The sequence below is a fragment of the Gordionus sp. m RMFG-2023 genome, chromosome 2, assembly GCF_954871325.1.
Source record: "Gordionus sp. m RMFG-2023 chromosome 2, tfGorSpeb1-WG-v2, whole genome shotgun sequence".
In the NCBI taxonomy this organism is placed as follows: domain Eukaryota; kingdom Metazoa; phylum Nematomorpha; class Gordioida; order Chordodea; family Parachordodidae; genus Gordionus; species Gordionus sp. m RMFG-2023.
This window is the reverse complement of record NC_088776.1, coordinates 55,692,326-55,764,414: the sequence shown is the minus strand read 5'-3', so window position 1 is coordinate 55,764,414 and position 72,089 is coordinate 55,692,326. Positions and strand designations below refer to the sequence as shown.

The 72,089-nt window shown below is 25.7% G+C and overlaps 1 protein-coding gene across 2 annotated transcripts; it reads right to left on the bottom strand.

Moving 5' to 3' along the window:
- Positions 1–40,816: 40,816 nt before the first annotated feature.
- On the bottom strand, positions 40,817–67,948 carry LOC135925466 (hyaluronidase-like). 2 transcript variants are annotated; one of them, XM_065460798.1, is made up of 12 exons: positions 67,818–67,948; positions 67,209–67,525; positions 66,700–66,777; positions 66,162–66,349; positions 60,820–60,974; positions 51,127–51,446; positions 50,850–50,927; positions 48,764–48,951; positions 45,976–46,124; positions 45,357–45,520; positions 41,366–41,471; positions 40,817–41,262 (listed from the first exon to the last, which is right to left on the bottom strand). In XM_065460798.1, the coding sequence occupies exons 1-12, from the start codon at positions 67,867–67,869 to the stop codon at positions 41,048–41,050; spliced, it is 2,010 nt and encodes a 669-aa protein (XP_065316870.1). In that variant the 5' UTR covers positions 67,870–67,948; the 3' UTR covers positions 40,817–41,047. The 2 variants fall into 2 exon arrangements, with proteins under 2 accessions (XP_065316870.1, XP_065316871.1); XM_065460799.1 differs by having other exon boundaries at positions 40,817–41,141.
- Between the last annotated feature and the right edge of the window lie 4,141 nt (positions 67,949–72,089).

Here is a 72,089-nt window from a genome sequence, read left to right as displayed (position 1 = left end):
GGAACATAATAAGAACAATTAGGAATATTCTCAAAAAAAATAATCATAATTATTGAAATGGTTAACATGATGAAAATTATATTTTATATTATAAAATATTTTGAGTGAATCCTTTGAATAAATGGAGCATAAGTATCCTTGGATTTTTTATCATTTTCGATTGCATCAAATTAAATATTAAAAGATGTTTATCAACATTCGCATTTATTCATATGCTATAATAATGAGCAAATTAATATTTTTTTCAAAATAATATAACATTTTTATATAATTCATCTATGTTGTTGACATTTAATAAAAATATATTAAATATATATTGGGATTTAATAATATATAAGTAAAAAAAATCATTAAAAAAATGACTATTAAAATAGATGGGCAGGAAAAATTAGAGATCTCTAAAAATATTTATTTTGAGGAAAATCAAACCACTCAATGATATCTATTGTTATTTTTCTCGATATGCTTTATTATTTTAAGTCTTGTTTCCGAATATTTCATATCTGTGACTCAATAACTACGGTCACAATCATTTCTTTTGCTTTTGGTTGACTCATAAAATTTAAATATTTTTGAAGAATATTACATTTATAATTTCCCTTTTGCTTGATTTTTAAATTCATTATTATTTAAAAATTATTCCTTTTCTAATTATCTTTACGAGGGAAGATATTGTAGTAAAAATTTACCCATAGCTAGGCTCCGCAATTTGTCTAATCCTTTTTTACTCTTAAATAATAATCATTAAGTGTTGGCGCAACCCCTAGATTTGTCACCTTTTTAGTACAAAATTCATGTGAAATTCTTTAATAAACTACTTGCAAATATTATATACATCTTGCCATATTAAGTGTCATTATCTAATACATTTCTTCTTGGTGATTGAATATAAATTTTCTTCTGTAAATGTCTATAACTAAAATAAAATTTTAATCAAATTGTAAAAGAAAATTTTTGAATGATTTAAAAACTTTATAAAAATAATTTACACATTTTTTTTAGTTTTAGAAGGTAATGTAAAATTTAATAATTATATGTATAATGTGCTTAATATTTTATTTTTTAAATAAATTAAACATATATTTTTAATTATATACCCTAATTTAAAACTATACAATTAAGATAATTTCTATAAGAGTACATAACACAAAGCTTGATATTATATTTTTCTGCAAAATTTTTAATTTATTTTTTTTTACTCCTCTATTCCCACTAATCTTTGTATATAAACTTCTGATGAATTTTAATTTTTGGGTTAGCAAGGTGTTTGATTAAATTGATTTTCTAAAATTTAAAATTTTTTATTTTTTTAAAACTTTTTTTATGAACTCAAGATCCTCTTAGATATAACTATCATTTTAATTAGAGGTCCCAAAATATTATGATGTAAAAAAACACATAATACATCATTATAAGAATAAAGTATTTATCTGATCCTATATTCATCTCCATTTAGAAAAGGTGACATATTGTTTTTTATTCTAAAATCATCATCTGATAAATCATGATTATTGTTAGTGTTGGGGGAAGGGTGGAGGGGGGGGGGTTTCTAGAAGTTATTCATAAATTTATTAGGACTAGTATTAGTGACTCTAAATAAATATTTCGATAAGGAAATTTGTAAAAAATTATAAATATAAAAAAAATTAAATTTTGGAAATATATTATAATTCATAAAAATATAAGAAATATTGTATATATACAACTTACAAAGTATTCAATAAAAAAAATAATTAAATGTAAAATTTACTCTTCTTTGGGATTGAGCAAATTTTTCAATAATTTCATTAGCGCTTGTTCTAAACTCCTTATGTATATTAAAAATTAATTCTATTTTCAGAGGTATTTTAATCTTCTAAAAAAAGAATATGTTTATTGGCAAAAAGTACTAATGTGTGTAGATAGTTGCCACAAATTTAATATTTTAATATATTACCAAAATAGTCTAAAATGTTTGATTATATAATCCATCTAAACATTTTTTTGAAATTAACTGTAGTTCCTTTTATAGCATGCTTTGTAATATCTTAACATCCTCACAAAATCTGCAAAATATTCTTTCTCTATCAAGATTTAAAATAGGTTAAGGATGCTGCTATAATAATATTTGCAGATTTGTAAGGGCTGCCTGATTAATCAAGAACTTTATTTTCGTTTGAGTTATAAAAGGAGATATATTTATTGTATTTTTTGACTGACCCTATATTAATAAACGATAGGCTTGCCCTGAAGGGAGTCGGAATAGGCAAATATTAAGTTCAGAGAGCTCTGCCTTTGACTCAACAATGATATATAATTTATTAAATTCCATTTGCATTTGCTCTAATTTTCTTAAGTTCCAGTATAATGATTTCAGCTATTCTCATAGTCGCAATCAAATCGATCATTTTTTTCCGAATATTTTACATAAAATAAATAATTTGTTAATGTATGCTAATGTAAAAAAGAGAGTATGTATCAAATAATCTGTCCTTATGAAAAAATATCTTTTTCAGGCCATTGGGTTATTTTAATAAGAGCATTATAGGTTTTTCTAACTACATAAAAGCCGTTTCTTATGCTCACTCATTGTATGTGCTCCAGCATACCCTTGTCAATTGACTGGATTCTGATTTTTAAACTGGTAAACAAAAGGAGTTTTTAAATCTATTCTTTAAATAAATTAAACCTTAAAAAATTAATTTCATGAAATATTTTACTTTAATGGTATATAAATATTACAAACTCCAATGATATCGATCTTAATTCATAAAATATATTAGTAGCATATTTGTTTCTGTTGTGAATGTGATAAACTTGTAAATTTAAGTATATATCCGAAAGGAGGGTAAATGATTATAAAATATAAACTAATAACCATAAAAGAGTAATATTTTTGAAAAATATTTCAGCCGACATCTGAATTTTTTTGGTTTTCCCCCCTCACCGCTGCGTACGCGTATGATGCATAGCAACTGTAATTTTCTCGTTCAAATGATTGCGATTTTTAATTCTTCGTACCCGCAGACCAGGAGTATGTAGTGGTTAATATCTTCAAGGAGCCGATATACTTTTTTTTATTTAATCGTTTTTATTATTTATGCTAAAATTTTTATGATAGTTAAAATTAATTGAGTATTTAATGTTGATATATCATAAGTTGATAAATAAATTGAATGATAAATTTTATTAGGACTTGCATGAATATTTAGATGAATAAAATTCAAATAGGTTGAGTGGACGAATTTATAATTTTTATTGAAGTGAGAATTAAATATAGTAAACATTACCTAATTGGTTTCAATTCAGTTTTCTATTTTTTACTCAATCCTATGCTTCTAATATTGAATAATGACATAATCATTGAAATATTTTAATTATGTTTAAAGCTTTAAATACAAAACCTCCATTAATATATAAACATTTACATTTAAAAAATATATAAAAGTTAATAATTTTAAAAAAAAAATTGATGCGAAAAATAAAATTTATATTCAAATAAAGAAAATATACTCATCTTTAAAATATTAATTTTTGTTTAAGATTTTCAGAATTTTATTATATAGCCAATTGTTCTATGAATCTTATAATATACACACATACTAATATAGAATATTCATTGATTTAAAAGTGAATTCACCCCCCTCCCTCCTCTAGATAAATCCTTTTATTGTTACAATAATAAATAAATCCATCACTTTCTTTCCCAAAAATTATATTTTATACTACAATACAGGATTTGTTTAATTTGTCTATTCTTTCATTTTTTTAAAAATTTAATAAATATATTTTACACTTAGTATTAGAAGGTAATGTATTTGATTAAATTGTATTGTTCAATTAAGAAATTATAATTTTTTAATATTTTTCTATTTTATTTATTTTGCGTTTTTCAAAATATTATAATTTATTTAATATTTATATGTTAATTAGTGTATATAGCATATAATTTTAAACTTACAACTTTTTAGTTTTACCAAGTAAAATATTTAACTATCTTCACTGTCCTATGGTCGAAAAAATATAGTTTTTTAAATATCAAATGGCCAATTTGTCCATTTGGTCATTTTTAAACAAATTTTTATGGTATGAATAATATAAATATTTATTGTACTACTAAATATTATTTAGGTAAAAATATCTAACGCATAATTTACCATAAAAATATTTATTTACATAGTAATTTAGTGCAAAGTAAGTTCCATTTTTTTCATTTTTCATGGGAGTAATTTATAAAAATAGCTTGCTGTGAGTTATAAATTAATTTTTTAATTCTAAATTTTTGATATAACAAAGTTCAGTAACATTTTATTTAATTTATTCTTAATATATTATAACACTCATTTTATTTCCACCTTAAGTTTTATACTAGTTATAGATTTCATATCAAAACACAATATTGTTTTAAAGATAAATTCACAATGTATTAATTTTAGAAATTTTTCTTTCACAATAATATTAAATAGTATTATAATATTTATTATAAATTTGATTATTCATTAATTTTTTATAAAATATTTTTAAAATTATGTTAAAATTTACGCGTTGTAAAATTCCTAGCCAATATGTTATCTATACCATGTTTTAAATTAATTGGTGATGGTAGTTTTATTTTAATATTGATTCATTGGCTAAATAAATTGTTAATTTTGGTAAACATTTGTATAATATATTTTTATTTTAACAATCTGGCAATTGTAATCACAATCAGTATAAATTTTCATTTCATCTAAATGAAAAAACCCCCTATTTTGTAAAATAAATATACTCCGTATATAATTGGAAATTTTAATGGCAACTGTTTTAACGCACTAATTACCAAGATATTATATATTCAGAATTTTTTTTTAAAAATACTTTTATATATACAAAATTTTATATCAAAATCTTTAAAAAAGTTTAATAAATTTTTAATGTTCGAAAAATCAAAATGAGAAATTTATTGCATGTATATATAGAATTTATTTATTTTATTTGCAACTTGATGAATATTTGGATCTGGGAAATTATTTAGTTTTTGCACCCCGAATCAAATCTAGAGTCAATTAAAATACGTTGGCAAAATATTTATTTTGTATTCCCATACCAGGTGGAAATGTGTATTCTCATATTCTTCATAATTAAATTTAAATTGCAAAATATGTACTCTGTTTTTTATGCCAATTTAAGAATGATAAACTCAAAACCATATCTTCATATATTTATTATAGGAGACACTCAATCATATGTAGTTCACCAATATTAATATAATAAGAATGGTAACTTTATTGTCTCTTAAGGCATTATTATTAATAACGACTGATTAATTCTGAAAAACATTTTTATTCCTGATGGTTTTAAAGATCGTTATGTGCATTTTTTTCACATTTTTAAGCCCAATGAAAATTTTTTAATTTAATTTTTATATATTAGAGTCTTATAGACTAAAAAATATTTCCAGATATTTTTTTTAGATCAATTAACCCACATCTTTATCCTGAGTGATATTTCTTATATTATTTGGAAGTACTTATAATAATTTTAAGTTCATATTTCTACATCAGGTTCTAAATTAGAGAATTTCACTTTAATTATAAAAAAATTTTGATTATAGATATGCATATTTACCAATTTGTGGAAAAGAACATTTGACTATTTTGTTATATATCCAGAAATGAATACTTATGAAACTATATTTTATAAAAATATATCTTATAGTATTACTGATAGATGTTAAAATGACTATTTTATTTAAATAATTTTTTAGGTATTATTTATGTCTAAAAAAAGTGGCAAAATTTATATTTTTTAAAGGTTATAAATATAACAAAAAAAGTTTTATCAGGCTAAATATTTGTAAAACGATAAATTATAATTTTAAAAAATTATCCTGTGTATACTTCAATGTTGAAGATTTTGAACATCTACCAATTCATTTTTTATTTGACCCCCCCCCCCTCCCCCTCCTCCAAAAATATTTTTACCCCCAAATCTTCTGTAAGAATTGATTATTAATCCTTTATATATATAATATTCACAGATAAAATTAGAATGAGAATTATTATTGCAAATCTCAAAAAAAATATTTGCTTATAAAATAAATAAGCTCTACCACATAATTTTTAAATAAATGGAAACTTTTTTTATGAAGATTTCAAAAAGTTTTGGTACAAACCTCGATTTCGACAATTTTTTAAAAAATGCTGAATCTTATTTTAGTTAAATGAATATTATCCATGCTTTCAAATTTATCCAACGGATGGGAGAAAGTCTTAGAGCTAAATTTTTAGGCTTAGAGAATGTTTATTAAGCTAAAATCTTGATTTCATTGTTTTAATTGAATAGACCGACGAAATTGTTAACAGCACTCTAGCCCGTAACTTATCAAAAATTTATGAATTTCCCATCCATTATTAACAAGGGTTAAATTAACTGGTTCCAGATTTTTAAAATTGGCACATATTTTGAGAACTAATTGGGTCAGATTTTTGTTGGTGATTCGGAAAAGAACTTTTTCTAATACGTTAGTTGTCACATCAAAAAAAATAGGAGTATCTCAAAGTCTTATTAAATATAAAGGATAATAGCTATCTTTAAGGCAAATTATGTTTGTTTTATTATGATTTTAATTTTATCTACTATTTTTGTTTTTACTAAATATCTAAATAAATTTATACTCAATAATAAATTTTTTTAAATTTTATGTTCATTTAATTATGTATTTAATAACATATATTATTGGTTGTCATGAGAAAGAAAGAAAGAAATTATCTCAATTGATTTATATATAAAATGATAGTAAAATGTCCACCATAATAAATGTGGACTTTTATAATAATATGTTTGCACAAATCTATCATATTTATCAATTTTAAGATATGATATTAAAGTTTTATTTAAATAGAAAACCAATATAGATTTTTATTAATTTTAAAATAAAATACTAATTAAAAATACTAAAAAAATCATACTTATATATATAAATTGTTTAAAACACAAGTGATTATTATGAACACGAATTGAAGATGCCAAATATATTTATTAAAATATAGTTAATCAAAATCATTCTAAAATAATATAAATAAATTAAAACGTAAAAATATATAATCAAACTAAAAATTATATAAAAATTCTTTTTCTTTCTTCTGTTATTACATTTTCGATTTTACTATTTATACTACTTTACCAACCATTTTATAATAATTTTATACATTGTTATTTTGTATAAGATTATGTATAAGATTATGTATGTGTATACAATAGTGATCTGCATCGGGCCTAATTTTTCCAACCCGGCACGGCCTAAAATTTATTTTAAAAAGTTTTGCCGGCCCGGCCCGAAACCCGAAATTTTTTTAAAAAGTTTTGCTGGCCCCGGCCTATCCCGATTTTTTTTAAAAAAATTACCTGTCCGACCCGGCCCGAATTTATTTAAATATATTTTTGTAATTACTCAAAATAAAAGACATATGTTATATGGCATCTAGTTTCTATAAATAAAATCAAATATTTTTATTTTTAATAAAAAATTCAATATAAAATTGATAAATTAAGATATATTTTAAAAAATTTCCTAAACCCGACCCGACTCGGCACTTTTTTAAAAAAAATTTAGGGCCGACCCGGCCCAAAGCCCATTCGGGCCAGGCCGGGTACGGGCAGGGCCTACTTTTTCAGATCTCTAGTATATATATACATAATTTTACTCGTGATTTTGATGAATTAATAAAAATGAAAAAATTACCTGAAAATGGTTAAACATAGTCTTACTCCTTTTTGTTAAACTAGGAATATAACAAGAGTATTTTTTTTAGAAATAAAAGTTTTGATAGATTGGGCAACTGTCTAGCTTAGGCAAAAATTTTGATCCCAACAGTGCCCAAATTAGACAAGTTTCCAAAATTTAGATAATTTGTTATAAAAATAATTAAATTAATAATTAAAAAAATAAATTTAAATATTAATTTCGTTATAGATAACAATTCCAATCACATCACAATTATTAATATTTTCGATATAATTGGCATCTCTCTAGAACCTTGTAAAATCAAAACCTGATACAATATAATCACGTGATTAAGAAAGTTAAATAAAAATGGAAAGAGTATATCAATAATAAATAATAATAAGAAAACAAAATTATAAAATAATGAACTTATTTCTTTGCACCGATAATACGCCTTTCTTTTATTAGATTAAAATCCAGGCAAAATTATGCAGTTTTACGAATAAGTATTTAAATCTATTAAATTCAAATAAATAGTCTACAAATATAAAAAAAGTATTTTTATATTATTTTTCTTCTCCAGCATACTTCTGAAAAGGCTCTTTTACTTTCCATATCTGTTGTAGTTAATTGTACATTTTACTTAAAGGTTCGTTTGTCATGGCCAATGAATATAATTGACCTTTAAGTTATTGTTTTTATTCATGTCTTTATACCCTGTCTTTAATTAGTTAACATTATCTAGAAAATAATGACACAAATATTTATTTATTAAATAGAATCAATCTTCAAGTGTGCAAACTGCAGTAAGCATATACTTCGTTAAGTCATATTTTTTAATATAGTGAAATTTGGCAAAATTTATTTTACAGGACAATTGTTTTTATTTTAAAAACAATAATTAATTTAAAATTGTGAATTTTTTTTTCTTCTTTTTATAAAAAAATAAATAATTTCATTATATCTAACAGATTAGAGTCAATTTTTAATAAGCGTCTTTATGCAACTAAAGTAGGAGAGACTGGGGTTAGTCGAACCGAATTTTACAAAATTGGCTATGGTTCCTGATTTTTTTTAGATAATATAAAAATAATATATGATTAGATACTTAAAAACTTTATAAAGGTGCCTTTTAAGAATACAATAATTTTTTTTTAAAATTTATTATTTTAAATAAAAATTTTATCCAACAAGCCCTAATAACGGGGTGAGGCAAATCACTTTAAGGGGCTTCCTATACCATCGGTTTTTTATTCTATAATAAATTGAAATGCATTTTTTATTTATTAGTAATGATCGTATAGAATAATTGTTCGAAATATCATAATACTTATAAATTGCAGCTAATTATAAATATATAAATTGAAACTTAATTTTGGTTAATTTAATAAACATTTTGGACATAAAAAAATAAGGATCTTAAGGAGAGATTATGATTTCTTAGCATTAATCCTTCACAAACAGCCGTGATGTTGACCTTTCAAGATTTTGAATTTATTTTTCAATTTTAACCGCCATAATTTACTTATATGGGCAAGCCGCAATAGCTATAAATTGCACTTGTTTGAAATGATATTTAATATAATAAATACTCATATCTTTTTCAAATTATAGAATAGTTTTTAAACCTCGCTATAAAATAATTTACATATAAATGATTATATATTTTAATAAAAATTAAAATTCTGTCATGCAAAATTTGAAAATTTAATCAAAATTCTATTTCTTAAATAAAATTTTTAATAATTAATTATTTCAAAAGATGTCTATAGATGTAAACTAATAAAAACAATATTAGGATAAAATTCTAACCTTCTGGTGTATTAATTTTAAAATGAGATTAAGTGGTTTACCTAACCCCAGTCTCCCTATATCTAATTATTTTTATCAGTAACTCTTTTAACCTTCCAATACGAATCATTATCTCCATTATTTCACCACAATAATATCGTATACACTTACCCACCACAATATATATCATTCCTTAATCAAACACAAATAATACTTACATAATATAATATCTTTTTAAAGTACAAAAATGTCTTTTTAAATTAATCTTAAAATTTATACTTTAAGAAATTGAAAAATTATAAAACTTTTCCTTTATTTTATTTTTAATATTTTAAATGTTTTTATTATTATTTTATAATAAAATCTTTTAGGGCGCGAAAATTGCGTCACAGTAAAATTGTCTTAACTAGTTTGCCCGCTTAAAATATTATATTAGAAGGTAATTTGAATTAATAAATCCTAATTTCTGCAAATTATTTTAGTAATGCAAACTAAATATTTTGCATTGAAGAAATTTTGAGAAATTGCATAATTTTGATAGTATCATTTATTATATATGTTCAATATATTGTGTAAAAAGAAATAGTCACAATGAAACTTATAATTTTTTAAAAAAATGATCAACTAAATCGCGTTTTTTTTTGTTAATATACTAATTAAAATTTTCTATAATGCAAAAAAAATAAAAAGTTATATTTAAGTCACTCGATTATTCAGTAGAAGTAAAAGTATGATATTAAAATGTTTTAAAAAAATAAAATAAATAGTTAAGTTAATGGATATTTTAAAGTAAAAGTTAATTTTGATATAATAAACGATCACGTTAAATTGTTTAACAAAATATACTTAGAAATAAAATATATAATATCTCAAGGATATAAAAAGAACACAGGTTCTCTTTGGACATGTTATGGACTTTCAAATACGTTTATAAATCGTTTTCGCTGCTCTGCTTAAATTTGGCTGTTATCTGCAAAGTAATTTCTCTTAGTTTTAAAGATTTTCTCTATGTGCTCTAATAAAGCATCATGGATCAGATAGGCCCTATTACATGATATGTTTTCTTATTTTCTTAAAATTTAAAATTATTTATTTCAACAAAATTTATCAATGCTTTGATTTCACTGAAAAGCAGTCAATATTTTTTTTATTACTTGTCACTTGACATTCCAATTGAACTATTATATTATAAAATATTTTTTAAAAATGCATTACACTTTAACGATTTAATTCTCTCATAAAATAAAATTTAAATAAATAAGATAAATAAAAATTTAAGAAACGAATTTCACTTTTTATTTCTATGATGGATTTCTCCCTTTGTGTCTAAAATAATATGAAATGGCTAATTTCGTTCATTTAATAAGAACGAGAATTTTAAAAATAAACAATATTCTAATATTATCTAGTGGCTTAATTTATTATTATACCCTTCCATATACATATAAAATCATAAATATTTTTATTACTTTACTAAATTGTATATTTACAGTTTTAATATTTTATTTTATTATAAACTATACATCTCATTCTTGACTTTCAATCCATCTAAACTCATGTTCAATATTTTCTTTTCCTTATTTTTAATCCTAACTTTCATATATTTGCATATCTTATTTCATCACATAATTTTTTTTACATTTATCAATCCTTTTCTTTTATATATATCAACATTATTTAAATATTTCACATTTTTTTCATCATTTTTTCTTATAAGAAGTTAGGATTATCAAAATATTCCCTTTTTTCTTTACATTATACTTTAAATAAAATATTTATTTATGCTAATTACAATCTAAATTTAAATATTAAGCACAACTTTTTCTACTTTACATTTTATCACTTATTTTAATTTGCTTTAGTCCTCATTTATAGTAAAAGCAGTATGTTTAAAACGTTATTTAACACTAATTATTACAAAAGCCAATAATAAATAGGCATAAATACATAAATATGAAGCGTTATGATGATAGCAAATTCCATAAAAAGTATATGATTATTCTTAAGATTATATGGGAACAATTACAAAACTTTTAAATAGAAACATTTTAATTTAATTAAAAATTTGCCACATCAGGATTTTTTTTTCTAAGTATAACAAGTTTATTATATTTCAAAAAATTATTATTTTCATTTATCAATTACAATTTTTTTTTAATATCCGCTTTCTTGCAATGATTTAAATTACAGCTGTAAAAATTTTCAAATTTTAAATAATCATTTCATAATAATTAGTTATAAATTGCTTAGGTTTATATTTATAACTTGATATGATAAATATACTTAATAATTGGCGATGAATACATTCGTTTAAAATAATTATTCAAGTCAAAGTTCTCTAAATCCACTTTAGTAAATGAATCTGAAATTAATAATTTATTCATAAAGTTTTGAACGAACGTGAATGTGTAATTGAAAAATAATTTCATAAGAATTAATATATATTAGTCGAACTATCTATAATATTAAAATTAAACATAATATTTCACCAGAAGTTAGTTAATATATATTAAATTTTATTCTTTTTAGATTAAATGAAATTCAATTGATATGACCAAATCTCTCATATCGACAATAAGCATTTAGGGCTTACACTAAGATATTTAAAAAATCAGCAGAAAAGTTCTCGGGTTAGGCTTTGTTTTGCCCGTTTGAATAACAGTTCTTAGAAGCTTGCCCATTAACGTGTAGAGGGCTCCTCTTTTTCAATTTTTATTCCAATTTAATTTAATCCAGTTAGATGGAAATGAGGAATACCTGGAATAGCTCTGTTCAACCTTTAACGATAGAGGGCATATGCGCGATGAATCGCGTATCACGTAAAATGTTAAATTCATGGATCTGTATAGTAATTTTTTAATAAACTGATTTAATAATTTTGTTATTATGTAATGTAATTATATACATAGAAATAACGGATATTACAAAGGATATGGTTTATCACACGTTTATGACAATGTAGCGCATGCAAGATTAATATTGAATGACAATAGAAATCACCACCAATATAATCATACAGCTTAAATATAAAAAAATTATTTTAATAAATGTTATAAAAAAAATAAATAAGAAAGTAGAAGGTAAATTTAGATAAAAGGAGAAATAGGAGAAGGAAGAATGGAAAAGAAAGGTTAATTTAAATAAAAAAAACAAAAGATTTGAAAGGTGATTAAAGGGAATTAAAATATATAGGTTATAAAAAAAAGAGAAAAAATATTAAATTAAATAAAGATGAAAAAAGTTAAAGAAAAGAAAGACAAAATAATTTCTAAATCCTAAAACAATTTGAAGTTAATTATAAATATTTTATAGGCATTATTGAAGACTTAAAATTTTACATCTTATTATTGAATCAAACATTATTGGAATTAAGGAAGGGGACTGAATACATTATTGAGATTTCGCTTACAATACAAAAGATCAAATAAAATTTATTTATGATAATTCACGAATCAAGTAATCAATTATTGATATGAATTTTAAAAAGTTTGTTTGATCAGGAATGTATTTCAGCTGTATAGAATTTACCCACACTATAAATTTTATACATTTTTGTAAAGAACTTTTTAAACTAATTTATATTTTTGAGATATATTTTTCATCTAAACCAAAGAATATACAAATATTAATGAAATATTTTCTGAAATTTATGCGATGTGTACTCTACACATGCTACAATTTCAGTAAGCAAATTATTAAAATATAAAAGTATTCCACAGCAGTAAATAATTTAAATTGTTAAATTCTCAATCCTCGTGGATTATGCATGTATATTTTAAAAATAACGATAGATATTTATATCCAAATACTTCATTTATATTTGTCATTGTAATAACAAACCTAAATGAAAATGATTTTTATATGATTTTTCTATAACTATATTATTCGTAGATGTTCTTCAATATTTAATATAATTTAAAAATATCGAACATTAATAATATATGTTATATTTTAAAACTAAACTTTTAACCATTATTCTAAACATTATAAATAGAATTATTTATGAATTTAACTAGAATATATTCAGGGCAGTAATACAAATACTTGTATTTAAAATACTAAGTATAAATTATTTTTTATATTTGCATTTAGTATTTAGTATTTGTATTATAAATACTAAAAAATAAAAATATTTATTACGATTTTGCGATTTTAAGATAAGCACAAATAGATATAAGATTTGAATTGATTTTTAAAAACATCTAACTCAAAAATTCAGAAAAATATTATACGACTGAAGATTATGGTCATAGATGGAACAAAGGTTTGTAGCAAAATTTTGAAGTCTAGGCAACACTTTTCTAGCAAAAGAGTTAGTCATTTTATAAAATCGGCTCAAATCGAGCTAATAAATACTTTTTTTATTATAGATTGAATTTTAATAATTGTAATCCGCGTTCAGAAAATTAATATCTCACATTTTTACTCCTATTTTATTTTTAAATGAGTATTATAGAAAATGATAAAAATATCGTTACTCTGAAGGTGTGTAAGGTAAAGTAATTGAAGAAAAAGAGTTGAATTAACATGTTTATAAGATATTTTTTGCAATGATTCTGTTACAACGTCTTTCTAAATGTATGTCTAGAATTTTCATGGAAATTTTTCATAACAATAAAATAATCATAGCGATCTTTAGCAATTTATTATTTGCTTTGTAAAAAGTAATATTAATATTATATTTGCGCAAAAAAAATTTCCCAAATATTTATATACACTTTTTTTAAAAAATATTTTGCATGTAATTAGTGTATATATTTAAAATACATTTTTTTAAAATATATTTTTATTTATATTAAAAACCTTTTTTGAAGTGTATTTATATTTATTAATGTTAAACGACTTTTCTGGATAAAAATTTAACAAATTGAGCCGTTTAACAACATTATTTATATTCGAATACATTTTTTGATATAAATGTATATATGAAATGGAAGGGTCCGAAATTAAAAAAATCAAAGTAATGTGAATGAAATCTTGTAAATGTAAAGTAAACTCAAAAAAATTCATAAAATTCAAAAATAATCTATAAAAAAATTATTTGTAATAAAGTTAACAAAATTTTAAAATCATTTTACAATAATGAGTTGTTTTAAATTTTCAGGATTTGGAACAATATGCTCTCAAATCAATTTTAATATAGTAATGATTAGCTTATTCTAATTATTTTGAATTAATTTTAGATATCAACAATAATCCTTTTGAATACATGCAAGATGCAATTAACAATGAGGAGGTCAATAATCAAGGTTTTAATCATTATTATTGCAAATTATCGATATTGATAAATTATTTTTATGATATTATATAATATAATAAATTCACTTTTTGCAGGCATTTGATTATGATTTAACTATTTGTTAATAATATATTTTTTAAAATTTATCTACCTCTCCTCTACTCAATAACGAAATTAAAAAAAATTAACCCTTTTTGTGAGCATTATCTTATTTCCAGTAAATTATTTATTTTAAGATATATTTTTTTTAAATCAAAGTAAAATATAAATATATTAAATAATGTTCAAATTAAAGAAAGGCTTTAAATCTTTAGAAGTTTCGTTGCTAAAAGAATAAATTTATTGACTAATACACCACTCAAATTGATTTTGTGGACTAAAAATTTTGGACACTGAGTGGCCTAGTTTAGTGATTAAATCGACTGATTCAGTTCATACCTAAATAATATAACGGATTCTAGGAAATATAAGATTTTTAAAAATTTAACATTTAATCAGTAACGAAGCGTCCAAAGAAGCAAGGGAAGCATTGCTTCCCTTGAAATTTGTTTTACAAAATTTTTAAATAAACTTAATATAATCTTTTTACTATGCTAAACTGACTTCGTTAATATAATTTTTATAACGTTAAAAAGATTAATATAATTTTTATAACTAAAGATTAATATAATTTTTATAACGTTAAAAAATTAATATTACTATATTAAGAAATATTATTATTTTTACTACGTTAAAAAATTAACCATTATTTTTACTACGTTAAAAAAAATATACATGAGGGAAGCAAATTTAATATTGATTTTTTTTAATAAATAAAGAGAAAATCATGCCATGGTATTGTGTAATTTTACCATTAAAAAATAAGAATTGGGGAAACAAATAAAAAAATGCTTATTTTTTAAATAAATAAAAGAGAAAGAAATTTTTTTATAAAATATTTTTTTCCTTACTTTTTTAAAATAAAAAATTTTTCGTTTTATAAATCCTTAATTATTAATAATTGTAATTGCATTATTGAAAATTTATTAACATTATCATTTAACTCAAGAAATTTTGATGGGAAAAAATTGATTATTGAAAAAGGAAGACCAAAACCAATTTTACAAAACTTAAAAAAAGAAATCAAAACTTGCATCCAAAATTTTTCTATCGATAAATATGAAAAATATGAATGGCTCACTTGATATGAATTTTCTAATTCTCTATATTGTTGGTCATCCTATTATTCCCAAAGAAAAAATATGTTTGGTATGATAAAAGATTTTCGGATATGAATAATTTTTCAAAGGCAGTTAAACGGCATGAAGAATCAACCGCTCATTTGCAGTCGATGATTCAATTAAAAAATAAGATAGATTCGATGCGAAAAATATCAATCGAACAGCATAATTCTAAAGTCAAATCAAATAGATAAATATTAAAAATATTGATCAACTCTATATGTTTTCTTGGAATTCAGGAGCTCGTATTCCGTGGTGATGATGAATCTTCTATTTCAGTAAATAGTGGAAATTATATTGTATTAATTTATTTGCTCGCGGAAGAAAATTTACTATTGAAACATCATTTAGAAATTGTGCAGTTTTTATTGGAATATCAAGCGATATTCAAAATGATTCGATTAATTCTATTTTATATGTCTTACACCAAAAATATTGAATTCGTCGAATTGTTAGATATTAGTAAATTCCAAATAATCAAAATTTCCGAAAATATTTATTTGATATTTTAAACGACACTTATTCTCAATTTTTCGACATACACAAGCTGGAAACCGAATTAAAGATAGTGTTTCGGGATGTTGAATTTAGAAATAGAAAGAATGTTAATGAAATACTTGAATTTTTAATATGCACCGATTTGATGAAAAGTTTTAAAGAGTTTTTTAAATTATGCAAATTCATCTTAACTTTGGTTTCAACAACAGTAAGTGCAGAACGAGTTTTTCATCTTTAAAAAGAATCAAATCTTATTGCAGAAACAGGATGAACTAAAATCGATTACGAATCTCTCTTAGTTTCGATTGAAAAAAAATTATTAAAAAATTTAAAATCTAGCAATAACTTTTATAATGCAGTACTATCATTTTACTCAAAAACAAAGACGAATACCACTTATTTAAAAATCTTAATGTTTATATGGTTTGAGTTTGACAAAAATAAAGTAAATTTTTTTTTTGATTGCTTCCCTAGTAGTGAACCTGACGCTTCGTCACTGTATTTAATTATATTTAAAAAAATATTCTTCTAAAAATAAAAGATATATGGCACATAGTTTCCTAAAAATTAATAAACTGTAAAATATTTTTAATTGTAAAAATAATATAAAACCAAAAATAAACCTTTGGTAACATTTAACTAAATAACGAAATAATATAGTTTCTCAAAGAAATATTGAGAATGGACCTATACCAAATAGTCAAAAGTTGTTTTTGGAAACTAGTCTAAGGTAGAATTGGAACTGAAAAGTCCACGCAATAATGTTCTATCATAATGGTCTAAGCTGAACGGTGAGCATAAATGTGACATGGTAAAGGGTTTATCACTGCAAATGGTGCGGTTAAACTTACTTTTCTTGAAGGAACAATTAATTACATAATATATAAACTTGGTGTAAATTAGGGCAATAATCTTTCAAGATAATGGCACAATTTTTTTCAGTAAACAATAATATAAATATTTCATAGAAGGTCAGTATCGAATTCTAAATTAGGATATCTGGTGAAATGGTGAAAAAATAAGTGAGGGACAGTAGACCAAAAACAATTGGGGAAAGGAGAAAATTTAGAATGGGGAAATTAAATATCTAATCACAGTCATGTATAGTTCAAGACAATGTCAGCTCGTCATCAAAGTTGATAAATTTTGACCCAAATTAATATTTTATTTCCATTTTTATCACCGACCTCATTTTGTATAAAGATGATAATTTTGCTTATGCTATAACTCTTGACATAGTCAACCATTTAAAAAAAAAATTCTTGTCTATATGCGCAATTATATGGTATATTTTATATTATAATTATGACAATAAATAAAATAAATCCTCAATAAAATTTATGTTGCATTGCGTCTGCATCTTTAAAATATTTATTTTTAGCGGTAGATGAGGTCTTAGAAGGTAATATAAAAATTATTAAAAATTTTATCTTGCATTACAAAACATTTTACTTTATGTGTAAATTTATATGTTTTAATTTATTCTAAAAGATTAAAAAGAAGCGAAATAGAGTATCCTAGTATATTAGTTTAAAAAATATCAGAGACAATGATTCTAAATATAGAATAAAATATTCTACATTTCTCCGATAAATTTTACAAGAACATTCTTATCTATTAGTCTTTATAATTACAAAATTGAGAGATATTTTAAAAATCTGATTTGATCGGGAAAGTATTTGCCAAATAAAATCCATATTGTAAATTTCAGACAATTTGCCAAGAACCTTTTAACTAGTCTTAATTTATTTTAATTTTTATATATATTTTATATATAAATTAAAAGATATACATAATTTGATGGCAAATGTCGCCTAAATCTTACTTTAGACTAGAATACATTTCCAGTAAAATCAGATGAAATAATAATCTCTCTAAATAAATATATAAATTGAAGGATTAAAATTCTCGTGGATTTCATATTTTATGAAATATATATTGTATTATTGTAAAATAGAAATGTTATTTTATATTTATACAAATAAGATAATATTTAATATATGGTCAATTTCTTTCTAAATTGATTATATCTTATTAAATTTGTAATAAAAATAAAATATAAAATTAAGGACAAATAAATGATATAATAATTTAAATTAAAGTAGTATATTAAACTGGATTTAATTATATTAAATAAATAATTTCACTATTTATATTTAAGGTTGGGCAGTAACGCGAATACTTGTACTTAAAATATTAAATAAAAATATTTTTTTTGTATTTATATTTAGTATTTATTTGAATATTTTAGAAAGTATTTAGTATTTGTATTTACTAAATTATGAAAATTTATTTTGTATTTATTACGATTTAATGATTTTCAGACGATTTCAAATATTTTACTTAATTCTTTATTATAATTTGATTCATAAAATATAAATCCACATTTAATGATTTAAATAAAAAATATGTGACCCAAGCTAGTGAAAAAAAATTAATATCTAGTAAATCCTATTTTAAAATGAGTACATTACCAAGAAAATATAAGTTTTTTTGAAGACGAAGAAGATATTATAAGATATATTTGCAGTGAATTTTTGATAACGACAACATCCTCGAAATGTAATTTGACAATTTTGAATATAAAATTTTTCGAAAAAAATTATAATGTAATATCTACTCAACTAAATAAAGCTATCATAAATAGATCGATTTCATCCTCCAGAAATTTATTATGTGCTCTTTAGATATTATTTTTTTGCAATTATTTATGTGATACTCATGAAACAATAAATATATTATTTTTAATGTTTAATTTGCGGACATTCGATAATTTTGGAAAATTGATTATAAAATAAATATTATAGTAAAAAAAAATTGATTTTGTGGAACTAAATAAATCTACCTGTAAAAAGTATTTCGTCAAAGTATTTATTTGTGCAAACCGATTGTCAAAGGTATATCGAATTTATATTTAAAATACATTTTTGAACAAATTTTTATATATATTTGAAATCCTATTTTTAAAGTGCAATTGTAATTATTTTGGAATACATTATATTAAAAATTCGTCCACTCCTGGCATTGTAATAGATTCCTCCTTAGTATTATATAAATATTTTCTTCTAATTTAAATCTAACTCATTTAAAAATATCAAATCATTATTTTAAAATTAACTAGTGATTTTGGTTAGATATGAGCCGATTTTTAAAAAGGGCAAACTCAATATTTTATAGCGTAAAATATTATGAAAACCTAATGATTTTTCTCAAAGATAAAACAAAGGTCTGGACATTTATTTGAGGAAATCTCAAGTCAGAAAATATTTCAAAAATATTGAATAAGCCGTTTTAAATCGGCTTAAATCGAGTCGTTTAACAATACTTAACTACATCTGATAAACACAAATTTTTAATGAATTATTAACTACATATTAAGATGTATATGATATGGAATGGAAGTATAGATAATATAAAAAAAGTGATGAAAGTCAGTTGCATCGATTAAGCAAACGCAACAATTTCAAAAATGTCTATATAATATGATTTGCAATATTATGAGTTTTTTTGAATTGATAGAGTTTTAAAAAATTACGATTATTTATTTACATTATTCAATTCAATGTTGATCTAATAAGGCTTGCTACAAACATTTATAGTAACCGCTCGATTTTTAAAATTGGTCAATCAAAGATTTTTGGCAAATATTAGACAAACATGGAGACTTTGTTTATAGATGGCAGAAAGATTTGAGCATCCATAACAAGATCTTGAGACTAGCGTAATATTTTTTGGCTAAAATATTTAGCCTTTTTTTTAAAAAAAACTAATCCTTTAATTATTTTGAATAAATTTTAGAAGCAAACAATAATCCATTTGAACAAGGTGTATTAGACAATGAGGCGGCCAATAATCAAGGTTCCAAATTTATAAATGTTATTTTTATTAAGGATACAAATATTTTTTACAATATAAGCAGTTCACAGATTACTATATTAATTCATAACATTTAATCCTGATAATTTTAATTATTACTTTATTTAAAATTAGCTAGCTTAATAAAATTTCAGGATATTAATTTTATAATATATTTTTTTAGCCTTCATTATTTATTTAAATTATTGACTAAGAGAAAAGGCAGTAGGCAGTCTCTAGAAAGCTTTCAATCGATAAGAGAAAAAATAGAAAAAATATAATGTTTTTAAAATATTTGAATTTAGTGCTAGAGGTGGTTTTAGGAGGTAATATGAAAACCAATATTTTTACTATTTAAAATGATTGAAGCAAACTATAAATATTATCCTATGCATTATTCAAAGCTTTAAATTTTATAGATTAATATAATAATAACCTCATCTTATTCTTGAATCAAACATTTTAGTTGAAATTAAGGTTTAGTATTATTGTAAATATAAAATTATATTTTAAAATCCAATTAAATACTTAATATATAGTCAGCTTTCCTCTAAATTGATATATTATTATATATTGAGTGTTTGTAATAAAGTTGATAAAATTTTAAAATTATTAAAAATATATGAAGTTAATAAAGTTTCAAAATCTACAATATCGTCTTATAGTTGTTAATATTTAAAGTTTGGAGCAATTATCATATATTTGTTCACATTACTCAATCCAGCTTTAATTAAATAATTCTTGTTTTAATGCTTATTTAAATAATTATAGATGCTAACAATATCCATTTGAAAATCCAAATATAAATCTGGAGGACCGAATTGTAGGTTTCTAATTTTTATAAACTGCTTTTCTCGCATATTATTGATACTGAATAACTTTATAATTTTTGTTAAAATATGATTGAAACAAATTATAATTATTATCATATGTATTATTCAAAGCTTTAAATTTTATAGACTTATATAACAATAAACTCATCTTATTCTTGAATCAAACATTTTAGTTGAAATTAAGGAGTAGTATTATTGTAAATATAAAAATATATTTTAGTATCCAATTAAATACTTAATATATGATCAGCTTTCCTCTAAATAGTTTATTATTTTTCAGACTATTAATTATGATAAATTTTTCTTATAATATTCACTTATTAACCTCAATTTATCCCAAAAATTAAAAAATTGGAAGAGACCTGGTTCGAGCTTTATTTGAGAATTAATTTGTGACGGGCGTAGCTTAATTAGCTTAAAAAAATACATAAATTAGTATATAATAAATTAGTAAATTTAATTAGAACTTGATAAAAATGCGATTAATTTTTTAATTAATAATTTGAGGCTGGGCTAGAGACTAAAATATTTGGGCTAGACTACGATCTAATACATTTTAATTTGTAGGGTTTTAAGATAGGTATCCAGTTACTGTGTCCTCTAACATAAATTATAGTTCAAGAGATTTCCTTATTTTATACTCATTGAAATCCTTTGGAAAACTCAATAAACTAACTTGCAGGTGCCTCAGATATAAAATATATCATTAAACAGCTTCCTTCGCCATAAAACTTTTCGTCTTATTGAGAGAGAAATTCTTTAATATTTTTATTTTATTTGAATAGTTTATTAAATCTAGGATAGCTCTCTTCATCTAAATACAGACATTCTTTTAAATATTCATTGCTGATATTTTTATTATAATTATTGAAATGTGATAATGACGATAATAATAACAAATGACTTAAAGTGGATGGGCCTATAAGGTTTAAAAACATATCTGTCTAGTTCGTCCCTAGCTATAATGCCAATGTTGTTTCAGGCTTCTAACATTGTATTCAGAAGTAACAAAATTTATTATTTATTTACTATAAATATAAATTTAAAAATCTTTTCAATTTTTAAAAATTATGGAATTAGCAAATTTTCTATTTTTAGACTATTTTCCTTTTTTGAATTAATATGTTCTTTACTTGATTTTTCTTTATTTTTACATTATTACTTACCTCTTCATTTTTGGATTGAAATATTTAGTTTCTTTATTGATTTTTTTTTTCTTTTTAAATAGTATCTATTCAATTTTGAAATGAGATAAAAAGACCTGACGCCATAATAATAAATCTAAGCATTGATTTATCTATTTTATATTAAGTTATGTCCTAAATGTAAAAAATATAAATTTATACTTTTGAAGAAAAAAATAACATAAGCTATTTTTAAAATAAAATAAAATTGAGTTTTAAATCTCGTCATTTATAAAAATTTATTTTTTAAATAAATAATAAAAATCATTAAATTTCAATAAAAATTCAAAATCTATTTATTTGGAAAATTATTATAAGTAATTTTAAATTATTTTATTTTTCGGATTATATTATCGTTTTTTTTTCGTTGCTTTTTTTATTTTTTTTTGTAAAGAAAAAATAATGGAAGATTTTGGACATATTTCATAATTTTATTAATCTACGAAAATAAATTTTGAGGTATTTTTCAAAACAATTTGACACCCCTTTATTTGGCTTTGTAGCATGAAATCTCTGAGGATATAATAATGAATCAAAGTTGTTGGACAAATTTTTCAACAATTGCATTATTCGCAATATTCAATTCCACTTTTATTATTATACTAATATTTGCTTTCAATAATTCTTTAATTTTTTAAAATAAATTTTTGATATAGAAGTTGGTGTTGAAAAGGGAAACCTAGCCATTGAAGGTTCTAGATCTTATATAATTTTATTTTATCGTATTTACAGGTTTGGATTAAAAACTTTGGGATTGGGATCTACTTTAGTTAAAATGAAATTATAACTAAAAGCTTTATCATGAATAAATCTCATTTAAATGCTCCTCTATTAATTATTTAAAGGTGCTGAAGTTCCCTGTATTTATTTCAGAATATATTTAAACTTTAATTCCCACATATTGCATCTCGACGAACACTCCCCTTGTCAAAACCTTGTACAACCTATAACAGAACAAGAAATAATCACATGCCTCAAGCATATGAAAAACAACAAAGCTAGGGGTCCAGACGATATTCCAATAGAAAGCCTTAAAGCACTAGGAGATGATGGAATACATCTCCTCACAAATCTGTACAATAAAATACTTGGAAATGAAGAGGTCCCCCAAAAATGGAGGCAGAGCTATCTAGTTCCTATCTTCAAAAATAAAGGGGATCCACACAATTGTCAAAATTACAGGGGCATAAAACTAATGTCACACTGTCTAAAACTATACGAAAAAATAATAGAAAAAAGATTAAGAGATATAATCGAAATAGGAGAGACACAGTTTGGCTTTATGCCTGGAAGATCAACAACCGATGCTATCCATGCAATTAGGCAAATGAGTGAAAAATACAGGGAAAAGAACAAAAAGCTACACATGGTCTTTCTCGATCTAGAAAAGGCCTTCGATAGAATCCCAAGAAAACTTATCTGGTGGGCGCTACGCCACAAAAAAGTTCCCGAAAAATATATAAGAATAATAGAGGATATGTATATGGGACATACAACAATGGTCAGTAGCACAACAGGTATTTCAGCAGGCTTCACAATAGCCGAAGGAGTTCATCAAGGGTCGGCTCTCAGCCCACTTCTCTTCATTACAGTAATAGATGTATTAGCACAGTCTATACCTCAAACAGTCCCGTGGAATATGATATTTGCAGATGATATTGTAATACTTGCCGAATCCAAGGATGAAATGAAAGAAAGGTTAGTGAATTGGATAAATATCCTAGAAACGCACGGATTAAAAGTAAATAGAGAAAAGACGGAGTATATGGTGATAGGAGGAGATGAAACGGAGAGTATTGATATAAATGATTGGCAGATATCCGCAATTGAAAGCTGCAAATATTTGGGCTCCACTATACAAACAAATGGCACAATAGAAAAAGAGATAAAGAATAAGATTAATCAAGGGTGGTTAAAGTGTAGATCTTTATCTGGAGTGCTATTTGACAAAAGAATCCCACACAAATTAAAGGGAAAAATTTACAGTTCCATAGTACAACCAACTATTCTATATAGTTCGGAAACATGGCCAACCAAAAAATCAGACGAGAGAAGTCTACAAACTATGGAGATGAGAATGCTGAGGATGATTGCTGGGGTAACAAGAAAGGATAAGGTGCGCAGTACAAGAATACTAAATAGTTTAAAGGTAGTGCCCATTAAGACTAAGTTAATGGTAAACAGACTTAGGTGGTATGGGCACACAATGAGAAGGCCTATGAACTACATAGGAAATAAAGTTGAAAGATTGGAAGTGATGGGCAAACGTAAAAGAGGAAGGCCAAAACTTCAATGGGGCCATAAAGTTAGAGCCAATATAAAGAAGTATAAAATAGATAAAAGAGATTGTACGAATAACATAAAGTGGAGAGAGATGTTGAAGGAGCTTACCACCAGAAAAGGTGAAAGCTAAAAAGAAAAAAAAAATATTTAATCAAAACATAAATTTTAAAACATATATAAGATCATTACTTTAATAGCCGCCATACCTGATTGAGAATTATCGCACTCTAAGATATCAAATTATTTTATATATATCCACATTTGGTTTACGATCTCTCCCATTTATTTAAATTGTCGAATATGAAATTAAATCTCATATTGAAAAATTTGTTAACCTTAAATTTTTATTGGCTTGGCCATGTCACTCTCCCAAGCAGTTTTGGCTGGATAGGCATTGGATAAATCACAGATGCTCTCTACATTATTCACGATTGCTATTTGACTCAATATTTAAAAACTTATCTAATTGACCAGCGTTTAGCTAATAAGAGCTTCTGCCTGGGATGATAAGAAATTGAAATATGTTAACCACCCTGTGTTCATAACTCAAAAATGGGATCTTCATTTAATTGTCGATCCATTTTCCTAATTAAATTTGCAATCTGAAGCATTACAATGGGATTTAACGAGAGTCATTTGAATTCACCCCTAATATAAAAACTTCACCTAAATGCCCATTCATAATATAAATTTATGCTTATGATGCCAATTGTTTTTCCTTTTACTTGTAATTTAAGAGCTATCAAGTCGAAAGGGAAGGCATTCTTTTATCAGAAAAATACCTTGATAAATTTGGAAACTGTTTACTTTAAAAAATAGACAGATTTTTATTTTTTGTCTATATGCTTTAGACCTATATAAAGTAGACATTGTTCTTTTTTGCTGATGATACATCTATATTATAAAAAGTTATCATTTTCTAAAATAATTCATGTCAAATAACAAAATTAATAAAGAAACAAATATAATAATTTTCATTAAAAAAGTTTAGGTTATCAAATTTCTAAATCATCATACTCAAACAGAATGTGCTAAAAAGATATAATATTCCTAAAAAGACTGTTCACAACATTCAAATCCAAAAATGACAATGTTAAACATCATAAAAATAAAACATATTAAACAAACAAGATGACATCCTATTTTACATAAACTTATATTGTTATTTTTTATGCAACCATTTTATAATAATTTTATACATTCTTATTTACTAAAATTAATTTTCATTTCAAAACTTGGTATCTATTTTAGATTTATATTAATATACAATTTAATATTGTATATAGAATAAATAATATACAAATTGTATTATTCTAAAAAATTTGTGACATTTGAGGAAGAGACTCTCTAGAAAAATCTAAAATTTCGATAAATACTAGGGGTACAACCAAAAATTTTTAAAGCATGTTCGGCTTTTAATACTCCTTTTCACCTCATAAATGGTTTTACCGCACTAACATGAGTATTAAGATGTTTAAGAAGTTCCAAAGAATTGATAGTGTAAATAGATATTGTAAAAATTGAATTATATATTATATTAATCGATTATATAAAAATAATAATAATGAATCAATTAAGTTAACATATTTTATAATCTAAGTAACAAATAATCGATTACATTAATATAGTAATAGTAATAGATTTACGATTAAAACATACATTACAGTTCTGTTTTCCTCACTACAAATTAAATTCGTCATTCTAAAATAATGGGGGATTTAAAAAACATTTTGCTAGGTTCTTTCTTTTACCTTCTACGCTGTCTAAATCCACCGTCTTATTGATATTTCCTTTGTTTGTACTTGAACCTCTCTCAGTTAGTGCAAGCTTGTTTTCTATTTGCTATCGGACTCGACATCAGACAATATCGCATTTTTAAGTTGAACTACCGTTCCTTTGCCATCATAATTTCCTTTAGTTTTATATACAAACTTTTTAATTTTTTAAAAAATTCACGAGGTTTAACCTTCCTGTTTTTATAATATATTTGTTACCATAGTCAGATTTTGGTCTTTGTAACCATGGATAATTTCCACTGATCGAATGTCATCCCAAGATACCCACCTAACATCATTTCTGTACGAGATATACCCATAGTCGCATTTAGAGTTGCGATGAGTATTCAAAACATAGATTTGCTGGTCACGAGTCCCACATCTTATTTCCATCATGAAACTCGCCTGTACGAATGTAGCGCTCAGCTAAGCTATTTGATTTGGGGTTATATAGGGTCAACCTAAAATATTTTATGTTGTTTTTAAAAAGAAACATTTTGAATTCAGAACCGGTAAAACTGAGTACTGTTATCTAAAAATGTAGCAAGGTAACCCAAAGCAAATAATTTGGCCAATTATTTATAAGATGTGCCAAATTAGTATCTGTTAAAATTGCAATTTCAACTTTGATAAATGCATCAAATTAAAATACTTTCCAAAGATGGGTCCAGTAAATCAATGTGAATTGGTTCCCAATGTTGTTAAAAATGTTTCATTTGTATAATGTTACTTCTTTGGCTCCCGGTCTTCCTACCTGGCAACTCTTGCTGAATTTGACAAAATCTTCAACATCACGATCAGGATTTCCCTAGAAAATATCTGCCTAATGACTTTATTCCTACTACACCAATATATCCTTGATAAATGACTATCAAAATGTCCATCTTTGGTTTATTGGGGATAATAATTGTGTCATATGATATAAATAGCTCTTCTTATAAAGCAATATAATGTATAATTAAAATTAAAAAATTTAAAATCTCAGAATAATTATTAATATTGTCAATACCAATTTATTCAATAACTTTACCGCGAGTGAAAAATAGGTCTTAGATTAGATTAATTTTAAATTTGATTTCATCTTTGATTGTTTTTGCATGCTCAGTTGTTTTTGCTTACTCTAATCCCAATCGGGATAGAGCGTCTTAACAACACTTGTTTTGATTTCCCAGTCTATGAATTATATCTTAAAATAGCTTCGTTTCCCACCTTATTAAACGGTTATTTGTTATTTTATCACATTTTTCTACTAAAATATATTGCAGTGATTTATGAACAGTAACCAATATAAATGTCTTCCATATGGTTGAGAACATTATAGCTGATTCTTCCGATCCTAAATCATTTTCCGAAACATCACAATGATAGAATTTCTGCTGAATTATTGCATCTTCTTTTAATAATATATTTTTAACTTTAATAAATATTTTATTTTCACGAGCGGACAAAACTACTAACATTGTTACTCAATAGTCGGTTTAAAGGCCCAGAAATAGAATGTAAATTTTCTATATACGTATAATGGTAATAAACTATTAACAAGAAACGAACGTAACTATTTCACATTTGATGGTGTTGTACAATCATGGCAACTATCTTATGTAGGGTTAATTTCTAATTCATCAATTAAATGACCCAAATATTTAGACTGACTTTTTGTCAATTTTTTATCGGTAATCGTCGTAAGTCCCGCCGTGTCAAATTGCCTTTATACTTCTTGTAAATTATTTAGTAATCAAAATTCTTCTCTACGGAATTAATTACGTCGTCAAAAAAAAACACTAACCATAGGAATTCCCTTTAGATTTTGCAAAAAAAGCGTTAAAATATTATCGTGGCTCCAGTTAACTAAAAAGGGATTTTTAGCTTGACATGAGTCGAATTACGAAGTTCCCAATATTTAGGATTAACTCCGAATTGTAGGAACGCGTCTTAAAAATCTATCTCAGAAAATATTTATCACCAGCGATTCTATTAGTCACGTTAACAGAAGTTGGAAAAAATTATTTTCTTTCGCTAAATATTTATTTTGTTAAGCGAAGATCTCCGAATATCAACACGACATCGGATTTTTAAAGATATTTATCATTGACGTCGTCCAAGTAATTAGAGTTGCTGTAGGATTCACTTTTTCGATTGTCTAGAAGTCTGTTTAAATTGGCTTCTAAGGTACGACGTGACGAGAATGAAACTTATCTACCCGGTGATAATACGCTTGGTTATATGCAGATAACTGATGAATTTATATTTCCCTTAAATGTTTTTGAGAATTCGAAGAAATTCTTTAATCTTATTAAAAGTAGAAACAGTTAACAGTTTTTAGATTTATATTATTTGTCTTAACTTCTTCCGGAATCTTTATAAATTCTCTAAGGAACGACAATTCAAAAATAAGGTAATCCTCTTCTTTAGCTACCGAAAAAATTGAGAAATTTTTTTTTATACCTTGATTATAACTAACATTTGCCCAAAACATCGATATTTATATAACCTTAAATTTATTAGGGCAAGCGATGGTTTTCCAATACGAGTCCGGGCAACTTTCTTTATCACACTGCTAGCAAAGCATATGTCAAACTCCATAAATAAAAGCAATCCATTAAATTTTCAAGTCAATTATAGCTTTGTTATACAAAAAGAGAAACGAGATATAAAATCATATGCACTCTACGTTTGTAATGTTTTGAGATATATAGCCTTGTCTCAACAAACAAATAACGTTTTTTAGGTTTATATTTATTTGGAATATAATTATTAATATTAAATTTATTACCATTAAAACTATTATTTAATTTGTTTCAGCTTAGCTGCATGTAAATGTTCAATTATAGTTAGTTGCTAGTTCGATACTAACTCCAGGCATTGTAGCACTTTTTCACAAAATCTGATTTAAAAAAATGTGATAAATGTCATTTGATGGATATTCTTATAAAGATTACTATTGGATAAATATGATTAACATTTATTGACAATAATATATAATAGAATAATGGTTAAAATTGTGTTAAATTTTATTTTACGTATTTTTATTCTAAAAAAATAAATAATATTTGAATTCAATTCATTAAATATCATCTCCGAATTTATTTTACTACAAAAACAAACAGGCATATTTTATTTTCCACAATGGATGACTTCAAAATAGTAAAAATTATTTTTATATATATATCAGAGCAGGGTTGCCAGGTCTACCACAATAACTACAACATTTTTTGAAAAAGGTTAAAATCTACCTCACTCTCAACTACCACAATGCTACCATATTTTCGATATTTCCGAAATATACTATAAAATTTCCCACATTCTAAATTTTTTTCAAAAATCCTAATTTTGATATATATCATGTTTTGTGCCCAAAAAGAGACTTCAAAATCAAGAAATTAATTTCCCTTTTTCTATTGGATCCCCTTCTTAAATTTATTATGTTTTACATGATAATTAATGCCATACCATGTAATTTGTATAAAATTAGAAATTATGAGTCTTTAATTATCAATAAACTTTTTTATAGAAAAAATCCCCCTATTTTTTTATTAATATTTGAAAAATAAATTCTTAATTACTATTTTTTTAGCCTGAAAATTAGTTTCCTTTTTAATCTGTACGGATTTATTTAAAAAACTTAAAATCCAACACTCACTGCCACATTTTTAAAATTTTTGAAATATGCCGTAAAAACTTAAAATCTACATTCTAAAAATCTTTTATTAAATATATCACTCATGTATTATGCATAAATTTTTTTCAAGATCAGGAAATTCAATTCCTTTTATAATAGATCCCATGTATATGATAACCAATAAAATGATAAAACAATCATCATTAAATAAAATTTAAGAAAAAATCACCTCTTAGTATTTATTTTAGCCTAATAATTATTTCCTTTATAACCCAGCAGAAGGCGAAAAAATAGAGTTTGGGGTCTCTGGAAAGATATTGTAGGCAACTTAATGGGAACCGAAATTGATATGTTTGCTTATTTAATTTGGTAGTTATAAAGTAATATTATAAATCTTTAGATCGGTTTAGAATCAACAAACCAAAAATCCATTGGAAAGACCAAGCCACCAACTGAATAATTTATCTCAACTGTCACCATTCGATTTAAACCATGCTTCAAACCAAAAAACCCCGGACAGTTTTTCATTATCTCACTTAATATTTTTGAAAAATATTATGTAATAAAAATGTTCTATTTAATTTCAGTTAAAATATTAATATAAGCTGAAATTTTATTTCAATTTTTTTTCCTAACTTTTCTACAACTTAAAATTTTGAGCTATCTTTTGTTTTTTATGCTTCAAACTAACTAAATGGGAGGTTTTTAAATATTTTTTTAATTTAATTTAAATAAGGATATAAATCATTATCAAATAAATATTAGTTTTAAAAAATTAAACATTATTTTGATTGTTCCTTATTCACGATGAAATTCCCGGCAAGTGCATGTTGGACATCCATTTGTATCTCTCTCAAAGCCATTGGGACAGAAAAATTTACAAAGAGATTCTATACAAACTATATATAAATACATAAAGATTATATAAGTTAAGTCTACATATTTTATTTTGTCATTCGATAGCATTTAAATCCTTAATTCCATCTTTTTTTAAATAAGCTAAAGAGTGAAGTGCCATTTCTAACTTAAATAATGTCTTTATTTGTCTAACCTATGTATTTTTCATATTCAAATTTAAATGATTGTTAAATAGAACACTATTAATTATCTTAAAAGATAACAATTTATTACAAATCTGCTAGGTTAACTGACTTACTTAGCCAAATTTTACCGAACCAACTTAGAAGAATTTAGTGTATAATTATTCCAAAATTTTGTTTATAAAGAAGATTAAACAAATATAATATTTATACTAATTTTAGACTTGACAGGGAATCTGAAATTGGCAGCCCCGTAAATTTCGGACTCCCCTAGAAACATCGTACAGAAAATTAATATTCCCAGAGTCATTCCCAAAAGTTCCCAACATCGAATAAGATGCATAATTTTTTCCAAAGAGAAATTGTTCACAAATTTTTATATATATTTATTTTGTAAAAAAAAATATAAATATCAATTTGTCAAAGACTAGAAATAAATTTTTAATGTTATATATACTACATAATAAAAAGAAGTCAATTTGGTTTAGATTGAAAACAGGTGACCCCGTGTTAACAATAGATGGTCAATTAAATAAAATATTAACAAAAAATAAAAAGAGTTTTAAAAAAAAAATTTTTTAAAAAAAATAAAAATAAAAAAATAAAATTTGTAATTTTATATTTTTTTGTATAATATATAATTATATAATCAAGAACAACATATAGAAGTGTTCTTTTAAAAATATTAATAAAATTTGTAGAGATTTGTTATGTATATTTTATGTAATCACATTTAAGTTTTATTCAGATGTGAATCAGCAGATAGAAAGCTATTATCTGGATTATCCTCTATATCTGTAAATTATATTAGTTTGGTATGACGAAAATGTTAGTAATAAGGTTACCGTTTATAAAAAATTTTTATTTATTAAGAATCCTTAAAATTTAACGTTGAAATTAAAAAAAAAATTTTAATATGAAAGATTTAAATTTCCAAAAATATGCATTTTATAACGAAACTAAATCAATCCTTAATAAAATCTTTTAGCGAGAAAAAAATGAGTTGTCGATTAAGAATATAAAAAAAAGGTTTGACTCAAATTACAAAAATATAACAAATGTGAAAATTTATAATATTATTAGAAAAGAGTCGTTATACTTATAGAATGCAGGCATATTTATTCGTTTAGCTTCTTTCAACTTATACGAAAGAACTTAGGAAAATCGGAATTTAGTTTGGAAGCGCAGTGCTCCTTTTATAACATCATAGGGAAAAAATTGAAAGCAATTTTCTTACAGGATTCATGCCCTAATATACGATACTCAAAAAAATGATGAATTAAATTTTTTAATGTATTACTTGATAAAGCAATAATTTTGTTGTAAGAATTGTTTTTAGCAGCTAAAACATTTTATAAATCATTTTAGGTTTTTATTTGATATATTTGCAGAGGTAAAGCGCAAAAAGGAGCAAAATTTTCTACTAAATATTTTATTAACAGATTAAGAATCGTTTGAAATCATATATGAATGGCTAGATCTATTAACTGGATCAAAAATTTTAATAAATACATTGTGCAAACAGACAACAAAAATGTCTTTAGTAATTTTGCACTAAATTTATACTAATAGGCTAAATTTATACTAATAAGCTAAATGCAGCCAAATATATCCATCCTTTTAAGGATTACTCTATTCAAATTACTATCGCATCAGTTGAACACAGCTTTTCAAAGTTCAAGCTAAAATAGACTTACTTATGAAAATATTCTGTATGAGACCATCAATTGAAAATAATATTTTACACTGACATAATATCCTCTTTTGCACATAAAAATAAAGAAAAGGTGGGGATGATAAATATATCATTGTATAATTAGCTTCTAAAAAAATATACATAATTTGTTAGAGTTTAAAGTCTAAATGATTATAAAATTACAAAATAAGTTATAATTTTATACACAGTAGGGGAGACCGGAGTACTTTGAGTACAGGGAACGTTAAGTCACTACATTTATAATTTGAGCTATTATTTAAGACTGGAAATTTTAACCTAACATAGATAATTACGTCATACATGATTGGATAAAGTTTGAAAAATATTTAGTATCTTAATATTTACAGAAGAAAATTGTTTTAGTATACCAAACGTAATAAAAAATAATTTGATAAAATCTAAATATATAAATTTTAGGAAAGTTTAAACTCTCTTTTTTAATCTGGCAAATTTTCAGAATTAATTAGCAGGAATTTAAATGATCATGTAGTGGGCTTCGGTCATAGTAAAGTTGGGACACATATTAGCTCATTTTATCATTTACTAGTTATGCGTAATCACAGTAAAGAGGAGAGGGACATATTTACAGAAAATTATGAAATTTATATCCGAAAACCTCAGTCATAAATTTATCTTTACCTACATGTAAGATTATTTATTTAATCATATATATTTTTTTAGACTCACCAAAATCAATATTTATTTACTTAAGTATTACAGTATTATCAATAAAATCAGATGTGCCGTAGTCTCTAGTCTTACTGAAATACGGATTTTAAATTTATTTAAACCTCTATTTATGAAGGGACCAACTATCACATACATGTCCCAACGTATGTCATAAATTTTCTAAAAAAATATAGTTTTTATAAAATATATATTAATTATTTCAAATAACCTATACTTTAGGGATACAGAAGATTTTTTAATTATTCAAATTAGTCTAATTCAGGTTTGAAAGAAAAATGTCCCAACCCTCCCTGCTCTATATGCATTATAATCTTTTTATAATATTTACTCATTTTTAGGGTTAAATAAAAATCAATAACTTTTACCATATTATATACTTTTATTTTTGTCATGCGAAAAAATTATCAAATTAAGCTAAGGTAAATTGGGGTTTTTTAAAGAGCTGAATTGATTTTTACCATGAGCCGTTCATTATAAATAATATCTAATTATCTCATATATTATTGAATAGATAGAAATTGAAATTGAAATTGAGAATTACAAAAATTAAATAGCAAAGAAAAACGGCATTATTCTTATAAAGAGAAGACATTATTAGGTCTGGTTGTCATCATTAGATCAAAATCTAGGCAACTTGATATAAAAAAACTTCAATATGATGCTAATTGGCGATGTCTCGTTATATTCGTTAAATATATTCAAATAATTTTCAGATCGATTCGATCTACTTTGGTTGGACCAGGAGATGGGAAGCTCTAATTAATGACAATAACTTTATATTCTAGATGGATATAGATAAGCATAGTTCATACATTAAGAGATCCTTTATAATACTGTTCAGCAAACTGAGAAAGATTGTAACAGACAAAGCAAAATAGTTTTGTAAGTTTTCAATTCAGTTCCCTTTGTAAGTTGAATTGCATTGAACATCATTTTAAGCCCTTACTTTTAAAATTTATATTCACAAAATTTTGCTAAATATTCTAAGGGGGGGGGTATCCCATACTTGTTCATGCAAATGTCAATAATTAAATTCTTATTATTTATTGTAAAATTGAGATTTTGTTTTTATATCTAATTTTATATTAAAGGATTATCAATATTTAAAAATATATTTGAATTTATGTTTGATGATGTACCCTTTATAAATTTGTAATTGATCCATTGTCAAGACTAACCGAAATTATACTTAAATAAATATAAAATATTCTCATAATCAACAGTATATTTTCCGTAAGTCTATCAATTTCTGCAGTATGTTTTACCGTGAAATGCTGATAAAAGATAATTATACATATGCATTATCACGGTTTCAATATAGAGATTACCGTAAATGATTTACCAGATATATCGTAAACAATCGCATTACCTCGAATCAACTGTAGGAACGAGCATTACAGTTACATCAAATTTTATTATTGCATAAATATTAGCCTATCTGAGTATTTCACCCAAGATAAAGCTTTCTCTAAAGGCCTGTATTTTATTAATGATAATGTACGATAATATTTTTTTTTTGAAATGATGCATTCATGATAATGCATTAGCAGGGTTGTAAATCATAGGGAAAAGTTGATTATGAATAATTATGAAAATATGGAGATAGATCAATATTAAGTTTAATTAGTGAAATGGAGTCTATTATTTCTTTTTCATTTTTATATCGCAAAAAGTTCAATTTTTAATCAATTTCATATCTATCAAATTATGCGTTCAAAAACATTTTTTTGTGGATTAAAAAGAAACACATTGGCGTAATTCTTGATAAATGTTTTTAGGGAACATTATATAAAATTTATTAAAGCAAAAGTGTAAACATTTTTGTTGTATTTACTCAGAAAAAATAAACATAAGTTTGAAACACACTCGAATGCCACTTATCAAATCAAAAACACAGCTCATAAATAATATTACTTACGTAAGCTCTCAAATTTAGATTATTAATAAAAAAAAATCACAAATTTAATTTAAGAAATTTATCTTCATTATAAATTGTATTTTGCCAATTTTCATAGTTTATTTGCCCCATGTTTTATAAGATTTTTATTTTAAAATTGTTTGAAAAATTTCTTATCTTTATAGAACTGGCTGGGATAAGAAAACTAAAGAGAAGATAAAGATACGTAATACACAACATGGCATAAATTTGATTAATTATTTATAACTCCTCAAATATATCCAAAATTTATTTTTCTGTTTCAATTAAATTTATTTATTATTTTTTTTTGTTTATTAATGATGTATTTCTCTTATCACTATTTTTTGTTACTTCTTCTTTATTAATCAAGTGAGAAAAATAAAAATTCACAATTTTTCCTCAAAAGTATTTTTTTTAAGCAAATATTATATCAAAATAAATTTAATATACCTTGATTTCATTTCTGAATATTTTATATGAAGTTCCATAATTTTTAAGCTATAACAGCAAGCAATTAACAAAGATTCTCAAATTTTAACAAAAATTTTATTTGAGTTGAAATACCCATTTTTCAAGACTAATTTATCTTAAAATTAACTATGGAAAAATAATCAATAAAATATACTGAAATAATAATTTTTCAAAAAATAAATTTATAATAATCATGAAAAATATAATAAGCAGAAACGTCAATTGCCACTTTATATAATGATATTATATTAAATATTTATTTCAGCACAAATAAATTCTTATATATATTTAGATCTTAATTAATATTGTGTTTTTTTATATTTAAAATTTTATGGGTATATTTTCTAATTAATTTGAAGTTCAATTTACATAAATAAATTAAAGTGAGATATCTTTTTTTAAAAACAATTTTGGAATAAAATGTTATGAAAATTAAAATAAAAAAAACTAAATGACATAAAACCTTATTTAAATTTTAAATTCAAAATATTCTATATATACAGGCTTAACCCCCCCCCCCTCCCAAATTTTTACATAATATACCAACATGTTAAAATTTAAATGAAAAGTAATTGTTGATAAATAAGAATTGTACAATAATCCCGTTTATCTTGTTCTGAATCTACGGGCAAAATAAATTCTTCTCATGAGAAATTTGGAATACGATGACCGTCATAATTTTTTGGGGCACAAGACCCACAGATAATTTATATCGCAATGAGTGACTCCGATATCATATGCCCTATAAAGGACCCACACTGTGATAATTTTTTCCGTTTCTATTGGTATCTCCTGGCAGTCCCTGTCCAGATTTTTTTAGGAATTATGGGCAATGGTAGTAGCTTACTTGTACTGGTAAGATTAAATTCGAAATATGAAAATTACTTCTCCTTGCTATGGTCCTGTGTGTGTAATTTTCTACTATGCCTTTTCTTCATAGTCTGGCCTTGCCTCGAAACCTATGGTGAATACTCTAGTTATTTTGCTTTCAGGAAATATTTAAAACCTCTGAGTGAGACATTAAGAGATGTGCTGGCTCCTCGCCTCTTTAAAAATGAGATTTATTTATGGACTGAGTATTGGTGCAAATGCAAGAGTCTAACTACTTTCGTCAAGTTTGTAAAAGGAAACTACAAGGTATCTACCCCCATATTCTATGAATCTCTCGACACTAACCTTAGAAAATTAAATTTTCATATTGAATTCAACAAAACTAATCAAGACTTGCCTTTAAATTTAAATTTTAACCACAACCAAAATCTTTGTGAAAGTATAATGATAAACCTGAGCCATAATTTTTCGACTCCTATTATCAACTTATATGCCAAAAACTTGTATCATTCTTACGAATTTTATCGTACCTATAACTGGAACATTTACTCGTCATTCCTCAACTCCATCTTACTCAACACCCTGTCTCGCACCTCCATAATATTTATGGTATTATTTTTGTGCGATAGATATGTAGCGCTCGTCTTACCTCACTTATATTACAGAGCCACGGCTAAATTTAACCTCTCTTCGGAGATATATCAAAGATTTACCAGTTTCAAGAGTAGTAAATCAGTAAAGGCTAGATTTAATCAAGCTCCGAAGGATGGTAATAACACTAACGATAAAAGTAAAAAGGGAACTGAAAACGACCTTTTGGGTACATTCAAGCAAAGCGAAAAATTTAAAATTAATATCGAAAACAAAATTTTTAGAATCTCGAATAAAAAAAACAGGAAAGACGTATCATGTTACGAAAACTATTCTCAAGCCGGCGCATATATAAAATCGGATGAAAATTTAAAATCGGATCAAAACATTAGCGGATTAAAAATGACCACTAAAAGTCTGCTTGCTATATTCATAATGGACGCAAAACTTTTAAAATACTCCCCTTTTATACTCGTAATCGTAAGTAGCTCGCTAAATATTTATACATTCAAATGGTCGGAAGTAAATCCATGTAAAACTTGGTTTACGGGGAAACCCGGCTACTATATAACTCGCATGGCATCCTATAGATGGCAAAGCCGCCTTTTCATTATGGACATATTCGAAGAACTAATTTTGGCCATTTTTCCTACCCTGTTTATCATATACTTAGTCGTTGGGATGATAATGAGTATGAAGAAGTTTAGAAAATCAGCCAAGCTGAGAAGAAATAAAACTTGCAAGGACAATTCAATTGGAGTCGTAGAAGTAAACAATAATAGCCAAATTTATGGCAATACCTCTAAAGCGTTGTTCCGACCTAGGGATTTTCAAAATTATGAACGTGCGACAGGCTCAGATGGTAACTCAAAATTTTTGGGTCACTGTTCAAAAGGGATTTTAATCGATAGCAAAAACTTAGAACCCAATCAGCACCCAAATCCACGAATAAATGGCGGTTCGAGGGGACACAATTATCCAAGTATTTTCTTGTTTATCAAAAATATACGTAATAAAGTTTTATATTTCCTCTACGATAACAATAACATCAGTTTAAAATTTACCATCATCGTAGGTTTGTACTTTTTTCTGGTTCTATCCAATTCGATCATGAGTCCATTCAAATCTAAATATGCCGCCCGTTGTCGACACAAGCCTTGTATCCTTTTTGATTACCTGGAACCCATATTCAATTGGCTCGAGAATTGGGCTTACGTGTTTTTCTTTTATGCCTATTGGTTCTTGGATAAGAATTTTCGTGTCGAGTACATAAATTTCTGGGGCAGGTATATAACATCTTGCCGAAAATGGGCAATCGATGGCGAGAATTTGGATTCCCGATTGGATAATCTCAAAAACGATATTAACGTTATCGAAGTCAAGACGAGCACAGCAATGTACTCCTGCCACCAAACTGTTTCCAACAAAATGAATGTGCATAACCAAGGGCGTATAAAATTTCTTCCTAAAATGTTTCAAAATAAGAAAAATAGGGTTTGTTCGAATGAAGTTACTATCGAATAACTTTATTTCAATATTTTTTAAAAAAAGAGGGCTAAGCTAATGATGCAGGCAAATTCATTAGCTTTGTTAACGGATATTTTATGTGGTACATAATTATTAAATATAAATAATAGTATATAGTATATCTTTATTTATAAAATTTTAAATAAATTGTATATATAATTTTGAAAACTTTTGTTTTATATATATTTGTTATAAGTTATATCACTTAATTAAAACATGACGATTTCTTTTGTTAAATATTTAACTAACTTGGCTCCCCGTATTAATAACATAAAAAAAATAAAATGAAATAAATCGGATATTTGGCTCAAATTTTTTTTATCGAGTTTTTCAAGTTTTACAATTTGCTTTTTCCCAAATAGCATTTTAACATTTTAAATTAACTTCATATAAATCATTAAAGTCTGATAAAATAAAATATATCTAGGAAGCCATTTTGTGTGGATTAAAATTTCAAACAATGATCAAAATTCTAATATAATTATGGACAAAAATCTATTGAACCTGCTTAAAATTCTATTCACATAAACTTTTAATTGTTTCGTAAAAATATTGTTGTAATTTCCTATCAAATTTTTATTTCTTTATTATGTCACACTTCCAAACTTTTGATTACACCCTCCACAAGTCAAAAATCTAGGAATAAAAATTAGTTTCTTCAAATAAAAATAAAATATTTTAAAATAGGAAGAGGAGGGATAATTGTTTAATTTTAGTTTCAGATAATCGTTAAGTTTTTCTTTCTATCTCTGTATCAGGAATTTTTAAAAAGGCTATGTCAGAAGATTTAGCCTTGTTATAAATGTAATAATTCAGGGTTGACAAAATTCTAAAATTTCAGGCGATAAAAATGATGTATATGGTTATAAAAATAGCTGAACTTAGAGTGTTGTTTAAATGGCCAGATTTGGGTCGATTTTTAAAAACGTCCCGAGTTTAATTTTGGCTAAAATAATATTATATAAGCCTCGATTTGGCAAATAGGGGTCACTAGCTGAACTATATAAGCAAGAGAATCATTTGGACTAAATATGGATTTTGAAGAAATTGATTAGAAAAAGAAATATACAATTTTAATAAGTCCGGAGGATATTTATCAAAATTAAATATACAGTTATCCAAATTAAAAATTGGCATAATGAACATGTTTTAACATAAACCTCTTGTATTTTTGCTACCTTGGCGAACTCGAATCTATATTATTTTTTTAATTATAACATAATAAAAAGCATAATTTATCTGCTTCATTGTTATAAGTGGAAATTTTTTATTTTCTTCCCTTGAGAGCTCATAGGTTACTTTTATTCTTTAAGAGGGAATTTTATCAAAAAAAATCTATGTGAACTTTCGAATTTTGAAATTATGATCTTTGCTAACTTATTATATTATAAAATAGGTTTGTTATTGCGCTAGACAGTTTATATAGGTGAAACTGGGGTTAGTCAACTGAATTTTGTAAAAATGGCTGTAGCTCCTTTTTTAGATAATGTAAAAAAAATATGTGATTAGATATCTAAAACTATACCCTGGAAAGGCGCCTTATAAAATATTTTAAGAATATAATCATTTATTTTTAAATTTATTTTTTGTAAAAGTGAAATTTTTATCCAACAAGCCCCAATAGTGGGGCAAACCACTCATTGGGTTATTTAGGCCATAATAAATTGAATCTTTATTTATTAATAATGTTACTTATAGAATAATTTTATGGCTTTATTATTTAAAAACCTTTAAATTCTAAGCTAATTAAGGATAAAATTTTAACCTTCAGTTGTATTTAATTTTAAAATGAGATTAAGTGGTTTGCCAAGCCCCGGGGTTTACCTAACGCCATTCTCCCTGCTTTATAAGTACCAATATTTTCCATTTAGAGCCAAATCCCTTAGGTATCGAAATCTGATCGAAATAATTGGCGCATTTGAATTGCATACAAATATCTTGAGAAACCTTGTGCAACTCTTTAAATTAAACATTTGCAGATTGAGAAGAATTAGTTAACGGATATGTATCTCTTTAATTAGAAATAATACATGACAAAATACATATCATGTTTGTACTCCAACCAATTTATTTAGAAATAAATATTATGTACATTTATTGAATACAGACATTAAATTCATTCTTATAATTAATACCTATTTTTTTATATTGAATTTTTTCAGTTTTTACATTAGTGCAAATTTTTTAATTTAATAGAGAGATTTTTACAAAATATAAAAATAAATATTAAACAAAGAGAAAAGAGAATATATATATAATATTTTTTTAATAAATGGTAGCATCACATTGTAGTTATTTTACAATCGTTTCCTGACCATCCAGAATAGCATAAGCAGCTGTAAGAGTTAGTAAGATTCCCCATGTTATCTAGAATTCTTTTTTTGTAAATGTTGAACCTGTAAAAGGAATCCATATTTATAGATGGTGGATTTTCAGGGTCCAAAAATTCTTTCCTAATGCATCTACCATTGCCTGTACATACCTGTTGGCTACATACTTTTAATTTTTGAAATTAGTAACAAAAAATATTTTTTTTTTCTTTCTCTCTTTTTATTTCATTGAATAATGTGAATGAATTTAAAATCAAAATACCATATACCATTTGCAAAATTGATAGATTGCTTAACCAAAGGTCCTATAAGCTTTTCCATATGCGTGCTCAGGGCTTTGCAATTACCAAAATCAGCATAATCTCCCCAAAATACCTATAATAAATAGACATATTGTTGTTTGATTATTATTTAACGTTCTCTATTTTTGTTAGTTTATTTAATTATAATAACAAATATCATTTTTTTTGTAATGAAATGTATATATTAACAAATGAAACACTTTTTACTATAAATTTTTAACCCATTACTTATTTAATTGACCCATTACTTATTTAAAAGTGAGAAGAGTCATTTATATAATCATGTGCTTTTATAAAACCAACGTAAGTGTTTCAAATTAATTATAAATTAATTATAAAAATTCGACATCTTTGTTTTTAATTTAGAGTATGGCATACATGTGAACAAAAAGTAGAATAACTAATTTAGTTAAAATATATATTGAGTGAGAATTATAAAGTTTTAACCGACATGGCACATGTCAAGATTTTCGATCTCTCATTACTCCGGTTAAAAATAATAGGATAAATCCTCCAGTGAGGATAAACCCCAATTACAAATTAATACAATTTATTTTATTTATATATTTTGATATAAGATATAACTATCCTCAAACTTTATAAAATTATTCAGATATAAAATGTTGAGAATAATTATAAAAGTTGTGCCAAGATTTTCTAAAAAAAAAATTATATAAAATGTTATTGCAAGATATTTTATAAAAATATTATTTATTGATCAAAATAAAATGGAAATTTAAAATAAAATAATGTCCTATCTTAACTAAGGGTTAAAATATTACGAATTTATTCTAGTAGCGAAATATCTTAAAAACTACATCAACCAAAATAAATAAAACAAGATATATAGTTAATGGAGCTAATTAAAATTGGATCATAATAATTAACCGTTTTTATGTAATATTCATTCTAGCATGCCTGGAGAATATTATTAATAGACGCTTAGCTATGTACGCCTAGAGATCTTCAATGGGCGTGTTTTTAGCCAAGCCCCCCCCCCCCCTCCCCACTAATTTTAATTTACAACAAAATATTTTAAAATTAATAATTACTGTATAGATTTTTTAAAATTTGTGATGTTTATTAATAAATTTTAAAAATAACCTGTAAACTATTTAACACATAACACATATAAAAAAATACATATGTGATAAAAAAAAGAATTTAAAAAAAAGAAGGCTGTAATTATGATCAGAGAAAACTTTGCCGCCATTTTATTAAATCAAATTATTATTTTTTAATTAATTTTTTAATTACAGTGTTGTGATGATTTAATGAAAAATATTGACAATTTAATTTAAACACATGCATATATAATTATAATCTTTGCAAATGTACAACAAAAGAAATAATTAAAGAAATTTTACATAATAATGATTTGTCTATATTTTAATTATTTTTGCAAATATTATCATTTTATATGAATTGGTTTAAATTTAATCGTCAATATGTTTCATTAAATCATCACAACACTGTAATATATCAATAATCCTTTGTTGTTTCAGGAACATGCTTAAACTAAATAATCTTTCAAAAGTAGCTGATGAAGTTGTTGCAGTTATATATTTTAAAAAATCCTTTATGGATTCTATTATTTCTAGAATCTTTCGGATAATTCATAACCTCCAGCTCAATGTTATTTGTATTATTAAACTCAGAAATATTTGTTACACTATATAAGAAAAACTTAATTTTTTTTTGTTTATTAGATGTTAAATTAATGGCGTTATAGTTTGATTATGTACTATAACGTTTAGGGTTTTATTATTATATTTTGAAGGGCTTTTTTTTAAACATCTGGCGCAATCCATAAGTTCTTAAATTGGACGTGATAATGCCAACTTGCCTCATTATATTCATTATAAGAGAAATATTTTTCCAAATATTGCTAATATCAGACATCTTTTAATAAAGGTAGATAATATTTAAACATCGATTTTACTTAAGTCACTGAGCAATAAAGTCATACTATCTAATAGGCCCATGTAATGCATGGAACTTTCTATTTACTATCTGTTACCTCTCATATTTTTTCTGAGGGCCATTCCGATAATCATTGTCAAGATCATTTGATTTTACAATATACTCAGTAAATAAAATGACGAAATTAACACTGTTTAATCTGCAATTGTTGCAATTAGATTATTTAAAATCCCAAACTCTCTCTAAACTTCTTCCAATACCTCTCCTACATTTTCATAATAATCCAGGAATTATCTTAAATGTAAACTCCTTATAGGTTTTTACTTGTATAGGCATTGATAACATGACTATGTGGTTGGGGGGAGGTGCATACAGGGCTTGAGCTCCTTAAAGATTTTGATTATTTTTTATACTTTAAAAGTCAGAGAAAAATTTTTTTGAGCTCGCTGAAAATGTAATGACTGGTGATGCCCCTGACAGGCATTAAACATTTTTTAATATTTTTCTACTTTAATAATTTAAAAAAAAAATTTATCTAAAATTTTAAGATTTGGATTTGATTCAAGAAATATTTTCACAATCTTAGTTTCAATACTTTTTTCTTCACCAACATGAGTGTTAATCCTAAAAATTAAAAATTATTATTAAATGTATGTTTTTTTGTTTGGTGTTGTTATTTGTCTATTATGATGTAAGTTATAGATTTTCAAGTTAATTTTTGATGTACTGTAGATTTTACCGATTTTTTAAAATATGACGATGGGAAAAGAAGAATAATAAGAATTCACGAAAAATAAGGCTTCATGTGATTATTAAATATTATAAACGAAAATATAAAAAAAAGTATATCTATCTTTTGTCAAAAAAATTAAAAAGATACAAGATTCTTTTGAAAATAAAGAAAGAATAGATGTCATGTGAATTTGATTCACATTTCGGAAACATAATTAATGAGGATATTGTTGTAGCTGTTGGAAAAAAAGAAGAAACAAATTTAATATAATACATAAAATGTCAGTTATTTTCTGACAGGGGAATTAAGTTTTCCTTGGGGGAAGAAGAGTGGATGATGATCACATGTTGTTTCATTGTTAGGAGAAAGCCCTAGTTGGAGATTGGGAGATATTGGATAAGATGTCAGCTGTGGACCTTTGGGAAATGAAGAATTGGATAATTATGATTTATTTTATTATATTATTTTTAATATATTAGATTGTGTTGTTCTTAAATGAATAAATTTGGGTCGTCTTATTATGAAATATGGTTTGTTTTATGTTATGGGATATGGCTTGTTATAATGGTTTGTGTTAGATATAAAATTTACTGTTTGAGCCTCGGGTCGGGTTTCGGATTGGGCTGCTACAGCCCGACTTGTGTTCGAACCCAAGAAAAAGTCTTCAATGTCCGAGGCCGATCAATGTCAAAGCTCAGGTCTGGCTTCGAACAGCCTATGCTGGGCTCTACCTAAGCCCTACTCCTCTCCTCAGCATCTACATGATAAAATATTTATTGGAAACAAACCCCCTCAAAACCCTATACTTAACCCATTAAAAATTTTCACTTAGCAGAAAATATTAAATTTGAAAAATAATGACTAAGGTTTTTATTCACAATATAAATTTGGTCGATGTGTAGCAATATCATTTTATTATAAAAGGTCTTTTAATAAAATAATTTTTTACCATAATATATTTCAATATAATTTGCCCTATTTGATTTAATAATTTAATAGATATCACCCCAATATAGTTATCCTACCTCTTGCTTTCCCCCTTAAAAGTTGGAAGCAAACTTCACACACCCCACCATCATGTGGACGTTGTAACTCCCTATCATCTTCAAAAAATTTGGAGGTCCCTCGCTAATGTAAACGCTGGATGCATATAGCATTACCAAATTCTTAATAGGCTTGATAGGACAAAATACTTTTACTAGCTGGAAACCCCCTTAAAAACTTAGAAGGTCGATTCTGGCAGGTCCTATTTGAGTCAAAGAGACATCTTCAATACTTAAAGGATGTAATATTTATGTTTACTATTCCATCTTGAGCCATATCCACCGCTTGCGCAAAAATATTTTTCAAGTCGAAGTAATCGAGTAGAGTCTTATTCTCCTTCACATAAGCGTACCGCACATATAAGTACACGGGGATAGGCCCATTTATCCTACTGGCAGATATCCTTTGAGCTTCATTCATCACTAAAATGATATAAGTATTTAACAGTTGAGATTTGTAAAGTTAGATTTATTTAATTAAGATAAAAAAAAGCTTTAACCCACTTAATATGCTAAACAGTCATTATACAAATACATTTACCTTATGTTTTAATATAATAAATAAATTTTATAGCAATTTTAATGATGGGAAAGACAATTCATTTTAAATTCACTTTAAATCTAAAAATATCAGCCCTAAAGATGGAAATTTTATAACCATTTGCCTTTTCACCCCACATAGCCTTGGTTTCCCCTACATAAATATTATATAGGAAAGATGAAAATTGTATTCATTTTGCCAGATTGTTTATAAGCAATCAAACGGATTCATTTATTTCTTCCTTCCTTCCTTCATTCATTCAATTTATTCATTCATTTATACATTTATTTAGTTATTCATTTATTCATTCATTCATTGACATTTGACTTATTTCTACATTGTATCAATTGCCTTGTCCTTGCATGGTATAATGGATCACCAATCCTATTGATATAAAATGCCGGGTAGAGAGCTGTAGAAGCTTCGTACAACCAACTAATAGCTTGATTGTTTTGTACTATATCGCATTGATATGAAACTAATGAGCTTTACCAAAAAAAATATATAATATATTATTCTTTACTAAATTTATGTCCTTTTCAAATTAATTGATATCTTTCTTAATTTTTTTTTAAAAAAAACCTCATCAATTTTGCAGAGTTTGAAATTATATTTTTTTTAAAGTAACTTCACTAATAAAAAGGAATAATCAATTTTAGATTTTAGGAAAAACTATGTTTACAAGAGAAGTGCTAAGAAATTCTGTTTCAGGCTAACAATAAAATAATACAAAATATAAAAACTGAATATAATCCATTTTCTGAATTTGTAAGAATATTCAAATGCCAATACTGTTCCAAAAAAAATTTAAACTCCAATTTATGCCAATAGTTGACAACTATGTTATTTATATAATCGAGATATATTCTTTATATTGAATGGTATCTAATATTTAGTACGTACTTTTATTTATATAGTTTCTAAGTCGATATATAGATTATTTTAACATAATGATATTGGAAAAAATTACATTATATATTTAAATTACATTAAATATAATATAGTTTTATAATATTAATGTTGATTATCAACTTTCAATCAATGACACTTATCACATTACAAACTTCAGTTTTGTGAAAACGTTACACACCTTTTACTTCCAACCTTTCCTAAACTTACTCAGCAACTAAATTGAAACGATTGGATGATATTAATTTTCTTAATTTAATTTCAACAATTTTGTATAAAAAAAAACTAATTTTATAATCGTCAAAAATATCAGAAACGAAACATTTCATGGTAATTTTTTTTTAATAATCTTTTTTTTTACAATTATATGCGACCACTCAAAATATAAAAATCACGTGCTATTCAATGTTAATTATAATCCAATCAACCTTATTTTGGTTGATTGGCATTATGCAAAATTACTATAAATTCGTATATAAAAATACGACATTATGGTTTTTGATAAAACTTGTAATTAATGGCTAAACGTTTTTCATGCACCTTTAATATTATTTATTTTAAAGGAAAACGAATATAGATATGAAAAAGCTATCAAACTGGTAGGTATATGCTCCGCCTGATTAACAGGGGTCAGATAATACAAAAACAAATTTTATAATTGAATCATCTAACATTGACTCTATACGTAATGTTTTATGACGACTAGACTCGCAAAATTATCATAAAATTTTGTACCTAATTATGGATTATGTACTGCGATATGTATTAAAAAAAATTCCTTCTCATGGCAATTATTTCCAGTTGGTATTTCCAAGAGGTAGAAAAGACCAAATTATTCCATATACAGTGTAACCCAGATATAATTAAAGGAAAGATGGAAACTTAAGGTCTTTTGCTTTTATGTATTAATATAAATTTTATTATTTTATCCATATTTTAATGTATGATATTTTAATAAACAATTCTTTCGTATAACTCTAAATTTAAAGCAACGTTTAATGATTTTTTAGGATGATAGAAAAATAAAGCTTAATTGTGAAAGATATCTTTCGTAAAAACCCTGATTTTGCCGAAACTAAGTTTAGCCAAAAAATAAATCCTCAAATTGTACCAAATATTAGCAGACAGCTGTTGGCTAAATCTTGAGCGTAGACAAAATTAATTCAACTAAACGAATGATCTAAACAGCAACTAGTGAGAAGGATTCCAATTTAATTATTTCAAAGCATTCATTTATTTCGTAATTATTGATAATAAACGTTTTAAGGAAAGATTCTTCAGTGATTTGTAAAATTTTTCTCTTGCCTTAAAAACCTTGTTTCTTTTGGAATCCAAATTATTTTATCGTAGAAAAAAATATGGTAGCATTATATACTCATCTTAATTTTCCCATGGGGAGGGTGACCTTGAATTGCTAAATTAAATATGTCAACTCAATAATTGACAGGTGGAAACATCCTATGAAAATACGTGCAGAATGATTTTCCAAAGTTTAAAAATAAAAATTTTTATTTGTGCTTGCTTCCATTTTTTCATTATTTATACATTTCAATTCAATAAAAAAAAGATTTTAAAAATTTATTAAAAGATCTTATATAAATTATATATTTTAATTTATAAAGTAACTGTAAATTTTGAGTCGTTACTTAACTAATAAGCTACTTATTTGAACTAATTATACTTTTTATGATGGGGCTTGTAGCTTTACTAGCCAATTTCGCATAAGTAACTTTGATAATTTTTACAATTTAAAATATTTTAAAGTTTGCTAGCACTGTATTAAAAATGTATCGAATTTTCTGTATCACATCTAGATGGATTTTTGATAAATTTATCAGTATATAAATTTTTTATAGTTCTACCTAAATCGGTAATGAGATATGTTATAACTTTCGGTTTCTTTATCCAAAATAGAGATCATATAATTGAGAACTAAAACTTAATAAATTTAAATTACACTCTAAATCACTATTAAAATTATAAGAATCATCATTTTTACGATAAATTTAAATAAAAAATTGAATGTATTGTACCCTAATCTTAAAATCAATATTCGATCAGGTGAGGCCTCTTTTTATTTTTATTGGGTCGGGTTAAATCGATGATTGTTATATTTTTATAAAGACTACACGGTCTGGCCGGGTTTTCGGTGACGGCTCAGACAAAATACCGGATAGGGATTATTTATTAATAATAATTAGTAAGCATGTGTTTACGGAGCACATTTAGGAAAGGCATAATATCCCCACAAAGCATAGGGTCTATTTTGTTTAGCAACTCTTAGAGTTAATATCATCATATTTTTGATAACACTTTCGTAATTTTGTCGAGCTCCAAGTCTTATTGCTGTGTCATCGAGGCCAGAAGTGTTCATCTGAGTTTTGAAGTAGTCTATCGATTCATCCTTTTTCCATTTTAATAAAGTTAATTTAGAATTTGTAAATTCCCTTTTATTAATGAAAGGAAGACACTCTTAAGTCTTAACATCACTTAGTTATCTTTAAAAATGACATCAAGTGACTAAATAAAAGCTATGTTTTATAATGTCATGATTTAGTATATATTTAAGAATTATACCTATATTAAATATTTGAGCATTTTAAATTTGATAAAAAATATCTATATAAAAATTAATAATAGATTTTAAGAGTAATTCCAAAGTTCGCGGCAAAATTGTCAGAAATAAATTATTTCGATAATAATAAACATAGGCCTATCAGAACTTTTCTACAGGGGAGAGGGGCTATTAGACAGGTTTTCTATAAATTTTATTATAGGTCTTTAAGGTCCACGTTTTGTAGGTACAAGCCTGAAGATTTTGCTCATAGAAGGAACAAAGGTTTAGACATGAAATCTTGGGGGCTTAGGCAATATTTTTCTGGCTAAAATATTGAGTTAGCCGTTTTCAAAAATCGGCTCAAAACAAGCCGTTTTACAACACTAATATTTTTTTAAAAATAATTTTTGGTTTTCACTTATTATTTTTTTTTAAAAAAAAAGATTATTTTTTTTCTAAATATTTTGAATTATAGTCATTATTTAAAAAATTTATTAACTTTTATTAATTTTTCTTTCAAATTCTTCTTAATAGTGATATATCGTATACATTTTTGGTAAAGATGGGTGTGGGATAGGGAGAAGTTTATATTAGCTTAAAATGATATTTGCGAGACAAGCAAATTTGGGATGAAGGGGGTTACGCTCCTGTTAAGAAGTCGCTCTATTGATATTTTATTTTATTTTTGTTAAAAACCTTTTTTTTAACCTCCTTTTAGGCATTCCTTTTTACATATGGTTACAATGAACATTTCTAATTGAATCATGATTAATTAATTTATCATACATATTTATCATTCCTTTAAAATTATCTCAGCCAAACTTTTATTTTTTTTATGGACTTGATAAAAATAACCGATGTCTATCATGTATCCTCTAGGGATAGCGGCATTTTAATAAATTGTGTTTCTTGATTTTTTTTATAAAGTTATATTTAATTTATTCAAGGTCTATAATAACAAATATTCTTTTCTTTTTACAAATATGTTTTTTCTGATTAATTGACCTTGTCTTAAATAATTATCTTTTTCTTTCTTTCTTTCTTTCTTTCTTTCTTTCTTTCTTTCTTTCTTTCTTTCTTTCTTTCTTTCTTTCTTTCTTTCTTTCTTTCTTTCTTTCTTTCTTTCTTTCTTTCTTTCTTTCTTTCTTTCTTTCTTTCTTTCTTTCTTTCTTTCTTTCTTTCTTTCTTTCTTTCTTTCTTTCTTCCTTCCTTCCTTCCTTCCTTCCTTCCTTCCTTCCTTCCTTCCTTCCTTCCTTCCTTCCTTCCTTCCTTCCTTCCTTCCTTCCTTCCTTCCTTCCTTCCTTCCTTCCTTCCTTCCTTCCTTCCTTCCTTCCTTCCTTCCTTCCTTCCTTCCTTCCTTCCTTCCTTCCTTCCTTCCTTCCTTCCTTCCTTCCTTCCTTCCTTCCTTCCTTCCTTCCTTTCTTCCTTTCTTTCTTTTCTCTCTCTCTCTTTCTTTACCACTTAAAAATTTCGAACTCTATAATCTTCAGAAACTCAAACTCGCTTTTTATAATAAATTTTTTTTTAAATATTTGCTAGGACCTCGTTTTGACAAGTGTTTTTTTTCATGGCGTTAATAAAAAATCACATCAAAGCTAGACTTTTAAGATGCTTTATTAATATTCATTTTATAAAACGTCAGTCATTAAATCAATCTATAAAATGTTATACCAAAATAAATTGGCCAATTTTATTGGCTAATTGAAGATCCAAACGATTCTAAATAAAAATATATCCGATCTTACTATATAAATTTGATAAACCGGATCCATCATTAGTTGCCACAACGGAGTGTAGAATTCCATATCGATAACTGCCAAACCCTTAAAATGAGAATATTTAAGGTTTTCCAAATTTTTTCAAAAAAATATTATAGAACTATGACATTTGTGACTATTACTTTTAAAACTAGATTGGAGCTTGTACTATCTTACTCTTCAGATAAAGTTAATTTTTACTTATTTACTTCCTTCCCTCCTTCCTCTTATTTTTAATGTTTTTTAGAAGTAATTAAAAATATACCGAAAAATTTGTGTTCTTCATAACTCTTTGTATGTCAGCTATGGTCTCATTTGCATGAGCGGTTATATTCATTCTTTCGGGTATACCTCCATTGACTCGTGTTCCATTATTATTAATAAAGGCCCATAGACCTATGACCGTAGCGTAAAAGAGTGTGACAGTGGCGTTCTGCCAGGTCTGATTTACGTTACTCTCTATTCCCCATTTGTCCAAGTTCAGTATAACATTATAACGGCTTTTGCATACGTGCGTTGGTGAATTCCATATGACTCTGAAAGGGACATTTTTATTAAGGGGCATAACATCTTGGATGAAGAAAGCTTTAATATTCGTATATATGATTTATAGAATAAAAGACTATGATAAACTTATTGTAAAAATAGCAAGTTTTATAATTTTTTAGTTATTTATAAACAGAAGACTTTAACTTTTCGTGGTTAAAGGTTTGAAATTGTAGTGTTGTTTAATCATCTAGCTTAGCAACTGATTTGGCCAAAATTTCTTCCTAACAAAAAAAAATGAATTAAATCTCTATTTTGAGTCAACTTAGAAATTTATATTAAAAGTTAAAATATTGTATGTGAACCATTTTTATGTCTAAAATATGAATATTTTCTCTGGGTTTATGTAGTCAACCCAACCCACAATATGATAATATTATTAGATTGTACTAACGCACTTAATTTGTTACAGAATAACTTTGTTGTTTAAAAAAGAATTTTTTTTACTAAGAATGCCGAAAATAGTGATATTATTTGTTATATTGAATAAAGGTATTATATCTCTATATAATGATAAGAAATTTATTTTACTTAGGTAGTAGTTTAATAGATTTTAAATAAAGTTCCTTTTATACATATCGATTCGGTTCGGGATCATAATAAAGTAACAGTTTCGGGGTTCAGATTCGTTTCTCAAAATATAATAATATTGGTTCAGTTTAAACTTTTTAAAACTTGGTTGAAAATTATTTCAGAATATAGTAGATAGGCACATTTTTTAAAATCTCATCACTTAACGTATATACCATACATTAAGCAACTTACATTTAGTTTATTATTGATGCCAATGTGTTTTTTCCGGCAATATGTTATTTTTTTTTTACATTGAATCATGTTTTTAGTGCGTTTTGTTAAATTTAAAATTTTGATTTTACGGGAAATGTTTTCTATCATGTTTGGAATACCTACCCTATAAACATGTGACAATTTCGCTATGAACTTTTGAATTAAATATGTTAGTTCTTCCATAGATTTTTTATATATAAATTATAAATGACAAGGTTAACGGTATTCATGTGATAGGTATTCTAAACAAGTTGGAATAAATTTTCGGTAAAATTCAATTTTTAAATTTAAAAAAAAACACCCTCAAAAAATGATTTAAAGTTGAAAAAAATGACACATTGACGGAAAACCCACATTGACGCTATATATATACCTAATTTAAATTATAAAAATTAAATAAGCAGTATTTATTAACTATAATATTAATAATCTTTAAAACAGTTAGGATACTAAAAGGTTCTAATCATTTAAGGGTTCGGTTCAGGTAATAAAATTTTTAGCGATTCATGGTTCGGCATTGGTTTAATGTATAATAACGGTTAATACCGGCTTAAGGAGATCTCTTTGCTTGTTGTGTTTATATTTTTATATAAATAGATTACCTTATATTATTATTTTGATATAACAAATAAAGCAAATCTAATATCAATTATTTGACTCATTAATGACTAAATTTGACTTTAAAAATGTACAGTTGCAAACTAAAAAAATAATTAAATGTTTTGATAGATTAATAACTAAGAAATTCATTATTAGGATTGACTAAATTATTTTGCTTATAATATTATTGAAAAGAAGTTTCGAAATATTGGATTTATCCAACATAATATATGTTTTGTGGTAATGTTTTTTTTTAACTGAACCTCAAAAATGTCAACAAATATAATATACCTTTTATAGAGAAGAGAAGAGAAGAGAAGAGAAGAGAAGAGAAGAAGAAGAAGAAGAGAAGAGAAGAAGAAGAAGAAGAAGAAGAAGAAGAGAAGAGAAGAAGAAGAAGAAGAGAAGAGAAGAGAAGAGAAGAGAAGAAGAGAAGAAGAGAAGAGAAGAGATATATTACTCTCAAAAAATTTTTTTTCGTTGCTTAGTTTAAAATTTAATAATAATAATTGTTAATATATTATATTTTATTAGTGAAATCCTGTTTTAAAATTATTGCTATTTTATTTCAAGAGCATTTTGTTATTTTTTGTTAACCTTTATGTTGAAAATTTTGATTTTTTTTTATTAAATATAAGTTTTTACTATTTCGAAAATATTTATATCCGAAGGCGGTTTTCATATTTCGAAGTGCCTTGAATTAGTACACATATTCATTGCACGTAAATAATTGTACCCACCAAATATCTTAAAAGAAAATCGGGGGTAGGTTTAGGGGCTAGGGAGTAAAAAAATTTGGTTGAGGGAGATCCTTGTTTATAGTTTCCAAATAAATTTTCTCTGTATAGGCAAGCACAGGATAAATATATATAATTTTTAACCTGTTAACCCGATCAGTATCAAAAGAATGGGATTTCTATAAGAAAAATTCATTTTTTTATTTAAATTTATCAAAAAAATTTGAGATATATAATATATAGTATATAATTTTTCATTTAAAATTATAAATGTATCATATTTATCATAGTAAAAGGTATATGTTTATTACGGCGAATTACAAGGTCAGAAGGACATGAGCCAATTTTTTATATGTATTTTACTTTTTTTCGTGATAACATTTTAAAATTATTAGATTACAAAGAAATACATAATCTTTGAGTAATCTGTATTTTAGATCAATATTTTTAAAAAAAATTTCTTTGTTCATTATGGTATATATTTTACTTAAATATGCAAAATTATCGCCAAAAAATTGTTTAAAAAATTATAAACGATTTTTATTCATTGATAGCTTTTTACAACTTCACTGAATTATAAATCAAGAAATCAAGGGATTAGATTATTTTGCTCTATGAAGCACTTAGATAACACAGAAGGCGACTTCCAACATACTCTTAAAAGTTTAAAATCTTATTTTTAAAGAAAAGAAGTTACTTTGCGCAATTTAGAAAATATCAGAGTTATAAACAGATAGAAGGCTCCTACAAAAAGTTGTTGAGTTGCTTGGTTGGATATAATTGTCATAATTTTTGGTCGATTTTTTGGTTGAAAAAATGAGCCAGACCCAAATTAACCTAATAGATTTATCTGGTTGATCAAATATTTCTACCCAAACACTAATGCAAACATCCACCTGAATATTAACGCGAGAACTGATTCGTGCACGAATCCCATAAATGACAGCACCGACCCGAGGACCGACCTGAGCCCCACCCGTACTTAAATATAAAGAAAGAGATAACAAAAAAAAGACTCAATTTCAAACCCCATATTATCAGGAAATTATTCATAGGTAGTAAACAGGGCTCAATTTTATATACAGTAAAACTTGGCACCTCCCTAATTTGATAAAAATTTTTAGTCCCAATCAAATTCCCATTAACTACCTATGGATTTGAAAATGCCTCGATAAATGAGAAACTGTCTAATTTAGGAAAATTTTTTTGACCGGTTCCCAAATTAGACAGGTTCAGTTGTATATTGAAAATCGGAAAATGGTTTTCTCATAACATCGTAAAATATAAAGGGTTTAGAATCAACTTATTACTGATTGATTTTAACAAAGCGTAATTTTTTAGATCGACCTATTATAAAAAATTATATATGAATTTTATATTTAATTATAATTATAATATTCGTGGCATATATCAGTAGCGTCTCTATGGGGAAGGGGGCAACAGGGGCTCGGGCCCCCTGAAAAATTTGAATAGCTCCTTCAAAATTTTGAATTTTTTTTATATCCAATGTAATTTTGATAATGTTAGCTAAAAAAAAAAGTAATTTTGATCCTTTGAAGTACCTGCGAAAAATTTAGTGAAAGTATCTTTATTGCCTAAGGGTGACCCTAGATATGTGAGGTACTCTTTCTCCTGTAAAATCTGAAATCATTTTAAACATTTTTTAAACATTGCTGTCTAGGGGACAATATTGACTCTTTTAGAGGATTTATTTTTAAACCTATGTTTTCATGGATTTTATAAAGCCTACTGTCATGTTGAATTGGTCTGGCAAGCCGGCTATAATTCCATCAGCAATATACCAAGAGTATAAATTAAGTTTGCATTGGGTAATATTTCTCCTATCATTTTATCTATCCCAAGATAAAATGGATCTCATTTTGTATTACTTGTGATGTTTGTTTTCCTAATTCCATTATAGTTCAAGTTTTCTTTGTTTCTTACTTCTATCATATGGAAAGGAGGAGGGGAGGGGGGAGTAGCGATGTCGGATATGTTTTCTTCACTTTTCCAAAAAAAAAACTCAAAAAATTAATGGATAAATTTCCTTTTTAAATTAAAGTATTTTTTGAAAGATTCTGTATGTGAAATAAAGGGACTATATTTTAAATTACATTATCTTTTACAAAATTCGTGAATACGCTTTATTTGTGACTAGCCATAAGATATAAATATAAAAATACAAATCAGTGACATATATTCAAGGGTATAGAGATATAAAAAAAAGGCATAATTCTCTTAATTTTAAAACTGATTCCTTAGTAATTATAAATTTTTCCCTCTATTTCTGAAAAATCCTTTGCAAAATCATTATCTCAAAAAATGCCTGAAAAATATAAGTTATTATTACTTATTTAATTTTTATAAATTTATTTTACGACAAAATTCAGCTCATTCATTTAATATTGTTAGTAATTACATTATATTTCGCCTATTTTGAATCAATTATTAAAAATAAGGTGAAATTTCTTGAACATAAACATATATTTCCGAATTTTCGGAAAGAAAACTCTCATATTATTTTTTAGTGATTTTTGTTTTAAAACGTACTAATTGTCAACTCTTACAATAAGTAACTAGATTAGTAAATAGCCTTATACCTATAAAATAATTTTAACTTATCTCGTTGTTTAAAAATAGAATAACAAATCTCCAACATTAGCATATGAAGAAAAGATTACAGAATGAATATAATCAAAGTATGTAATTTTTTAAAAACAAATTTGTGGCCCATCTGGTACCCCTTATATAAACAAAAGTTCTAGTTAGAGTCTTGGAAAAGTTATTTTGGGCTTCAATCTTAACAAAAAAAGTAAAGCTATAAAACCGCATAGTTTGGGAATTCTGAAATAAATTACAAATATTCGTCCCCAATATTAGTTTAAAAAAAATAATTAAAAGATCCAAATAGCAACTGTGTAAAAATCAATATTTTAAAATATTGTATAATAAAAAAAATCATTTAAATCGCATTCTATATATTCCATTAAAAAAAAGGCTTATGTTTTTCGACCAATGTATTCTTAAATTATTCATAATATATATAAATTTTAATGATTCGTAAAAAAATGGATAGTTTCATGCTTAGAAATTTCATTATAATAATATAATTAAATAAAAGGAATAAACATTTTTTTAAGTAGTAGAATTAGTAGTGAAGTTTATTTCACAATTGTTTCCACTCCATCCAGGATAACATACGCAGCTGTAAGAGTCCGATAGGGGTTCCATTGAAGCTAAAATTCTTTTCTTATAAAGGTTAAACCTGTAATAAGATTCCAAGGCGATGTCTGGAATATGATTGTCCTTAAAATCGCTCCTTATGCATTTACCATTGCCTCCACATACCTCTTGGCTGCACACTTTTTATTTATCGGGAATCAAAAGAATGTTTTACTATATTTTTTTTTGCTTTTCCTAATCATGTCTTTTTATTTTATTTTATTTATTTATTTATTTCTTTCTTTCAATATATTGCATTTAAAATTTAAGGAAAAGAAAACCTATAGCAAAATTGATGGATTTCTGGGCTAAAGGTCCAATCAGGCTTTCCATATGTTTGCTCAAAGCGGTACAATTTCCAAACTCGGCATGATCTCCCCAAAATACCTAATATAAATATTTATATATATTTCGCCCTTATTTCGTTCGAAATTGAGTAAAAAAAAAACTAATAAATTTTCAATTTTTTTTCTTCTCCAATAAAATCATATTTATCTGCTGATATCAATCTTTTATGTGGTATAAACTGGATTAGGATACAATTTTAATTGTATCCAAATATTTCTAGTAGTGTTGTTAAACGGCTCGTTTTGAGCCGATTTTTTTAAAACGGCTAACTCAATTTTTTAGCCAGAAATATATTGCCTCACCCTTGAGATTTCGATAATATATGTCTAGATCTTTGTTCCATCTATGAGCAAAATCTTCCGGCTTGCGTAATATTTTTCTGGATGAAATATTGAGTTAGCCATTAACAAAAATAGGCTCAAAACGAGCCTTTTAATAACGCTAATTTTTAGAAATAAATTATAAATCCAAAGTACATCTAATTTTTACAGCACGAAACTACAATCTTAGTATATTGGCAACTTATATGAAATATATATAATGTAAAACATAAAATATTTTTTAGATGAAAAAAAAAGGCCAGTAGTGGTATTACCCTGCAATTCAAGGTTAGTGCGAATTCGCGGCAAAGTAAAATACACAAAATAGAGCATATTTTTATGTATTTCGTCGTGAATGCGTTCTAGCTATGAATGCTGGGTTAATCTTTGCCTTCGATATAGTTATCCTTTTCTTAATTTATTTATAAATTAAATAAAATATTTAATCAACAATCATTATAAAAAACTATCTATTCGCATTTTACCTCTACAAATAATCATAGCTCGAATATTTGAGTGACTTAGCCAGCTTATTAAATATAAAAGCTAAGGTTAAATTTTTTTTCTCATTTATACTAATTATTAGCTTTATATTTAACATTTAATATTATCTCAAAATCCCAAATATTTAACAAAATTGCAATAGCTAATGATAATTGTTTACTATTCCGTCTTGAGCCATATCCACCGCCTGCGTAAAGATGTTTTTCAAGTCGTAATAATCGAGTAAAGCGTTTTTCTCTTTTTCGTAAGAGTACCTGACGTAAAAATATATCGGGATAGGTCCATTTAGTCTATTAGCAGATATCCACAGGGCTTCGTTCATCACTAAAACCATATAAATCTTACATATATATTTTAACTAAAGTAATCTAATTGGGCATAATTAAAAACAAAATTTTCAAGAATAAAAAATTTCATAAATTATCTATTTCTTAAAAATTTGCCTTAAAATATTAAGTGGTATCAAATTATTTAAATAAAATTTCAAATTTTTTATTAATATTTAAAATAAGAGCAGGGATCCAAAACGAACCTGAACCGAACCATTAAACCGCTAAAAACCGGAATTTTTCATCGAACCTATACCGAACCTGAACCGCTAAAATTTAGCCGAACCTGAACCGAACCTCTAAAATCTCTCTGAACCGGTTCGAGTCTCATAATTATATGCTCATAAAATATTTGTAAGTTATTACCAGTATATTGCAAATTTTTTTATTATATTCGAATTATTATCAATCACATTTGATTGATAAGTGTCAGACATAATTTTTATAAACTTTAGTATATTGCCATTTTACAATATTTTTTGAATATTTTAAGCTTATAAATTATAATGCCTAGAAAAAAAAATTAAATCCAATATATAAATTATTTACATATTGTATTATAAATGACACATCAAATCTGATATAATACTGGTAGTGCCAGCTACCCAAGTTAGTGTGGAAAAATGTTTTTCAACAATTAAATTTATAGTATCTTTTATATAGATGAAATTTGAGTGAAACGAATTTTGAAAATATATTAATTGTGCGGCTTAATAAAAAATTTAAGTAATTATTCATATTAAACATTAATACATTGATTATATTTATAAATTAAATATTATTTTATAATGTGCAATTAATAAAAATGAAGATTTTAATTTTTTTATTTTAATTATGGAATAAAAAAAAAAATTCTTCCCTATAAATAATTCGAATGTAGGTTTGAATATAAAAGTGTTATTTTTAGAGGTTCGAACCGAACCGATATTTATATTTTTTGTGAACCGAACCTGAACCTTGAACCGTTATTTATCCAAAACCGAACCGATATTCGTTTTGGTTATGGAACCCTGAAATATTGTATACCACTTAGTTAATTGTTTCTTTTTTAAAAAAAATGCAATTTAAATTTTTTCGGATCACGCACATCAAATAGTTAAATTTGTACCATCTCGATTAGTGAGTCTGCCTATCTGTTTTCCGGATAAATCGAATTTTATAAATATGTCAAGGCTCCTTGATCTATTTGTTTCTTTTTTTTTTAATTCTAAATTATCTCGATCAATTTACTTCTATAGCTCAATGAATTCACCCATGCCATTAGTATTCGCTTAAACTGTTGTGTTAATCATCCACACTTGTTCTGCAGTTTTACGGTTGAGAAAAATGGCTGACGTCTTCATCGCCGCTCTTGTAAAGGTCGAATAATTAGACCTAATCTATGTAATTTGATTATTCTACGTGTATTGAGGCTCAAACACTATTAATTCTAAAACCTCCTGGTCTTCCCAGATCTGATAAACATCCTGACAGGGTTTCGCCAAATACTTGAAAGAGTGAACAATTCCTGTTTTTGCAGCCCACAGGTCCCCTCCAATTAAACCCTCAACATCCTTGAAGAAATAGAGCAATTGTAAATTGCCAAATATTCTGAAATTTTTAATGCCATTTATTAAATATTATTACAACTTCATATATTTATCAATAAAATAATGTTTTTCATGTCAGACAGACTCATTAATTCAGATTATGCGTCGGAACTATTTTTTCAGGTCAGGTCGGATTCTAAAAATTTTCACACATAAAAAAGTTATTGGATAAAGGAAAATATCACTGAAATAAATATTTTTTCAGTGTTATTTCCTAAAAAATAATATTTATAAAGCATATTAGCAAAATAAAATTAAGTCTCTTAGAAGTCCAAGTCATACAATAAAAAAAAATATTTAAATCAAAGTCTGGCCCTCAAGAGTCCCGGAAATTTCTGTCTATCCAATCGATGCGGTATGTGTAGGATTGCTTGAGATGCTACAACTTTCAACATTTGAAACTGAGTTTAATCCTATTTTAAGGGTAAATAAGATATGGTGTCAATTTCGTCTTGGGAGATTTTGTCATAATTAGGCCCATGTAACATTCTTTCCTAAATTTTGTCCACATGACTCACCCAGGATATTTAATCACCATTTGAAAAAATATATAAATTTTAGACGTATTTATAAAGCATTGAAGAGATTAATATATTTTAAAACTTTAATATGTCAGATCATAAATTGAGAACCAATTTCAATTTTTACCTTTAATATATTGATTAAAAGTTTTTATTTTTTAAATTTCTGACTTAGCGTTATTTACATCTTTTTTAAAAAAATAATATCTCCACTTCTTTATAGGGGCTGGGATGAGCTCGCAGTAGATTTTTTTCTAAATCAACCTTTAGTATTACCGATAATAGAAAATTTTGTTTTTTTATGGTTAGCAATGTGAACATACATATTATTAAGCTTATATTATGGTTACTCCAAAACTTAAGCAATTTATTAATTTTAAAATGTAAGTGAATTTTTTTATGAGGCCGAGATTTAAGGTTTATAAGGAAAAATAAAAGTTATAACTTAGTTTATACATTGTATTAATTGCCGGGCTCTATGTCTAGGCAATGAAGTTGCATTCCTGTTGATGTAATGCGCGGGGTAGAGAGCTGTAGATGATTCATATAACCAATTTAAAGATTGATTGCCGCTTTTCATCCTGGAAATGCATTGATAAGAATTGTGGTTGCTTTACATTGAAAATAGAAATAAAGATAATATACACACCATTTTTGACCGAAATAATATCATTAAGGAATAGAAATAACTTGACAAGACGGTTTACATTTCTTATATTCAAATAATATTGTAATTTTTTATCGTTTTAATTCTTAACCACAGTTCGCACATTTTTTAAAATTTACCTTATCTTGTTATCTACTTTATTCTACATGAATCGAGGTTCAATAAATACATTGAATGTCTAAGTGCCTATAAAAAAATCGATTCTCAACAGATTTTTTTCAAATAATTGGTAATAAAAAATAAGAAGAAAATAAAATTCAACTCTAAACAAAGGTTGAATGAGCTCTTAAAAATTAGGATGGTTGAAAAATGGACTCCATTTAATTTGAAATGTATTTAGATATAGCTAGATGCATAAATTGAATTTTATTTAGCACTCTATAGTATGTCTATTATCCTTTGTTTGGAGATAAAATGAAAATAGCTAAAAAAAACCTGCCTAAGATACCGCTTTGAAAAACGTTGACTGGAAATGGTATTAAGTAGATTATTAATTAAAAAACTTCCCTAATTATGAAGATCGTCATTTGAATAAGAAGAGGGTAAAGAGTTAGGAGGTAGTTTTGATATGTATTTTGCTTATTATGATTTGATAGTAGGAGGTAAGGGGTAAAAGTTAGAAGTGAATAGAGGGAATACATTCTAGAGGGTGATATTAGTAAATTTTGATAATGGGGGGGGGGGGGGGATAGGGCTAAATCATTATTGGATTAGAGCGTGGAAATCTGTAATACCCTTAGATTTTCTAATATTCATCTTAGGTATCATAAATATTATTCTGTTATCTATGTGAGTTTTATATTATAGGAGTAACTTTTAATATTTTTTATTTCGTTATTAATGACGGTAGTGTGCCAGAGCAGGCAGAGGCGTATATGTCGTCAGTAATTATATCTATCCAATTATAATTCTCATTTTCTACTATTCAAATGGTATACATAAAAAATAATGTTCGTGTAAGCCATGATCATTGACATAAGATACAAAAAGAATTATCGACAATATAATTATTCGAATCGAAAGTATAGCTTTTGATTAAATATTTTCTATTCATATACGTATCCAAGATTTTACAAGAGGGACAGGGAGGGGCACTAATAGATGGAGTTTTCAGTCATAAATTTTATTGGAGGTATCTAGGTCCACTTATTGCAGACCTTTTGGGTAGGATATATTTTAATAAAATTAATCATGGTTTTTCACTTCTTTTTTTTTTTATAAAAAATACTTTTTTTCTAAAGCAATTTGAATTATTGTTGCTATTTTAAAAAATTATTAACTTTTCCTTATTTTTTTGCTTCTAATAATTGTTTATATACTAATTTATTATATCAATATTTTTGAGGGATGGGTGGGGGGAGGGGTTTATTAGTCTAAGATGATAATTTATTACAGGCAAATTTTCCATGGGGTGGTCCCCATTTTCCCATTCCTTGGTCTTGAGCTTGGTTCTGTTTTATCATTTATATCATCATTTACATTTAGATATACTTTTACTTTAGACCAATAAACTTACAATCCCTAAGTTTAAAAAGAAAATATTAATAATATTTTAAAACACCTTTTTAATTTGCAATAAATTTAAATGGACCAGTAGATGTGCATATAAAATTATTTTACTTGCAATAAATATTTTTTAAAAAAAACACACATTTAGGCTGTGTTCCTAGGTCGGCTTAATTTTGAATACTTAAATTGCTTTTTAGTATAGACTAAAAAGTATTTAATCAAGGACACCCTATTTTGGTTTATCTTAAGTTATTTGATGGCATTTCTATTTTTCGTATTTTATTCTCGCTTTTTTTTGGCTATTTTTTTTTTCCGTTTTTTTTTGTTTTATTTCTTTCTTCATTCTTCTTTTTTTTGTTTATTTTTTTTTCTTCTCTAAATTTTTTTTCTTTTGCATTTTTGGCTATTTAGCCGATACTTAAAAGATGGGTAAAAAAGCTGCTATTAAGTATTAAACCTACTACCTAGGACAATCGGAATTTTTTTTATAAAATAAATTTTCATCTATAAATTGGAAAACATGTTTGAATGAGTTTAAATTAAAAAATGCATAATTTCTTCTTTTTTTTGAGTAAAACCTAAGATTTAAGGTATATTCTATAATTCCTTTCCAATGAATTAATCAAAAGGCTAGCGTATTTCGTCTATTACCTAGATTCTGTTAATTTGCTTGGAATATAATCGACCAATAGTGATTTTTTTTTAAAACAACAAAAAATATTTTCAATGGGGTTGAGTTGCGAGGAATAAGGCGGGAGATGCGTTATATTTTGATAAATTTGAATAATTATATAGGCTCATTACCCATTATTATGAACAAATTGGATGGCAAAATATATGATAATTCATCCAGGTAAATCTTAAATTTCATAATTGTAAACGCTATGGTACACAAAATGGATATGTTTTTCCTCTTTGAAGGAGGAAGTTTAATTGATAGCCTTTTACCAGAAGTGCCCATCCATAGTATGAAACAACTTGGAAATCGAAACTTGTTTTATCTAAATAGAAGAGATTTTTAAATGGCACGTTAATCATTTCTGAACATTATTCTTTTATCAGGGAATTCCGTATATCGGTTCCTTTTCCAACTCTTTTCCGGCTCCATCCTATCGATTTGATTCATCTAGAACTTCTGAAATCACTCATTTCTAGATAAGGTAGTAAATTTTTAGCAAACTTTTTATCGTAAATCCATTATTAAGTTTTAGCAACTCGATAATTTTAGATTTTATTTTCCTCCCTCTTTGATTGATTACGTAATCGGCTAAGGGATTGTCAAAATATTTGGGGAAAGTATTCCACTTAAATCGGTATTTCTAACATTGTTTTTCTACTAGCCGGTTCGTATACACAGGTTTACTGAGTCATTTTTAGCTATGCCGATTTTATCCTGACTTCAATTGTCATATTTTTTTGTAGTTGAGAATAGATATCAGAATTTACGGGCATAGAAATATTTTGTTGATTGGGTAAAGAATTTATAATGGTATTTGTTATGTTAATTAAAGATGAAGTGTATATTGAGAATAATTAATATAGGAATGTTTTCATTAATATTTGATATGTATTTTATGGGGGAAAAATATAGAAAATATATTACATAGTTCTTCATGTGAAGAAAAATCTAAAATTATATATAATAAACAATATAATGTTAAATGTTGCAAACCTGTACATGTAGAAATAAGGGAGATAGTGAAAATATTCATTATAAATGAGTTAAAAAAAGATTTTTAAAAAAATTTATTAGTTTAAAAAAAAAAAGAGCTTTGATTAGTTTTTATAAAGTTTGAAAGAATATAAATATGATTATTTAATAATTAAGGATTAATTTAAACATCTATGCATCATTTCATAAAATCAAATTCTATATACCATTATTCTTCATAACTTTATAATATAAGTTAAATACCATATATATATGTATTAGCATAGCTAATTTTAATTGACCAAATGAAATTTTTGAGGTTCTAATTTTTATTGTTACAAGTTATTTTAATTAAAATTTACAGCATATTTCAAAAAAATATTATATATAGAGTGTAATATAAATACAACTTTATCTAAATTATGCTGTCAGAATGATAGCTTATGGATATGAAAATTTTGTATATGATTTAAATATGTAATTTTTGTTTTAAAACTTTTTTTAAATGTAAATTATTATATATAACTTTCTTAGTTGTCCAATGTGCCCTCTGCCCAGTCCATCTCCAATCTGGTTTATTCAGTGGAAAAATTCAAATATATTGAAATTAAATTATTTTAAAAAATAAACATATAAGTAAGAAAAGTTAGTAAAGTCTTTTATCAATATTTTTTTATTTATATTTTCAAATTTTATAAGGGTTTTTACAAAATCATGCCCGTTGTGCCCGGATCCTCCAACTCCTTATGCCGAGGTAAAGACTAATTCGGGAATCATTAGGATGGTGATTTTACATAAGTAGTAGTTAACTTAATTTTAAAGGACTATGCCTATTTTAAAAAAATATTCTCTTTTCTTTACTTATCTTTATATGTTAGAATCAATGTGTTTTATCCGGCAATATGCTATTTTTTTTCAACTTTAAATCATTTTTTTGAGCCCGTATTTTTAAATTTAAAAAATCGGATTTTACCTCAAATATATTATATCATGTTTGGAATACCTATCTTATGAATTGTACGCAATTTCGCTGTTAACCTTTGAGTCATATATAATTTATATTAAAAAAAAATATATGTAAAGTTTAATACAAATTGTATTAAGTTTAAATGTTGACGGAAAAATTTGCCTGAAATTCATAGGGGCATGTATTCCAAAAATGGCGGTATATATTTCCGAGAAACTCAAATTTTCAAATTTTTTTTAAAAACGCGCTCAAAAAATGATTTAAAGTTTAGAAAAAAAATAACATATTGCCTCAAAAAACACATTGACGTTAACATAAATATATATATATAATAAAAAAAAAGTTGTGTTAAATTTTTTATTAAATATCGTATAACATAGCATTACAAATAGTGTTGTTAAACGGCTTGTTTTGAGCCGATTTTTCAAAACGGTTTATTTAGCCAGAAAAATATTGCCTAAGTCTTGAAATTTCGATAATATATATCTAGAGCTTTGTTCCTTCTATGAGTAAAATCTTCAGGTTTGCTTAATATTTTTCTGGATGAAATATCGAGTTAGCAGTTTTTAAAAATCGGCTCAAAACGAGCCGTTTAACAACACTAATTATAAAAACTATATAAAAATTACCCGCTTAATGTAAATTATTATCTCAATAATTGGAAATTTAGATATGGCTGTAAAATTTACAACTGGATACATAATTAAAATTTTCTATTAAGGATTGTGTGTGTATACTATTATCCATTGTTTTAGTTTCTTTTTATGATCAATTTTTAAAATTGAAATTGAAAACCTGGAAATATTGATTAAGTTATATGGGTGTCTAGAAACTTATATGTGATATAAGGGACACGGCCATTCCTATTACTCAAGCTTTAAAATAGATTTCTGACTCAACCCTTGATAAAATTTTTACTAAGGCCTAATGGCATAAGCTGGAACTAGCTTAATTTTGTCATTTATAAAAGATCAGCTGTAAAACTAATAATAATATATATATACTTGGCGCATCTAGGATACCCAAAGTATCCCCACAAACCTCCGGGTCTCTCTTTCTTGACAGTTTCTAATGTTAATTGCATTATATTCCTTATGGCACTTTCGTATCTTAGTTGGGTTCTAAGCCTAATTGTAGTATCATTGAGGCCGGAAGTGTTTTCTTTTGATTTGTAGTCAGATAACGATTCGTTCTTTTTACCAAATTAATATATTATAAAATCCCCCTTGCTATTAATCTTTTTTTACGAACAGTATAAATTTTTAATCTATCCGGGTTCGGTTCACAATTAAATTGAAGAAGTTATGATATGACTGTATTTATTTTAAATTCCTAATTTTCCTAAAAATACTTCACAGTGTATGATGATTATCTTTAGAAAAATTTAAAAACCATCAATATAATTTCTATAAATAAAGTATATATAAGAAAATAAAATTATTACTATTTAAAATGTCTTGGAAAAGTTATTTAATTATATATTGACGTTTTTTAATAAAACTCAATATTATTTAAATATAAATTTTATGTTTTTTTTATTACTACGTAAATGGAGTAAACAGGATTCATCATAGATTTCCACAAGGGAGTGTAGAATTCCATGTCGATCACCCCCAGACCCTTAAAATAATGATAGAAAAAAATTAATTACCTGACACTTAAAAAATTTTGAATAGCTTGAAACTTATAATATAATTTCTACCCTACCAGGTTCACCTTCTTTCCTTCCTTCCTTCCTTCCTTCCTTCCTTCCTTCCTTCCTTCCTTCCTTCCTTCCTTCCTTCCTTCCTTCCTTCCTTCCTTCCCTTCCTTCCTTCCTTCCTTCCTTCCTTCCTTCCTTCCTTCCTTCCTTCCTTCCTTTATGTCTGCCTACCTTCCTTCCACCTATTCCTCCTTCTTTTCTATTTGTCTATCTTTCCCCTATTTTTCTGTTCTATCCTTCCAATCTTTCTCTCCCCTTTCATCTTACTTTACTTCTTTTCTATTTTATTTCTTTACTTTTCATAGAGTATCAATTAACATTATCATATTTAATAAATGTAATAACTTACCGAAAAATCGCTTTTTTTTAGAATTCTTTGAACGTCCGCTATAGTCTTGTTTACATGAGCATATATGTCCATTCTTTCAGGTATACCTCCATTGATTCTTCTGCCATTTCGTATAAAGGCCCATAGCCCTATGATCGTGGCATAAAAGAGTGAGACAGTGTCACTCTGCCAGGCTTGATTTACATTGCTCTCTATGCCCCATTTGGCTAAATTCAGTGAAACCTTATATTTGCTTTTGCATACAAATGTTGGAGAGTTCCATATGATTCTGAATGGAACCCTATTAGCAATGGGTAAAACTTCTTGGATGAATAATGCTAAAATTGAATAATTTTAGCATGCATAAACAATTATAAAATGATATAAATAAGGTTCAAAGAAATTCATTAATTTTTTTGTTGAAAATTGCTCTTATATAAAATATCATTTTCCTTATTCCTTCATTAGATTATAATATTACCTTATTTCAATATTATAACATTTAAATATAAAAAACTTAATATTTAATCATCAGGGTAAGGATGTTGGGGGGGGGGAATGTTAGGCGATTCTTTTTGTTCCGGACACTTGTTTTAGAGAGTAAATATAAATATATATATTAAATTTAACCTATTATCCCGATCAATATTAAAAGAACGAAATTCCGACAAGAACAAATCATAATCTTAAGGAAAGAATATAAATTTTAATAAGAGTTTATTTAATATAATTTTTCATTTATTATGAATAAATAAGGTATCTACCAATAAATATGGTATGGTTATCTTATATACCTTTATAATTTAAAAGGACATAGGCCAATTTTTATACATTTTCACCATATCTTTCGTTGTAAGGAATGATTTATAACTTAAAAATTTTATCTTTTGTTCTCACAAATTTAACAGAAAAACTCAAATCTAGCTATTTTTTAAAATTATTGATAAAAAAAAACATATCTACAAATAAAATATGAGTTTATACCTTATTTGGCTTTTTTTCTATTTTTTTAAAAAATATGAAATATTATTAAATTTTGGCCTAATAACATTTATTTTTTTAAATAAAATTAAATATTCGTTTGATATTATGCCAAGAGGCTTTTTTAAAAAACAATTAATTTAACAAAGAGTCGATATTTATTTCGATGAAATGGCCATATATTGGCAAAAAATATTATTATAATATTCATAATTTAATAGCCCCCCCCCCCTCCACATAAAGCTGTCTACATAATACATTTTTTATTACGGCATTGTGAAACACATAAAGAGCTGAATATATATGTAAATATAAGATAAAAAACAGATTCCAACCGGAGAGAGCCACAATATGGTTTATTTTATATTTTTTTTCACTTTGAACCAGACTTAAAAAATAATAAATTTTTATAAATCTGGGCTAAACCAGGCTTCACTATGAGCAAAAAATTTGGGCCAGATATGACTTTAAAAAATTTTTTTGACATCTACAACTTTTAAATAAAATGATCTTTCGAAAAAAACGACTCCTATAGTTATTGTATCAAATTTACAAATTTATAATAATCATTTATTTATACATCATATTTAGATGGGCGAAATCAGAATTTTGTCGACAGTTGTCATCACCAGGGTTGTAGACCCGAATAAGGGTTAAGAAATTTAAAATTGTTCGGTTGGGCATTTTGAGATCACAGACCATACAGAGATGGATTTATGGGCAACCCATCAAATCCAGGGTAATATGGGCCCAGGGCAGGTTTGGATTTGAAAGTGTTTAAAATTCTTGAACCTTAATTCAGGTCCCACAACCCTGGTTATCACAAACAATATTATGTTTATTTATTTTTTATTAAGTCTAAACTAAATGTGTTTTTTTTCTTCAAAAAAGCAACCATAAAATTTATAGTTTTTTTAACAACAGCAAACCTAACATTTATATTTTGTTACATAAATCAATAACACTCATAATCTCATACTGAAAGTGTTTACGATAAAATAATATATTCTTAATTTGTGCAATTTATATGTTGTGCAAAATTAATAATTACTAATCTAATATACCATTTATAATTAAAGCAAATAGTATTTATATTAAAAATTATTACCGATCTTATTTCACTAATAAATTGATTTCTTATTTGAAAGAATAAACAAACCTCATCATTCATTAATTAATTCTAAATTATGAATAACATGAGAACTCATTTAAATATAATTCATTGCTAAAATACATCTTATATTCCTAGAACTGAGAGAAATCATCATTTATTTTCTTTTAAATTAGTTATTTATATTATATTTATCTTTATAAAATAGTTAAAAAAGTATAATAATTCAAAATATTAATCTATAAAAAAAATATTAAATGTCTAATTTTGTATTGTTTTAATTATGATGAACAATTATATTGCTAAAAATTTAATACAGGAAAAGAAGATGAAACACGATTAAGATAAATCCGGCTGAAGGCCCAGCAAAATGACTGAAGGTCTACGGAGGGTCTGGAGAGCGGAATCCTCTTTTAGATGTATTGCCCCCTCCCTTTCCTAGCTACGCTAAAATGATACATATTCATAAAAAGGTAACGCTAAAAACAAGTTACTTATGATAAGATAATAATTCTAGCTTTTGAAAAAAAAAATTAAGCATTAAATTAGATATATTCAATTTACTGCTTTGCTAGCTTTAACTGCGCTAGAACTCTCAAACGATAAAAGACTAACATATTCTTACAAAATACTTTTAAGAAGGGTTGTGATTAGAGGTCTTCACTGGGCGGGTTTTTAGTCCATCCGCCCATGCTCACCCTAAGTGGTCGGGCGGGCTAAAAAATTTACAACTTTTATTTGTTATTTAAAATCATTTAATTAAACATTAAAAAAAAATATGCCCCCTGAAATTTCAACATTTTAATAAAAATACTTATAACTGAGGATGGTAGAAATTAATTAGGTAAAAAAAAATATCGAAACATGTTGGATTTGATTTTCATAGAAAAATATAACTTCAACATGGATGTAAATCTGATTTTACCCGTTTCACTTAAAGCAAAGAATTCAATTAAATATTATTAAATTATAAATGCAATGTCGAAATAGATAGCATCCATAACAAAATTAAGAATAAAGATTCGGGAGACCAGATAACTATTGGTGATAATGTAAATAATTTGATAGGGGATATGATTGGTAGAAATATAACACCAGTTGTCAAGAGAAATAATCTAAGAGGCAATAAGGAAGACAAAGTTTATGATAATATTTTTCGCAATATCAGTTACCCGATTAGTTATAGGGATATTAAAAGCTATAACTGAGGGCTCAACCATGATAGATACTACAGATACCAGCTTTCGATTCGAAATGCTATAGCCGCTGAATGGTAGACCATTTCGCAAAGCGTTAAAGGAGTAATATTTCAATTCACGACCAAATTTCCTGTGTCACAGCTAAGAGCATCAATTAATGTTTGGTTCAATGGTTAATTATTTACCATGGAATTTGATTCAGGTACACAGTGGTCAATCATAAATAAAAATATTTGGATATCATTGGGCGGACCAACAATTTTTAAGGCTGAGAAATTATTATCATATATACAAGCAATCATTATTAGGAACAGGATAGATTAATGTGAGGTTTCGGCAGAGTGATAAAGACAAATGCTTCCAGTTGGTTAGGAAAAGTAGCGAGATGCTAATTTTTGGTCTACCATGGATGATTAGGTTTGGTTTAAATTTTCAGGTTCCAGTTATGATACAGTTAGTTAACACACAAACAATAGATTAACAATTTAATGATATAATTAAGAATTATCAAAATTTTATTAAAATAAACTAGCCCGGATCATTATCAAAGATGATTCATTGCTATGGGTACTTCCAGTTCGATGAGTTCCTTTTCCTTTTAGGTAACTAATTGAAAATGAATTAAAACGATTAGTTAAGTAAGGGGTTCTAGAAAGAGTTGATCCTACCTTAGCAAGAGTATAATGGGTTACACCAACAGTAAACATTATGAAAAAAGTAGTAATCGTATATGGTGATTTTTGAGTGACAGAGTAACCCCTTAACATTTTAGGTTTGACAAATTTCAACGAGAATGTTCCTAATTTTTATGAGAAATTAAAACCCCTATATCGGTTTACAAATATTAAAGTACAATGGGAATTCTCAGATAAAATTAAATGTAGTTTTACTTCATATTTATCGGATGACATAAAAAGACCAGTCGCTTACGCGTCTAGAATTTTATCGCTAACTGAGCAGAAATACTCTTCAATTAACCCTGAAGCATCTGCTTTAATGTTTGGTGTAGAGAAATTTCATCAGTACGTCTATATTAGGATGCTTCTTCTATTAACCGATCTTAAACATTAAAGGTAATTTTCGGTGAAGATCTTAATCTATCAAAGAGAATAAATAATCTCTTGGTAAGATGGGGAATAAATTATCATGTTATAACTTTTCAATAGTCTATCGGGCATTTGGCAAAACATAGAGCCAATTCGCACTGTTCGTAAGCCAGAAGAGTGTAAATCGAGAGAGTTATAACCGTTATATACGAGTAAACAGGATTGAAGATCTGCATTTGGTTAAATTACAAAAATTTATGTCAATGTTAGATCGAGGTTTGGAATTATATAAACATAGATCCGAAGGAGATAGAACGTTGACAATTTGGGTACGAAGAAATAAACTTTCATTTGTGTTAATCTGGAGCAATCGGATTATCATGCTAGAATAATTGCATAACATGGTTTTGAGAATAATTCAAAGTGCACATCCCGGAATTGCTGGTATTAAGATTGTTGCAAATTTTATGTATGGTGGCATTCAATCGCCCAAGATATTGAAAAATATATTCAAACTTGCAAAGGCTGCCAGGAAAATAGATCGGCAGTAAAAGAGGTGCACCTT

Bases quoted from the DNA above. Each gene is read 5' to 3' on its own strand.
- LOC135925466 (XM_065460798.1), bottom strand. From the start codon at position 67,869: ATGATTTGTTCTTGTCGGAATTTCGTTCTTTTAATATTGATCGGGATA. The intron at 67,526-67,817 runs GTTAAATTTAAT...ATTCAATTTTAG, and splicing joins AATATTGATCGGGATAATAG to CATTATTCATCCAAGAAGTT. The intron at 66,778-67,208 runs GTAAGTTATTAC...CATTATTTTAAG, and splicing joins TAAAAAAAAGCGATTTTTCG to GGTCTGGGGGTGATCGACAT.